The 70,939-nt window shown below is 40.9% G+C and overlaps 2 protein-coding genes across 2 annotated transcripts in view; one reads left to right on the top strand and one right to left on the bottom strand.

Moving 5' to 3' along the window:
* The first annotated feature begins 18,490 nt into the window (after positions 1–18,490).
* Erich6 (glutamate rich 6) lies at positions 18,491–45,585 on the top strand. Its single transcript, XM_051177036.1, has 14 exons — positions 18,491–18,777; positions 19,373–19,430; positions 25,259–25,347; positions 26,859–26,921; positions 27,251–27,306; positions 27,399–27,515; positions 28,211–28,321; positions 31,701–31,858; positions 32,598–32,671; positions 33,795–33,931; positions 38,093–38,178; positions 40,342–40,497; positions 43,046–43,274; positions 45,318–45,585. The coding sequence occupies exons 1-14, from the start codon at positions 18,570–18,572 to the stop codon at positions 45,579–45,581; spliced, it is 1,806 nt and encodes a 601-aa protein (XP_051032993.1). The 5' UTR covers positions 18,491–18,569; the 3' UTR covers positions 45,582–45,585.
* Positions 45,586–64,154: 18,569 nt separating this feature from the next.
* Selenot (selenoprotein T) overlaps positions 64,155–70,939 on the bottom strand; it is a 17,784-nt gene continuing 10,999 nt past the window's right edge. Inside the window, exons 2-6 of the mRNA XM_051176992.1 lie at positions 70,710–70,820; positions 70,172–70,298; positions 68,684–68,771; positions 65,521–65,674; positions 64,155–65,114 (exon numbers count right to left, since the gene is read on the bottom strand). Of these exons, the coding sequence (XP_051032949.1) occupies positions 65,550–65,674; positions 68,684–68,771; positions 70,172–70,298; positions 70,710–70,820 (451 nt within the window). The 3' untranslated portion in view covers positions 64,155–65,114; positions 65,521–65,549. The remainder of the gene's footprint in view (positions 65,115–65,520; positions 65,675–68,683; positions 68,772–70,171; positions 70,299–70,709; positions 70,821–70,939) is intronic.

The raw sequence follows: 70,939 nt of genomic DNA, 5'->3' as shown, positions 1-70,939 counted from the left end.
AGCAGACCCAGAAAGACAAATGCTGCACATTCTCTCTTATTTGTGCATCATAGCTGTAAATCTTTAGGTCTGAATATATAACCTGTAGTAACTGCAGAAGTCAGAGAGTAAAAAGGGACTATGGTGGGTGGTCTGCAGAAGGAAGTCTAGAGACAGGAGTGGTAAGATGTGGATACTATGAAGGGGGAAAGAGGAGACTGGAACAGAAATTATCTGGGAGAGAAGGAGGCATAACACAAAGGACATGTCTTTTTGAGACAGGTTCTCACTGTGTATTCTTGGCTGTCCTTGAATTCACAGAGATCTACCTGCCTCTGCCTCCCAGGTGCTAGGATTAAAGGCATGTGCCACAACCACCAAGCCCAGCTGGGAAAATATTGCACATGCACACACACACACACACACACACACACACACACACACACACACACACACACACCATATCCATATATATACAGATGTATACATATAGGTATGTGTTATTACACTACACCGGCTGGTAATAATCCTCTCAAGAGCCACAGACATCTAAAACTCCAGTAGCAAGCATGGGAAATCTCCCTCCAAGTTGTTGGTTAGGATTAGTCCAGAAGATATCTAAAACAATATAGGCTATTTCCATTGCCCCTGGTTTCCCCACAAAACTTGAAGTTTAGACCCTATTGCTGAAGATACCACACACTTCAGTCACAGGTCTTGGAGGAATTGAGCAGGAACTGATGGGGAACCCTCCTTCCTGGGGACCAGCTCCCATAGCATCAGAAGGTCTTATATAAGATGCCAAGAAAGAGAGAAGCAATCGATAATCCTGCCTGCCTGTAAAACCTATGAACCACAACAATGAGTGGCCTGGCAAGCTATCCTCAATAGTACAATAGTAGCACTTAGAAGAACCCAATGGCTGTTCAATTCGACTTAAGGGGACTCATGTCTGGTACTATAAACCTAGCCAAGTTCCCGTGGCTGAAGAGGTTACAGAGCCTAGAGAAGAACCTGCTGTTGCCATTATCCTAGATCACTATAGCTTCTCTGAACATTCTATAAACAAACGATAGCATTCTGAACTCTTACCCTGATATTCACCGGTAAGTATGCTCTCACCCCTCAACAAAGAAACTTCTTTTTTTGCAAAAGATGGGGGCTACCACAGAGATCTGCAGCTGGTCAAAATGCAGAGAATAAGTGACTATGGGGTGCCCAGCCCCAGGTGGAACATCTACAACACAACCCCTAAACTTAGCTCAGAGAACATCATGGAAAAGGGGACAGAGAGATTGTTAGAGCCAAGGGAGCAGGATGCTATGTACCAAGCTTTTTCTTTTGGGCCACCAACCAGCTTCCAAATCATGACACAGAGACTTCATATTTAGTTGTGAATGTGTGATCTTATGCCTGTCTCACTCGCTCTTTTAACTTAACTTATCCTGCTTCTTTTCATCTGTGTTTTGTCTTCAGGCTTTTTACCTTTCTTTCTGTATGTTCTATTCTGTGGCAGGCAGGCTGGCAGCCGCCTGGCCCCTGGCCCCGAATACCTCTCTTTCTCCCACATTCCCTTCCCCCGACAAACACACACCTAGATTTCTCCTACTACCTATTCTCTCTGCCTGCCAGCCGTGCCTGTCCCTCTCTGGCCTAGCTATAGGCGGTTCCGCTTTTCATTAGACCAATCAGGTGCCTTGGGCAGGCAAGGTGAAACAAACGCAACACATCTTTACATAATTAAACAAATGTAGCACAAAAAAAAGAAGGTAACACATCTTTACATCCTTAATAGAAGCAACAAAAACAAATATAATACACCTTTCTCCAGTTAAAGTAATATGGCACAAACAAATGTAACACATCTTTACATAATTAAATATTCCACAGTAATGCTACCTGTGAGACAGAGTCTCCTACACACCACAGGGATGTTGCACCCCTGCAATCTCAACAATATAGTTGCCAAAACAAGACCAGCACAATGACGCCACCATTTGACATGCCAACATGGATGAGAGACATTTCACAAGCCCCCCATCTTTAGATGATGAGTTATAGGCAGTCAATGGCTACATTGAGGGGAAGAATCCGTTTTCTCCAGGGACCCTGATATGTTATCCATTCCCAAGTGGTCAGCCCTAAACACAGGTAGTATATGTAAACAACACTAAACAGACTCCATAGGCTCCCTCTCTCCGACCACCCTCTCTCTCTCTCTGGCTTGTTCTCTCTCTGTGGGTGTATGTGTGTATGCTTATGTAACAATAATTACAGGAGAATAGGTCATGAATTCGGGAGGGAGAGTAGGTGGGTACAAGGGAGAAGTTGGAGACAGAAGTGGGGGTGGGGTGGGAATAAGAAGTGGGGAGTGGGAATAATGTAAATATATTACTCATGTGTTAAATGTTCAAAAACATGAAAATTTTAAACTAAGAAAAATTACTAAAGACAGTTCAGTAGGCAGGTCATAACAAGAGAGTCCCACTGGTCAAGAACACCACAGTCATAACTGCCCCTCTTTTCCCAGCTTCTGCCGTTGGTACAGTTTAGTCCAGCCTCACTAGGACACACTGTGGCAAATTACTGAGGCATACACATGATGGTATAGTCCCTGGCCTCGAAGGAGGGAGTACAGACAGTCACACTTCAACAGAAACTCTGCAGATGTTGCAAGGAAACCCTAGGTTTTGCACTCTCCTCGGTGTTCCAGAAATAAGACTGCACTTGTAAACGAAGGCTACCAAACCCGAGCCTCTCATCCGAGGATACACAAGTGCAAAGTGTATCCATGAGACCTGGGGCACAGAGAGCAGCGGTTGAGGGGACGGTCTTATGCCCTCCTTAATGCAGACGTGTGGAAACAAAACAGCAGCTACCCTCCAGAGTAACTTCCCATAGAAGATTACATTATATTAAACGCGGGACTTTGACTTTGCCTCGGTACTATTGTAGTCTGGTCCTATGTGCTGAATTTTTAGCGTAACAGCATGCTGCCCCCTCCTGTTCATCTTTATTACTGCATCCTGTTGTAAGAGCTAGAAGAAATAAAGTAGACTTGTGGTGAAACTGCCAAAATCATACAAATAGCTGTCATATAAGCTATGGGATGTAATCTATTCTTTTTTCTATAAAAATAAAAATGGTAAATTCTGGTTCAGATAATAACTAATAGCTAATAAATTTGCCCAGTGTCCTAAGGAGGGGGAACTACTTAGTAGTTTCTCTGAGCTTGTATCCAGTTCACAGCATGAAGACAAAATATCACATCAGAACAAAAAAAAAAAAGTCAACAGCATGTGATAGGCACCAAGGAAAATGCTGGAACACGGGACCGCATGACAATGGCAAGGTCAGCGCTTTGTTGATGTTGTACTGGCTGTTGTTGGTAATGTCTGTCTGGATTAGGGAAATGCAAGTTAAAATGACTCAGATCCCATCTGACCCCAGTCAGAATGGCTACCATCAAGAAAACAAGTAGTAATAGATGTTGGTTAGGATGTGGAGGAAAGAGAACCCTCATTAACTACTGGGAATACAAATTCTCTATGGAAGTCAATGTAGAGCTCTCCCAAAAAGTTAAAAGTAAAACTATCATGGGATCCAGCTCTTTCACTCTTGGGCATATACACAACAGCATCTACATCCTACTACAGTTATTTGCATATTCATATACAAATACATTTGTGTATACATATTTGCTGCTGCTCTGTTCACAGTAGCCAGGAAGTGGGGTAGTCCAGATGTCTATGAACTGATGAATGGATAATGGAAATGTGGTGTGTGTGCACAATGTACACAATGGAATTTTACTCAGTTGTAAAGTAAACATGAAGTTTGCAGGTAAATGAATGGAACTGGTCCCTCCCTCGTTATGGATGCTAGTTGCACATTTTTAACTTATGTGTTAATTTGGTATGCCTGCAGAAATCAGGAAATTAGAAAGGGCCCATGGTGGGAGGTGGGGTAGGCCTTGAGGGTAAGGGGGTAGAAAAAAACACATGATTCAAAAGTAGAGGTGGGAATACTGAAGGTCACAGGTTTAAGTTTGGTGCCTTAGTTACTTTCCTGTTGCCATGATAAGACACCGTGACCAAGACAACTTACAAACTAAAGCATTTCATTTGGGACTCACGGTTTCAAAGTTCATAGCTATAAAGGCAAAGAGCATGACAGCAGGCAGGCAGGCGTGGTGCCGGAGCAGTAGCTGAGAGCTACATCCTGATCCACAAGCACAAGACACAGAGAGCTAACTGGGGATGGTTTGTGCTTTTAACATCTCAAAATCCCCCTCCAGTGACATGGCTCCTCTGACAGGTTCGCGTCTTGTGATCTTTGTCAAACAGTTCCGCAGCCTGGAGGCCAAGTGTGTGGTGTGTGTGCCTATGGAGACCATTCTCATTCTAACGACTACACGAAGACAGCAGTGCAGGGTTAGAGAAGGGCAGTGAGGGGGGGGAGGCCGGAAGATGTCTGGGTGTGGGATTGAAAAGGGGGTAGGGAGAGGGATAGCCAAAACTGGAGGGATAGAGAAACCTGATACTTTGTAAACTCATTTTACAATATAATTTTTAAAAGAGAGTATTTAAACAGGCATCCTGAGTGGATAATTGTGTTCCCAGAAACCATGGGTTATTAAACAAAACTTCCAGTTCCAGGCATGGGATACCTCCCTATGAATTACTGGCCAGAGGCTCCTAAGACAATACAAGTTATTGCTATCTGTTGCTCCTGTTTGCCAACCAGAACTATATGGCATGACCCTATTGCTGAAGACACAGCACACTGTGGTTGCAGGTAGATAAAGCAACTTGGAACCAGTTTGAAAACTTTCTCTTGCTGACTAACTTTCAGAGCTGGAAGATACTATGTGGGTCATTGGAGAAGAGATGTCATCAATGATCTTACCCAGTGGTGGGCCCTGCGCTCCACAGTACTCATCTCCCAGACAAAAATATGTCCACTGGGGCAATAGTGGAATGAATATTATGGGGGTAACCAATCACTTTGGATCAGACTTTGAGGCTCATTACACAGGAGGGAACTCATGCCTTGCACTATACATACACCTAGTCAAAAGCCTGTGACTAGAGAAGTCACAGACTCTAGTGAAAGAAAACCTCTTTCTGTTATTTCACCAAATAGATACACGAAACAACATTCTAAATGTTTATGTTTATACCCATGGATTAGTACAGTTCTCAAAGTACTGTCAAAGAAACTTCTCTTTGCATCGAGTGGTGGTTAATACAGAAACTCATAACTGCAAAAAGAGATGATATTGAGTGCTTGCTCCAAAAATGGCACATCTACACCACCCTCCCCTCCAGACATCTCAGGGGATGCTATGAAAGCCAGTGCAGAAAGAAGTAGGAAGAGTTGTGAAATGCGGTCTGTCTGTGATGAGGCCATTGCTCTCATAAATTCATAGCAGCCGTGTTTACAGGCACAACATCTCCATAAGGTACATCTGTCAACATTCCTGCCTTGATTGGAGATGGGCTTACGAGCTCCCAGACTCTAGCTGAGAAGCTATTGTAGTTAATGTTGCTAGGAGAGAAGACACGTTCCTCAGTCGAGTAGCCACTGGTAAATTGCCCATAATCCAGTAAAATACTTGGCAACCATGTGTGTGTGACTAACTCTAATTAAACCCAGTTGGTTAGAGAGGGGGTGGGGGAGACTGTGGAGAAGAAGAAAGTTTCCAGGAGTGGGAGGAGGATAAGAGGGAAGATAGATCTCTCTAGCCTGTAATGAAGCAAAAGATGGTGCCAAGTGCTGGAACAAGGTCAGGCAACCACACCCCTGGGTGGTCTTTTGCCCTCGTGGAGCTTAAATGTCCATTGGGGAGGATGACTCTAAGCAGTTCCTTATACGACTACATAATTACAGTCATGGAAACTGTGCAAAAGAAACCACAGAAACTCTGAGGCATACAAGGGTCCTGGTTTCCTGGAAGGAAGCAGAGTCTGGGTGGAAGTCCACGGGAGTCCAGGGTGGGGCAATGTAGAGAAGGTACTGATGGGAGGAGTCATAGGCGTGGAGATCTGGCAGGTACGGGGGTCAGACAGTTAGCCAGTGTGGCCACAGTAAAGAGACCAAGGCAAGGAGAGGCTGAAGAGCTGAAGCATCAAAACTTGTGTTCATGGTTTCAATTTTGTTAGTCACATATTTGACCCCATCACTGGAGACACAGAGGTAGGGATAGTCCCTGGGAATTCAAGACCAGCCTCGCCTACACAGCAAGTTCCATGCTAGCTAGGGCTGCATAGTGAGACTATTTCAAAAATAAAGAAAAATTAAGGTTGTATTTGCAATCTGAATTACCACTGCAGCTGCAATCTAAAGGAAGCAGACGGATAAAAAATAAAAAGTCCTTCAGGAATTGACTTAACACATCCAAGATGGACATAAATAATTTAAGTGTAGACTCAGAGAAATGAAGGCATTTGAGGGAAAATTAGAAGAAATTTTTATAGGGTCATAGTGAATGATTGGATTTGTGGCTAGAAATCAGAAGGTGTCAAAGATGGTTTTTTAATTAGACACCTCACAGCTTCTCTTTCCTGACACCAGGGAAGAAGTAGGAGAAAAATGTGAGTTTGTTTCAGAAAATAAGTTTCTCAGAAAACACCAAGTAGAAAAGTGGAGTGGGCAGTTTGATGAACTCAAAGAGATCCTCCTGTCTCTGCCTCCCACGTGCTGGGAATGTATCTGTGCTCCACCACCCCTCAGATAAACAAATGTTTTATAAAATAAAGATGGGGCTTAAATTTAAGATAGTGAGGTGAGGCATGTTTAGATGTGTGAAGAAAGACATTCTCTCTCTCTCTCTCTCTCTCTCTCTCTCTCTCTCTCTCTCTCTCTCTCTCTGTCATCATCTCTTAACAAAGACCTATGTTCATTAAACCCTCATTAGGGGCTGGACAGATGGCCCAGTGGCTAAGCGTTTCATTACCAGCACCGCAGCTGTACCTGAATCTACTGCTGTTTCAGCCCACAACTGCAGCTCCACAGTTCCTGGCCTGCTTCTTGGGCAGTGGCCCTGAGGGACTTCTGCATCCCAGTGGATCTGTCTCCTGCTGATGCCACCAAATGTAGCTTTTAACTAAATCTTTATTGATCTGTTTACCAATAAAGACTGGGAGTCAGAGGCTGGAGTGACAACCTGCTAGCTCAGAGAGGTCGAGGAGCAACCAGCTGACCTTCCCTCTTCACCGGAGTCTCAGAAACAGAGAGTCTCTTCCATCACTCCAAAGCATAAAGAACCACCATACACACTCCAAGTCCCTCCCTACTACTTCCTGTGCATCTCTCTACCCATCTTCCACACTCCCTCTGATTCTCCATAATTACTTTCTATTAACTACTTGCTGGATCTGCCTCCTGACCCAAGGTTGATTTTATTTATTGCAAATGCAAACTCGGGCCTCACAACCCACAACAATTAAGAGTATTGGTCGCTCTTCCAGATAACTTGGGTTTGACTCCCAGAACCCATATGGATGCTTATGACTTTCTGTAATTCCAGTTCAAGGAAATCTGAAGCCATCTACCACCTTCCATGGACACTGGGCACACATGTGACAGACAGACAGACAAACAGACAAACAGATTAAACCTTCATACACATAAAATAAAAATAAATAAATCTTATGAATAAAATCCTCATTAAAATGCTTTAAAAACTATAAAATAACATGCTACACATAGATTTGGGCAGTAAAAACCAGTGAAATCTGTTGCAGGGGATATTTAAGTATAGTGTTTTGTATAGCTTTCCCAAAAATCCCATTGGAATCAGCGAAAGAGTGAGGACTGGGCATTTAACAAACCAAAAGTGATAGCTTATGCCCTTTTGATTAGTAATTTTCCTGTCACTGTGAGAAAACATCACAACCAAGACAACTGAGAGAAGGCAAAGCCAAATCCAAACAGATACCTCTGTGCTTTTTATATGAGGTATATGTTTATTTTTAAATGATAACTGAGGATCTGAACAAAATCTCTTATAATTTAAAATAGGCTAAGAGCAGAAAATGAGGGTCAGCTACAACCAAGAGAGGACAAGGAGGCTGGTGAATCCAATGAAGGGTCTGCTGGGCTGGGTTTTATACACAAGGATTACATGGAAATAGACGAAACCCTACTTTAGCTTTAAATCACAGCAATCGCCAAGACAGAGCTGGGTTGGTTCTATATAATTTCTTATTATAAGCACACCCACATGCTTTCCTAAGCAAGTGTAATTCTCTTCGGAGGAACATTATATAATCCTCAACCTAACATCACCAGAAGCAGAAAATACAGGTAAAGATTGCTGTAGTGTGCCCTGAGGAGCCTGGAGGTGGGCAAGGCTGCTGCTTGGTGTAGCCAGTCTGCCCAGAAACTAAGTACAAGATGGAGCAGAGCAAACTTAGCAAGTTATTGATTAAACAGAAAGATGAGGTCTACACAAAGAAAGCCAAGTGTGGTGTCAGGAGAGGGTGCTCTGAGCGCCTCAGAAGTATCAGGCTGCTTGCTTTGGGGCTTTAATGGTATCTGTAACTAAGATGAGATCCTAGGGAAAGCTTTTCCTTATCTTCAGTTGTAGGCAGGAGTTTCTGTCCCACCAGCAACTCCCAAACAAACACACTGAGACTTAGGGTTATTTATAAATGCTCAACCAATGGCTCAGGCTTATTACTAACTAGCTCTTTAACTTAACCCATATTTATTAGTTATGCTCTGCCGTTGAGGTACCTTTATCAACATGGCATATTCATCTCCTGTTCCCTCTGTGTCTGCTGGCAACCCTCTGACTCTGCCCTTCTTGCTCCCAGGATTCTTTGTGTCGGGTTGTCTCACCTCATCTCTTCCTGACCAGCTAGCAGCCAAACAGCTTTTTATTAACAGTGAGAGTAATGCACATTTACAGTGTACAAAGACTGTTCTGCAGCACTCAGTTTCAGCCTTGAAAGACTTTTACGCACTTTGTACAGGTCCCTAGGTGGAGAAGGGAGTCCTAATGGACATAAACCACTCAGAGGATTTTCGCGATAAATAAGCAGGTCACAAGGAGGTTAGACAAAAGTCACAGTTCACAAGCCTTGCTTGGGAAGTGTGTCAGAAAGAGGAGTACAGCTCTTTTGTAGGCAGTCTGGTCAGTTATGTAAGAATTCTTGGGCATCAACCAGGCAGAGGTGGCAATCTAACAAGGTGAGTGAGGGGTACTTGGCTCTTAGTTGTCCCCTTTGTTTCCTGACTATGCTCCCCTGAAATGTTTTCCATAATTTTTTTTTCAGTAACATCCAGTGTATAACATAAATAACCAAGTAGTCAAGGAGATCGGCAAATAGACGACAGAAGCAAAGCTAGAAGATTCTGGACTTGGAAGCCATCAGACACAGGCTTAAAGTCTAGTGCTACATAACTGACTTTCCCAGAATCTAGTGGTTTTTGTGTTGTAAACTCAGACATGACAACTCAGACACGACAGTATGTGACTTAGTTCACCCTTCGTGGTTGAACTCTGCAGTGCTGATCTGAGCCAACTGGCTCATCCCTGTGGCCAGCAGCTGAGTGCACAAGAGATCTTCACATTCACCTGGGCGACACACTTCAGTGGAAGGGCCCTCGGCTGCCATCGCTTGTCACTGCTCCACAAGGCCTCTCATCTCCAAGGATCAGCCCAGTCACTGTCCCATGGTATTCATAGGTAAGCCTCCCTCGACGCCTGTGCTTTCCAGCTTCTGTGTGTGATTTGCTAGTACCAGTTTCACCAAAGCAGATCCAAGCAGAGGAGACATGAGGGCAGAAGTCTCCAAGTTCTATCACAGAGGAGTGCACCAAAGGGAGGAGGGGAATTTGTGAAGGTCTGTTCCGTGGACTGGTCTCCCCAAGGGCTTGCACACAGCTCCTGAAAACCTCTAGGGGTGCCTCTCCTAGACATTCCATCTGATCAAAATGATGTCACTCCAAAGACAATACATTGGTGTTTAAAAGCCGCTCGCACTAGATGTAGGCCATGGTGGAAAAATGACTGTGAGGATGTGTACCTACTAGGCTGGGTCTAAAAACCTAGGCAGCTACCATGAGGAGGAAAAAAAAAAAAAAAGCTAATTGCTGTAATGTGGTGGGCATGGTGAATCATACTACTGTGTTCACTTACCAACCAGAAGAATTGGATCATCCTAGGTGGAAGTCTCAGAATGGCAGCCTGTGTGGTTAGCTTTGCAGCAGCCAGGCAAATAAGGACTTAGATGTGTCATTGCAAAACTGGAAAACAATAACTGACTGTATTGCCACACAGCTCATGGAGATGGTATATATATATATATATATATATATATATATATATATGTGTGTGTGTGTGTGTGTGTGTGTGTGTGTGTGTGTGTGTGTGTGTGTGTGTGCATGTATATATAATATATATCTATATATTATTACATACATATTTAAGCCTTTTGATGGAAGCAGACCCAGCGATCCGTAGCCAAGCACTGGGCTAAGCTCCAAGAGTCCAAGAGAGGAAAGAGGGATTATATAAGCAAGGAGGGGTAAAGAGCATGATGGGGAAACCCACAGAGACAGCTGACCTGAGCCCAGGGGAGCTCACAGACTCTAGACTGACAGCTCAGGAGCTGACATGGGACCAACCAAGCCCTCTACATGTGGATGAGAGTTTTATAACTTGGTCTGTTTGTGGGGTCTCTAGCAGTGGGACCAGAATCTGTCCCTGGTGCATGAGCTGGCCTTTTGGAACCTATTCCCTAGCGAGGTACCTTGTTCAGCCTTGATGCAGGGAGGACGAGCTTGGTCCAGCCTCAACTTGATATGCCATGTTTTGTTGACTCCCATGGGAGGCCTTACTCTTTCTTGGGGGGGGGTAGAAAGAGGTAGGGAGAGGGAATAGGAGGACAGGAGAAAGGGGAAACTGAGGTTGGTGTATAAAATACATTTTTAAAACTTCATAAAATACATATGGTTAATATTTAATCATTAAAACATGCCTCAGCATGTATAAAATGTGTTGTTATAGACCTGTGAATTGCTTACATCTCTATATATGTACGTTACATTTTAAACAATTCTTCTGGATTAATCATAAGAATGCCAAGGACACACAAAGTTCCTGTGATTTTGTGGAGGTAACATTACCATGGGATCCAAGGGACTTAAATTCTAGTTCCTGTGCTGCAACTAGTTTCCTGAGCTGAGACCTGAGTCCCAGTTCCTCACCGGTGAAATATGGGACTAGGCTAAATTTCGTCTAATCTTGCTGTGATCTATCTGATTTGATGATGTGCCCACCAGGCCATTGCCATGGAAAAGAAGAGAAAACATATGCCCTTCCTGGTTCTGTGCTGTTTGCAGCATGGCAACAACACAGACAGTGCAAACATACAAACATACAAGCAGAAACTACCTGTGATCTGTGCTCTCTGCTAGGAGTAACAGCAGAAAATGGTGGTATTGGGGATGTAACCTGGAAATCATAAAGGATAAATAGGTGTTAGGTGGAAAGTCACAGAGGGAGCAGCATACAGCAGGCTATGAGAGCTGTAGTGGCTGACTTAAAGAAAACAAGGCCTTCACCGGACCTGAAAACAAGAGATTTAAGGAAAATGGCCCCAGGCTTTGCTGGCCCATACACAAACACACAATGACAGGGCAGTGAAGGTGTGGACCCCTGAAACACACTTCATGATGAGCCTCATCATTAAAGTCAGAAGAAATAACACAAGATCGTAACACTCCAGCAAGCTACCCTTGGATGCCAGGGCCTTTCCACCATCAGAGAATGGAATTAAGCTGATAGATGGCATACACATCTGTAATCCCAGCACTCCAAAGAATGAGCTGTGAGGGCTGTGAGTTCAATACCAACTTCACTTACATAGTGAGACTCTGTCTTTAAAAAAAAAAATAGAAATTTAAATTATTTGCATCAAAAGAGTGAACATAAAAGAAAACAATACAACCCTGTTCATAAGATGCTATCCATAGATGCTGTGCCCTAAAATCTTTACATACATAGCATTTCCCTGACGCATAAAGAGTCTCTGGCCTTTCATTAAATTGCTCACTTTCTGGAAACTTGGGACAGTGAATGGATAACATGGCAGAGAGTCCACTGGTCAAGAACCTTTGACCATAGGGCCACTTCCTTCTTGTCTATAGATACACTCAGGTAACAAATCACCTCCTACAGCTATTAAATCTCTTTTCTTCACCCTGTTACTTAGGTTTCTTATTACTGGGAAGTTGTTTAACAAGACACCTACATGTGTAATCGCCATACTTTTGTGTCTTCTGACTGTCAGACCATAGACAACAAAACCAAATTGAAGATTCTGTTTACTGTGCTAGGGTCTGTTCTGAGTTCTTGCACATAGTCCTAACTCCTAATGGGGCTATATTACTTCTGAGAAAATTGATGCTATTAAATGATATCTTAATTATAGGGCTCTGGTCTAAAAGGATTGCCTCTTACTTGAAACCTCTCAATCACGGACTCCTAGCCTCTAAAGGCAGGAGAAAAGGTGGGGGGGATTCTTTAAGCCCTATTAGTTTATTGTACTCTGAAGTAGCAGCCTGGGAAGACTAATAGAGTCCACCTGCTTGGTGTTCAACTTGCCTCTACTCCCTGGGCAGCTCTTCTCTTCCCATGGTTAAAAGTCTGCAATGAGTCTTAAAGTGGCAAAGGTCAGGAGTCAGCAGGATGGGGGCATGCTAGAGGAGAAATTCAAGAAATAAAAGAGGGTGACACAGTGAAGCCCTGGTGGATTGCTATGAGGTGACATTTAGTTAGGTCTGAGTGAGGAGGAGCAGCTGTTCCAAGTCCTGAGGGATGACGAGCCAGCATGAGAGCCCCTACAATGGACACGAGCTTGGCAACCCTGCTTCCTGAGGCCACTTTTAACAATGTCACACATAACTGAGGGCAAATTTGGTGTCTTACAATAGCACACACTGATTATCTCACATATGTCCTGCTTTAACTCCTTCCAGAATATAAGGCTCAAGGACTGGAGGGCCTTCTCCACTTAATTTCCCTGTATCCTCAGAGTCTATAGCATAGAATTGAATATTTGTTGTCTAATTCTCTAACTGAATGCAAAGTATAATGAAATTTCATGGTACTTACACTTGGCATAAAGATTAATAAAATATGTGCGTTATTTAAAAGGTCATTTTAAGTGGGGGGGAAAGGCAAGATATAAACTACATATAAACATAAGGGAAAAGATGACAGGCAGAAAATATGTGCAAATGTTAGTATTGGCCTCAGGATATGTGAGTGGGTTTCTCAGTTTCCACCCAATCACATGCATTTCTAATTTTTCTGTAAGGAGCATCCTTTCCCTTTATAATAGCTAGAGCTATGGATTGTAAATAATCCTACCAGGTATTATCAGGAGATGGCTAATACCTTCCTGAGTACTACTTTCTACTCAGGAGTCCTGCCAAGCTCCAAGACAGTTCCCGATACAGCTAACACTCATGTCTTCCCTCCCACTCCCCTCCCTGGGGTCTCCCATCTTCTGACAGGAAACAGGAAGAATAGATAGAAACACTTGTATGTTGTGTGTTGTAAAGACACACTTAAACTCTATATTGTGAAAAGAAATCTCCATTACATGCCATTAATAGCATGTCCACACTGTTAATGGACTGTTGGTTCTGTTACCTTCCCCCTCCCCCAGCCCAGATGCCCTTGGATATCAGCAGAAACTAAACTCCACATTCCGAGAGGGGCTGGAGCCCATACATCCAGACAGTGGCAGAAGAATGCAAGGGATGGCAGTGCCTGAAGCATAGACATCACGGGCTCTGAATGGGGCTGACCCTTGATGAGAGCAAGCCCGAGCTCCAGATGACTGGCTGCCTTTGGTCCCTTCTTCCTCCTCCCTATGCAACCTCATGTCTACAGGACAGTTCTCCAGGAAAGAGATTCATCATCTTCCCAGGTTGCCAGTTCTCTGTGTCCAGCAGTTTGGGAGTCGATTCTTGTCTCTGCTTATTGGCTTCTCATCTCATAGATATCACAGAGAGAATTCTAGTTTCACTTGGGGTCTATAGCCCCAGTAGTCTTTTCTTGTTGCCTTGGGACTATACTTCAGGCATATCTGTTGCATTAGTACAATATAATTTTATTAGAGTTCCCCATTAATTGAAGCCTCTGCACCCCGCCCCCAATGCAGTGAGTCCAGATGAATGGATTAGTTGACGCTAGCAGAGGTAGTTTTAAACATAAGCCATGCCTTCTCAAAGGGACCCCAGAATATAGAAAGCAAAGCCTTCCTCCATCCTCTTCCTCCACACTGATCATGTTTGTAACTGCTGTGCATACAAGTCTTTCCCAGGGTGATGCCCAGGGTCAGCTTCTCCCCTTCCTTCAAAGCTGGTTCAAGTGGCCTAGGGGGTCTTATACAGTCACTGAAAAAAATTATATGCAGAGAGCCTTGCTCAAAATCAGAAAAACTGTCATAGGAAAAACACCAGTTGGTGTCTGAAGGTGATGGGTGGTTCATGATAACTCTAAAACAAACACCCTTTGGTGGAGATTTAAGGTATTAATGAGTCACTCTATACCTGGAATTGTATAGTACTTCTGTATGGTACTTCGTGTCATGGAGCCTGCAAAAGAAAGCTTTTAGAACCCTTCTGCTTTGTGCATATGGGTCCATCTGATAAACTCTCTGTTCAGGTATCATTTTCTAATAAACTGTCCCTGTTTCTGCTGCTTTCATATGTCACTGTTTATATGTCACTATGCACTATGCAATTCCTTGTTCTAGGAGAAAAAGAACCTGCAACATTTCCAGAGGTGCCCAATGAACCTGCCACCCTCTGCTGTCAGTCACCTCTATGAAAAAAGAATTCCTGCTCATAATTTTGCACCCATCTCCTCCACAGACTTTGTTCTTATCCACAATGTTCACAACATGCTGATACAATAATTGTCATGTGGCTCTTTTTCAGCAAAAGGACTTGTGAGTGACAGCAGAAATTTTGTTTTGCTATTTCCTAGAAGGTGAGAACAGCACCAATGATCTAACACTCAGCAAGTATTTTTAAGTGAAAAATTACAGCTCATAGTTATTGTGGTAAATAAGGGTCAGGATAAACAAATAGGCTGAATAGATGTTTATTCAGGGAGAAATAACTTACAACCTAGACAGATGAACACCAGGAAATTCAACCCGATCCTCTCCTGTCCGAGTCACGCCAGAAAGAGAGCGCCTTCCTGGCCCCCTCCGACCTCCTTCCTCAGGTCACCTCCGCCCATAGCTCCACCCCCCAATGGGCGTGGTCAGTGCTACAGAAGGACTACCTCACTACACATAGTCCATGAATGAGTACACCATTCTGGAAGAGGGAAGATGGAGAAAGGATGACCCTGGAGTCCTTAGCATCAGTTAGGATAAAGAGCATCTATTTATTTGCAATTTCAGAAACAGCCCAAAGACAACAAACAGAGTTAAGTTTCAGATCAAAATAGTTGAAGCCACAGGGATGATGAATCTGGGCTAGAGACAAGACTTGACTCCAGGAACAGAAAGCAAATGCATGCAGACAGTCAGAAAGTGGGAGAAGACTGATTCCTTTCCTTATTAGCCCTCCCAAGCAGTCTCCAAGGTAATATCCAGAAAAAAGATACAGCAGATGTCACTGCTAATCAGGAGGCAGATGTGGCCTTTCGCAAATCACCTTCTGAACAGAGCTGGTAGGAAACAGAGGACCTGACATTTACAAATGTCTCTTCTTAATTAATTGACTGTGGGCAAAGCTATGGTTCTTTAATATTGCTCTTCCAGTGTGAACCAGACCAATGTTGGAAAAAAAAACACACACACACATTCTGAAATCAAGCATAAGAAACAAATAGTTCTCTACTTGGACTTAAGGCCACATCAGTAAGAGAGAATTCATTTCATTCCTGGTACTGGAAAACTAGCTAACCACCTGGGGCTAGTGAGGTCATGGATCTTAGAGAAGAATGGATTGCTGTCACTTTGTTAAACCAGAAAATTATTAATTGCATTCTAAATACTTATGCTCATACCCACGGATACATGTAGTTTTCGCCCCTTCTCTTTACAACAGTCAGAGAACATTACAGAAAACGACAACTGGTCAAAAAGAAGAGAACAAGTTATTATAGGGTTCCCATCACCCAGAGAACACATCCACAACACAACTCCTGCGCCTAAGGCTCAGGGGACAAGGCAGAAGAGGGGACAGAAAGATCATAAAAGCTAAAGGACCAGGAAATCACTGCAAGAATGTGTCTCATAGAAATAATACCTCAACAATGTGGAAAATGTGCCTATAGTATTCTGCACACCAATAAGACATTTGAATTGTACAGAAATTGAAGTCTTGCTTTTCTCAAAGGTGGAAAACAAATAGCATATATGACAACAGAGAAAACAACTACATAATACTATATATTTGTGACAGGAAATGTAGGTTTTTAAAGTACACACGGGGTGCTCATCTGAAGCTCTCAAAACATTGTTTTATAGATTAAATAAGTTATCAGTATTTTCTAAACAAATTTATAAGATCTAAAATAAAAAAAAACACAGGATCAATCTTCCAAAAGAAGAGTAAAAGAGTAACTAAGTAGAAAGGTACAGACTGACTTTCCAGTTTACACATCAAGGAATGAAAGCTTGATTACCTCACCCATGTGGTTTGTCAAATCTCAAGTCCTGAATCCTGAGAAGACACTGGAAATGGAGAGTGGGAGAGGGATAACTGATCCCTTGTCAGTATGATAGACAGTGACATCTAGGGAAAGAAGACCTTGGTCTCTATGGAAGGGGAGCCCCTAAAAGAGGCTGAACATATTCAGAAAGGAATACTCTTTTCAGTGTAACTGGGGAAATGTAGCAGTCACAGAAGCCATCCAGAGGCAGGTAGTCTTACTAAGCATACCCACCCTGACCCCCATCTCTCCCCACAGGGCGATTGCTCTCTGAGATCTCTAGAAGCAGAAACACATTGCATCCCTTTATACATGTTACTTCTCTACATAGATGGCCAGTTGAATTTAAGGACCTACTACTTATAACACCAGCATGCTCTTATTAAGGTTTAAGCTCAATTGTAGGGTGCATACCCCAGGTCCTGGCCTCATCCCTAGCACCCATCCCCTAAGTGTTAAAAATTGTATACAGAGGCCTTTTTCTTCTCAAATCCCACTTGTCTTACTTAATCCATCTCCCCAGGTCTCTTGGCTGGAGTGCCCTCCTGCCCGGAATCTGCTGTAGTGTTCTTTGTGTCCCTGTCCACCCACATTTGACCCTTTTTTCCATGGCCACCCAAACATCTGGACTGCCTCACAAGCCTGTGACAAGTGTTCCCACTGGCCTCCAAAACCTTCATTTCTTTTAAAAATACCCTGTGCAGTTTCTCTCTGCTTTACTCTCTGGAGTGTTGAACAATTTGCACCACTCACTGCCTGTCCTCTGACAGGACCTTCCAGATGCATCATGCTGCAGCTAAACCCAGTACTTCTGTCTTCCTTCATTTGTGTTCCCAGTGGTCTTCAGATGAAATGTGTTCATAGTTACAGACCACCATTCTATATTATATCCACATATATCTTAAAGGCATCAAAGGCATCACTGCTCCCAGTTTTCACCCACAAACAGACTGGTAGAGGTTGATGTCATAGCAGAAATCATACGCAGTGAACTTCTAGGCCTGACCCTGGGCATCTAATGAATCAGGTAACCAGATGTCCACTGTAATATCCTGGATACCTTTTTGAGTATATGCAAATATTTTACAAAATAACTAAAGAGCTATGAATTGAAAACAAAGCCGCAGAAGGCAAGAGGTGGTCCGCGATGGCCAAGTATCTCAGGTGTTTTCTAGTTTCAAGACAAAAGGATGGATCAAGCAATAGACCAAACTAGGGCTAGAATGACCTAAAATATCTCAGGCACAAAATATATAGGATATCAAAAACAAACAAAAAAAACTTTCAATAAATAATACAAGGCAATAGTCTCATAAGTCAGTCAGCAAACCACAGATCAAAGGCTGATGATATTGTAAACAGTTTTACTGGAATTTCCAATAGGCATGTTTCTAGTAATTTCACAGCTTCCTCAATCCTTCAATGCCAAGTGGCATTATGGGTGTCCATCTCCAGAAGCCACTTCCTCTTTTAAAAAGCAGGCCTGGCTCCTAGGGAAGAGAGGCTGCTTCTCCGCAGGCTGGGAGGGGCTGCCACCTCGCTTAAGGGGCACGGTGGCTTTAAAACACCCCCCTCCCCCACCTTCACTCCCTCCACCCCCGCCGCAAGGGTCTGAGGTTGCCCTGGGAGACAGACGCTCAACTACAGCTCCCACTCCTGGACACCGGCAGACATGCGCCGGCGACGGCGGCGACGACGCGGCGTGCGGGATCCCTCAAAGGGCAGCCCGAAAGATCAGGAGGAGGCGTCCATCGGGGAAGAGGAGATGGTGGAGGAAGAGGAGGACGAGGAGGCGGCGGGGGCGCTGGGGAGGGAGGAAGTGGAGAGTTCGCAGCAGGGCATTCCCGACCAGTTCCCTGAATTGTTGGAAGATGAAGACCTTTGGAAGGTCATGAACTTCACTGAACGCTTTTACTACGACGACGACGAAAACTTGGAATTTCGTCCCCGCCTAACTAGCGTGGTCACCCCCAGTCTGAGCGCCACGGCCCCGCACAGCCAGCCTTCCAGCCTCTCGTGGAGCCTGGAGGAGCTGCAGCCACTGCAGCAGCAGCCCAGCGAGGGCACTTCTGCTTCCAGCAGCGCCTCAACACATAAAAGTAGCTAGGGCTTCTCTTCCTGGGGGAGAGGGAGGACGACCGGTGCACCCTTCCCTCTGCTACCCGCTGCGCATACACTATCAAGTCTTGGCTGACTGTCATGACAGCTCCTACTGTAAGATACAGGGGAATTGCTTAGTAAAAGGCGGAAGTTGGGGTTACTCCCCAGGCAGGAGTACCTGCAAGGTACTGACCTACTTACTGACTTCTGCAGTAACACACAGCTCTCTCTTGTGCTTTGAACTTCCTTGCAAACACCTCTAGATCACTGTCTTATTTTAAAAGGAAAGCAGAGCATTTAGAACAGGCTGCTCAAACTCTCATAGTTCGAATTTTACCGTGGGCTTTACTGTTGGGGAAAAGGTGCTGTCCTTGTGCATTTTAGGATATTTTGTTTACCAGCATCCCTGGCCTTCTCTACCCCAATAATGAACTTATAACACACATACAGGCGCATGAACACACAAAATCATACACACATCCCTGTGACAACCAGACTGTCTTCAACCCTCACCAAATGTTCCCTGGGGACAAAATTTCCCTTAAAGAACCCATGGCATGGAGTGGCTAAATAGTTTAATGTTTCATTCTACAGCTTATCCTAAAATATTTCAAACATTTAAGAAAGACTTGTCTGAAGTGACTGTAGATAGGTAAGAAAATGTTTTCAATTGTCATATTTTTTAAAACAGATAAATGTTTACCCTTTTAGATTTGTTATGAATAACACAAGACTCATACAACTTTCTTATTCAAAAAGTTTCATTGTTTTTGTTTATCCCAAGCATCCTAGTACATGCTGCAATCCCAACATTCCAGAGTCTGAGGTAACCCACTCTGGCTTACACAGCATTAAAAAAAAAAAAAAAAAAAAAAAAAACTTAACAAACAAAAACTCCCACATTAGTAGGCATTTTGTAAGACATAAAGACAAAGTCCCTGTCTTCATCTTATTACCCAACTCTTAAGTATGATGTGTCTGCTTATCAATATGATACATCAAAAGTTAAGGGAGTGTACTGAGTTGGTTTCCAGCACCTACTAGGGGCATTTCACTGCCTGTAACTCCAGTTCCAGGCTCCAGCAGGCTTCAGCACCTCTGATCTCAACTGGCACCTGCACTCACATGCATATACCACCACCACCCAACACACACACACACACACACACACACACACACACACACACACACCTGAGACAGAATGTGCGTGAGTTTTGTCCATTTGTCAAATTTCTAATGAAATGTGTGGTTTAAAAAATTAAAGGGTACAAATACACAAAATTGAAAATCACCATCCTTTCCCTGACCCACCAGACATAGTTAATATAATGCTGGCAGTCTTAGTTTTCCTTCTATTTTGTGTATGTGTGCACGTGTGTGTGTGGGGGGGTGGTATTTGTATTCCCATGTGTCTATGTGGTATCATCTTGAGGTGCTGCCCTTTTCTTTTTGCTTTGAGACAGTGTCTCTCGTTGTTAGAATAACTGATCAGCAAGCCCCAGGGATCCATTGGTCTTTGCCTCCCCATTGCTAGGATTACAAATGTTAACTGCCATGCCCAGCATTTTTACATGTGTTGTGGGGGTAGAACAAGCGTTTTACCCATTAAGCTACCTCTCTACCCTTTCAATTATAACTTTAAAGGATATGTTCACTTGATTCATCAAATTCTGACTGAAGTATTGGCTTCCTCTCCAGTTTTTTGTTTGTTTCTTGGTGTTTATACTATTTAATTTCCTAGGATTTAGTACTGTAAAGAATTTAAACCTCTATTTTTTGATTTATTAGTAATGACTTATAAAATTAATACTAATTCCACTACTATTTTCTTCTATCTCTTCTCATCTAGTTTTCTAATTAACAAATTACACACATACACAGAGAGGAAAAGAGAGAGAAGCAAAATACATTAACATTCCTATGAAATTTTATTACTTTGCAGTTTTATTATACGTGTATTGTTAATTGACCATTAGTACTTCACAGTTTGATTTTTAGAAAATTAAAAACTTTTTTTAAATCCTCAATTGCTTGTTCAAAAGCCAATATATTGGATCTGTAGACAAGAAAATGTAATCTAATGTTAGCAAAACTTGCCTAAAAAGTAAGACTTTCTATTCACTTGTGTTCAGTTGGCTTCACTTTTTCTGGGCTATGGCAATGGCTACATTCCCTTGATTCCCAGTTTTCCATCTTTCCTTCCTTTCTATTAGCTCAGGAAATTCTTTAGGTAATGTTTTTCATGTAGTTCTCACGAGTACTCCAAACGCTTGCCTGCCTGTTTTGCCACCAAGCTTTATTAATAACACACCCTTGCATAAGGGGATCTCTCTTAAAGCATTGTCCTTGGGAGCTCTGAAGACATTGCCTCATTGCCTCCCAGGCCCAGTATCAGTCAGTGATGGTCCGCTTCCCAAACCCCTCTCATCCTCACCTCCTTCTTTTGTCTCTCTCTTTCCCTTCAGGTTCTCCATCTCCTTTTTATGTTTACAGTGTCTTCTCTCGATGTTTGATTTCTGGCATACAGCCTGTGTACAAACATTTTTCTTCTGTGGTTCATGATTGTAATTCAGAGAACCAGTTACTGCTGCTCTTCAGAACACTTTCTCACTATTCATTATTGTCTTTGAAGACACTTGGACCCAATAATATATGAAGAGGCGATGTTATTCATCTCTATTCTTTTCTGTTACTGATTAATTTTAAGTAACAGACAATCCTTAGTTATCCATCTGCATTTATAAAGGGATGACTGGTGGACAGCTAAAATGGGATCCTCCTGCACAGAGTACTTCCCTTTCCTAAAGTGGGAGGGTTTACAGGGACTCTGAGCAGGTGAGGGGAGCATAGCACAGCCAGCTTCCTCATCAGTCTGTGATCCCACCATTGTTCAAGTTAAGAGAAGCATGCGGTACTGTGTGGTTAAAGTTCTTTATGGTGGAACAGTCTATTCGTCTGTCTGCCTCCCTCCCTTCCTCTTCCTTCCTTCCTTTCCTCTCTTTCTTATTTCTTTCTTCCTCAAGTTTGTTGAGCTAGTAACCATGTTCTGTGCTGTGTTTCTTATCGAGGAAGAAAGCTGCCCAGTCAATATGACCACTTTTCAACAACAATAGCAACAAGCGTTCTTTGCCCTGCTTTAGAAATAAAACGACGGGAGCTAGAGAGTTGGCCCAGTGGTTAAAAGCAATTGCTGCTCCTACAGAGGACCCAAATTCAGTTCCCAGTACCCACATTGTCCCCAACATCACTAACTCCAGCCAGTTCTGGTCTCCAAATGGCACCAGGAACACACATAGAAGGTGCACAAGCATACAAGTAGGCAAATCACTCATACACAAAAAAATTAACATAAAAATTTTAAAGAAAACTGCTGTCAGTTGCTTCAAATAAAATGAGAACAAGGAGCCTTCCTAGCTGGCTATTCCTGGGTCATTTATTGACTTACTGTGATGATAGCATTCATTCCTTCCTTTCTATGTTTGGTTGCATGAAGATAGAAGTTTCTCAGTAATGCCCTTTTGGAAAAATTTTCTCTTGTTTTAAGTTGCTGTGTCCTTTGCTCTGGTATTCCTTTAACCTATAGTCACATTTCCTTTCAAGGACATAAGTATCACACACACACACACACACACACACACACACACACCAATGAGAGCATGTTTTTAGAGCTGGATGCTTTGAGTTCATTTTTTCAGTAAGATCTGCAAAAGGAAACGAAAGACACTTGTGTACTGAGCAGCCAAGTTGCCCTGGTTTTCAGCTACATGATTGCAAGTCCATGAGAAACTCTCTTTCCTGACAAGATTCTTGTGGCTCATAAATCTTTCTAATAAGATGTTTTAAAAACTAAATACACATACAAACATCAAAGTTTTCTTTACTGAATTTGGTGAGATTATGGGTATGGTTGTTTTAATGCCCTAAAAATGCAACCAACATCAGTTCAACTTCTACTTTCAATTGCCTGACTGCTGTTCTCATTTGTGGTGGTTTGAGTGAGAAGGCCCCCCCATAGGCCCACATATTTGAATGCTTAGTCAGCAGGGAGTGGAAATGTGTGAGAAGGATTAGAAGCATTAGGATGTATGGCCTTGTTGGGATAGATATGGCCTTGTTGAAGGAATTATGTCTATGGAGATGGACTTTGAAATGTCAAAAGTCCATGTCAGGCCCAATCTCTCTCTCTCTCTCTCTCTCTCTCTCTCTCTCTCTTCTCTCTCTCTATCTCAACCTCTCTCCTTTCTCCCTTGTCTTCTCTGTATCTCTTCTCTCTGTGTCTGTCTCTCTGTGTTTCTGTCTCTCTCTGTCTCTGTGTGTGTGTGTGTGTGTCTCCCCTCTCTCCCCTGAAGATCAAGACGTAAAGGTATCAACTACTGCCTTGGCACTATGCATGTCAACTTCCCACCATGATGATCATGGACTAGCCCTCTAAAACTGTAAGCAAGCTTCCGATTAGAAGATGTCTTTTATAAGAGTTGCCTTGGTCATGATGTCTCTTCACAGCAATGGAATAATAAACTAAGACACAGCTGGAAGTGACAAAGCAAGTTTTGTACCAAGAGAAAACGCCTTCCTGAGTTTTGTAGCTGTTCCTTGGTCTCTATGGGTCTCCATTTCCTTGCCAGTGAAAAGGGAATACTAAGGCTTTGATTAGCTTTTGTGAAGGTGATCAAAATTACCTTCTGCTAAGTGAATTCTGTAGCCATCCTCATTTATGGAATTTTTAGGTGGAAGATAAATGAGGACGGCCACAGAACTCACTTTGTGCAGACCATCCTAGGTGGGAATGAATACTGCTTTGCCTGTGATATTTTGATTACCCACACAAAAGGTTTCCTTAGACGAGGACACTTAAATGAAAAAAATAAAATGTATTCATTTTCGTTAGCTATTGCCCTGAGAGGGAAATACACAGTAAATGTCTAGGGATTTCCGTCTCCTATAGTCCCTGCAGCTTGTCTCTCAGGAAGGTTAGATAAACAGGATTGCCTGGGAGACTTACCCAAGTGGCCTCCACAGAGGAGTCCTTTGCCTATTCCAGGACGCAGTCACTCCAGAACTGACAAACAAAAGCACTGATGCAAGGTGCCAGGAAACTAAGTGTCAAAAAGACAGGTGAAGACACAGTTGAACTGGGGTGGGAGAGTAACAATGTGCTAACTGAAACACATGGCATTTGATCATTTTAGAAGACAACAATCATTGAATTAAATGCAAAGAAGCAAGGGAGATTGAAAAGCATTGTTTACTTGCCACTCTAGAGATAACCTACTTCCCTGTCATGTCAGTGATTGCTCAAACAACTGATCAAACTACTCGGAGAAGGAATAGAGGTGCTTAATAACAATGCATTCGCCTTAAACTCAGCACTTTTTAGAAGGTTTGTGTAATTTCTTAGCATTCAGGAGGCAAAGGCAGGCAAATCTCTAAGCTCAAGGCTAGCCTGGTCTATGGAGCAAGTTGCATGACAGGCTCCACAGAGAAACCATACCTTGAAAAAGAAACTAAAATTTGTGTGCACAGTATGTGAATTCATGTTTGTCTTATGCCTGCCTGAGCATGTGGGGCCAGAGGTATCTTCCTTTATTGCTTTCCACTTTGTTTTTTTTTTTTTTTTTTTTTTTTTTCAGACAGTCTCTCGATGAAGCTGGAGCACTACAGTGCTAGATTGTCTGGGCAGCAAGTCCAGCCTTGTATTAATTTTAAACTAAATAAAACAAGCACTTTGTGATAATTTACATTTATTTAAATGTGCACATTACTAGCACAAGCAATAAGTATCCCACACATGAGAAGATACAATGCTAGTAAATCCCTACAGGGAAAAGATGACTTTAGAAACCTCTAAGATCTACAAAGTATCAGGTTTGAGCTGGGCCTACTCAGGCTACACTCACCTACATTAGCCTCTTTCTTACCCCCACAGCTTTTGTGAAGGAAACAACAGGCACTTTCCTGTAGCTGTCTATGAGCCTGTAACCCCCAAGTCCTCAGAGAACGGTTAACATGCACCGTAAGCACCCAGGGCAACAGGCCTCATCCTGTATGATGGACAGTTACTAAATGACCATGTCGTTCCCACTTCCTGCCATTGTTGGGAATCAAAAATAGCCAATCTAAACTATGGTCAACTTGTCCACATCAAGGAGCTTCCCCTTTACCACTTAACCTTGTGGGCCTGAATTCTCATTACAACTCCCACCATGCCTGTAGATATGTGGCATTGAATAACTCCTAATAAAATTCCTACCCAAAAGGCCAGTCTTCCTCACTGTCCCTCATGGACCTTCCAAAGAATTGATTTAATCCACATTTCATGTTTAATTTTACTCAAAATATAGGAATGGAAGAAAATATTTCAAAGAAAACCGTCAGAGCTGTTGATGGCATATGTTATTCAACTAAAAATGCACTATACAGAGTAGATTTGCTAGCAACCATATCATTATACTCAAATTAACATTGTGATTTAAATTTCAGAAATATGTACCCAAGTTTGTATCAAAAAGTTCAGACATCAGTACAAACAGAAGAAAGTTGGCTTCAACAAATTTCTGCTATGGAGCCAAGTGAGTAATTTGATTCCTTAGCCTTTGCTGGGGATTGGATTGCAAATTGGGAAACTTAACCAGTATGGAAGGGCTGATGCTCAACCCAGGCAGTGTACTAGACATTGAGATATTGGGCAAATTTGTTAATCTCATCATGCCTTAGTTGCTTTATCTCTTAGTAAATTAGTAGTGACACAGGAGTGCTGATCATCAAAATGAGATTAATATCTAAAATCATTGGTACATAGTATTTGATAAATGGCAATGTTTTTATTCATCAAGAAATAATCTGCCATTAAAACAAGTATGGTGGTACTTATCTTTAATCCCAGTACTCAGAAAATAAAGGCAAGCAGATCTTTGTGAATTCAAGGACAGCCTGGTTTACATAGTGAGTTCTATGCCAGCCAAAGATACACAGTAAAACCCTGTCTTGAGAGAGAGTTCCATTATATTCCTGCTATATATCCTTATGTTTATTATAGAAATGGCATATGTACTCTTTTAGAAACTTTTCAAACCATCAATAAATAACATTAAAGCTATGCTATGGTTTAGGATATACAGAGACTATGGAAAAGTGCACTACAAGAAAAAAAGTAAACATTTAACTTACCAGTATAAATCTTTAGAAGAAATCATGGGGAAGGGAGGGTTTGTTTCAGCTTACAGTTCATTTACAGTTCATGTTTTAGGAAATCGGGAAAGGGACTCAAGCAGAAGCTCAGAGGGGAATCCATGGAGGAACAATGCTTGCTGGTTTATACTTAGCTAGCTTTCCTATCATAGCCCAGGACAGCCTGACCAGGAGCCACCCACAGTGGCTGGCCCTTCTACCTCAATTAACAATCAAGACGGCCCTCCATACACATGCTGTGGTGGTTTGAATGAGAACACCCCCATAGGTTGTATATTTAAATCCCCCCCCAGTTGGTGGAACTATTTTGAAAGGATTGGGAAGTGTGGCCTTGTTGGAGGAGGTGTGTCACTGGAGATGGGCTTTGTGGTTTCAAGAGCTCCTACCATTCCCAGTTGGGTTTCTCTGCTGCCTGCTTTCAGATAAGGATGTAAACTCTCCACTAATGTTCTAGTACCATGCCTACCTGTCTGCTTCTATTCTCCCTGCCATGATGGTCAAGGACTAAGTTTCTGAAACTGTAATAAATAAATCTTTCTTCTGTGGGTTGCCTTGAGCATGGTGTCTTAACCCAGCAATAAAAAAGTAGTTAACATGCCCACAGGTGAATCTGAACTATGCAATCACTTGATCGATACTCCTTTCTCAGGAGACTCTAAGCTGTGTCTTGTTGGTAGTTAAAGCCAACAAAGTGGCATGGGTGAGTGAAAAGTGGTGTATTATAATCATTATCTTCTAAAAGAGCTGACCCCATGTGTCTCTTTCAATCACTATTTAGGAAAGGAGGGAACATTTGAAAATGAGACATAAGCATTTATTTTTCTATGATATATTTTCTATTTAACTTGCTTCTCCTTTTTTAAGATTGACATACTTTTTGTTTTGTTTTTAGAAAAAGTACCACCCATTGAAACAAAGGAGGCACAACCAGAGACTCCAGCTTCTAAGTTAAGAGGTAAATGGGTATTTGTTTTCATCTTCTTTTGCTGGAAAAGACAAATTGCCAGTAAGGAAGGAACCAAGCTAACTGGCACTGTGTTGAGAATGTATACTGGTAGGCAATGCAAATGAGGGGCTTGGGCTGTGTGTGTGTGTGTGTGTGTGTGTGTGTATGTGTGTGTGTGTGTGCACCTGTGTGTACATACATGTGTGCACATACATACCTATTTGTGTTTCAGTATGATAGATTATGAGGTCAGCATGGAGAATCTCTAGACTAGAGGAACACAGAACACATAGCACAAAGGTTGCAATTTCCCATCTAAATCTATCCTTTCTCTTCAGGAAAGTGGGTAATTAATCCCGAAGAGCCCAAACTAAGTATTTTGTGTGAGATGGAGGTGAGAGCTGTTTATCATGATAACTAATGCACTGTTCTTGTTGTAAATTGACTTATTCAATCTTTAATGTTCTCTCTCTTCTTAACATTTAGTTTAATGAAGAATTTATAAAATTGTTTGAATCTCCTCTAAGAACATTATCCAGCATTGGGCCACCACCCATTCTGTCATACAGAAAAAATCTTCCTTATCTAGACATTAAATTCAAGGTAACTTCAGTTCATATGTTTTATTATTTCTGTAAAGGGCTATAGGGGTCCACACAACATTTGTACAATAGATGTGAATATACCTTAAGAGAATCAAAGAAAAGGGTTCCTTTACTTGGACAAAGCACTTGGGGTGGTTTCCTACGCCTTTAATAGCTGAGTTCTGTAAAACAAAAGAACCCCTGCCCTGTGGTTCCAGACACTAGAAGTCTGGATCCAGTTATCAACAGGGCCACCACTGTAGTGGGACTCTCTTCACTTTTCCCTGCTTTAAGGACCATTGCCAGCTGGCAATTGCACCCTGCCAGTCTCTGCCTCAGTGTTCACTGGTTTCTTGTCAGGTTCCTAGGTCCCAAGGTCCTTCTCTACTGACAATACCAGCAATATTAGATTAAGGCCTGTTCCAAAGACCAAATAGAGTCACATTCTCAGGTACCAGAAGTTAGACGTTCAACACATCTACATACTAGACTCTATCGATCTTACTGGCTTGATTCCTTCAGCTACAACATCTCAGGCCCTTAAAAGTTCCTCATCAAGTGTTTCTGTGACGAGTGTTCTGAGATAAGTTGGCACATCCACCATTGCCTCTGTTGCCCTGCTAGACACTCTGCCCACAACCCATTCCCCCTAAGCCTGCTGGTCCTTGGGGCACTTCTTCACATTCTTTCTCTTTCTCTCCTTTTTCTCTGAAGGACGAAGAAGATCTAGTACCCAAGTGTGAATTTTGTGGAAGTGATCTACAATCATTCCTTTCTGATGTGGACAGTTGTTCTGACATCACTCACATCGAACATAAAAGGCGGGTAAGTTTGTTTGAAATCAGGCTTGACAGAGGAACTTGTGTTACTTTTTAAGATGTGTAGGATTTCCCCCTGCTTCTTTCTCCTATATAATTTTTCTTAAGGATTGTGTGTTAGCCATCAACAATCACAACCATCACATTCACTAGGACAGCTGTGATTTAAAAGACTGATAACAATGCGTTGACAGAGCTGTGAAGAAGGAGCATTATGGCTAATCTTGAGATTGTGATCTGTCAGTTTTTCAGAACTCCATTTACCAATGCTAAAACTCTAAACCTCTAAAAATCCCAATAGAACAACAGCATAGAAAGGGAACAGAAGTCCAAAACATCTTTTCTTTACACACCTTAAACCATTTACTTATACCTTTCCAGCTTTCATTTACACATCTTAAATCATTTTCTGTGTTCCTTTAGTGAAACCTGTTTATCCTTTATCATGATGCCTGTGAACAAGGCAAATGTGTCTGTGTTTTTTAAACAAGAAACTGAACCAATGAACTACCAAGGTGGTGTAGCCTTTGGTGGGGAGGGGGGCTGTTAAATTGCCAAAGCTATCACTAGCATATTCATCAAACACCATCAAATCTGAGAATAATAAATTTCACCTGAGTAAGCAGAAGCGCAGACCAAGCAGCTTCCAACTCTATTAAGAATGACAGGAACTTCCTGGCTACCTAGACAGCTACCCCAGGTTCCTCCATGGTCATTGGGGACAGAGGTCCCAGGGCAGCATCTGCCTTCAGCTGCCAGGCCCAGAAGACCTAACAGACTTTGCTGTGGAGCAGGAACTTGGGGGCAGCAGCCTACCTTGTCTAGCCAAGCAGTGCAATTGATTCCCCAGTGTTCTGCATGTCCACAGTCTGAACAGGGTCTTGACAGAAGCTGAGGTGAAAGGCAGTTTTTTCCACCCTGTGGTTGGCTTTGTCACATTCAAAGCAAGCTCCAAGTGGAAGACTTTTTGCACCCATGCGTTTTCACTCATCCAGGAGATAGGGATGTGACCAGGGGCTGGCATGCCTATCATAAAAAAAAAAAAAAAAAAAGCTTTTTAAATTAAACATTGTCAATGCCGTATTCTGAGATCTCTGAAGCATTTGAGCTTATACTGTGGATCAGATACGTGTCTGAAGTGCATGCAGTAAGTCAGTGAGATGTACCAAAAACATGCATCCTGCGCTTCCAGCGCTGGCCGACAGGAAATGTGGGATTCTTCTCCATGAGAGCACCTAAATGCACGTGAGATGTAAGCAGTGCTTCAGAAGCTGAATGAATTGGGCTGGGAGATTTTGTCTTGTTCACCACATTCACCTGACCTCTTGCCAACTTTACACACTCCCACAACTAACATAATGCAGAATTTGTTTTCTAAGAGTTTGCTGAGCATGGGTCTTTATGCCACAGGGTTAAATGAACTTATTTCTCATTGTGGGGGGAGGGAGAGATGCATTTGAAGTAATTCCCGTTTTGATTAATGAAGATGTCTTTGAGCACAGTTACATAATTTAGAAGTTGTAGTCCAATACTACAATCCCTTTTGCACAAACCTACATAGTTAGAAGCAATTTTCTTCCTGGATTTAAACCCAAGAAAACAAGCAACATGTATCTATACAAAATTTTTAAACAAACACTCATGATGCTTAATACCCCAAAGTGGTACAGTAGGCTATTATTCAGCCAGACGGGAATAGAACTCTTGAAACATGCTACAAGACAGATGAGGTCTGAAAACACTAGGCTAAATGAGAAGGCCAGCCACAAACTAGCAGACGGTATGTGGTTCCAGGGGCGTGAAGAGTGAAAAACAGGCAAATGTGGAGAGACAGAAAGCAGGTTAAAGGCTGGGGCTAGGACTGAGTCTGGGCTGGTAGTGGTTTCCTAGCGCCGAAAGCCCTGGGTTTTATGCCCACTACCAAATAAAGGAGCATGTGCTAACCCAAAAGATGGGGGGGGGGAAGACCCCTGACCCAAGTCATTATGGCCAAATTAATCAAAGCAAGCTTTCTTTATTTGTGTACATGGACTGACTCCTCCTTAGGCAGGGTTCAAGAAGTCAACACTGGTTGTGAGGAAGACAAGGTTTTTAGTAGCTCAGAGGGTAAGGGCTCCCAAATGGGGGATTTGGTGGAGCAGAACATAAGCATAACAAGTAAGTCATAACACCTCCTAAAACTGAAACATGATTGCAAGGAGGTTGTAACAACAGGAAGTCACAAGAAAGTAGTCATAATAACCCTTTTGAAACAAAGGTAGTATTGTATTGCATGAATTCTCTTTGGTCTTAATAATAAAAACTCAAAGTTAGCTATGGGGGAGGGAGTGAAAGATGAACCATCAGAGATGCAAACCTGCCAGCTACACTAGCTCTTACCTCTGTATCAGACCAAGGGGTGACCCTGTCCTTGGACTACTTCAGACTATCTGCTGCTCAGACTGCCCCGCCTCCTGTCTCCTCCAGCCTCACTGTCATCTCTCTACTCAGCCATATTATCCCTTTCGGCCTCCATTTCCTTTAGTGCTAGGATTAAAGGCATGTCACTTCCAAGAGCTGGGATCAGCTTTGTGTGAGCTGTTTCTCTTTTAGACTGGATCAATTTCATGTAGCCTAGGGTGGCCTTGAACTAACAGACATCCATCTGCCTCTGTCTCCCAAGTGCTGGAATTAAAGGTGTGTGCCACCACTGCCTGGTCTCTCTGGCTAACTAGTGTGGCTAGCTTTGCACTCTGATCTTCAGGTGAGCTTTATTTGTTAGATCATAAACAAAACATCACCGTGGGGTTGCAAGATGGTTATTAGCTTTTTGAAACAAAGACATGATTGCCATTCCTGATACAGGCAGTACAGAATCATTTGTAGTTAAGGTTCGGGTGGGGCATAGCCCAATCCTTGAGAAACAGAGAATCCTACATAGGAATGAAACTAGCTTGTCTTTACTATAAAATGGCTTTTACGCCTAAGATGGAGGCAGGCTGCTTCTTCACATGGTGGCACAAATATTCCCAGTGCTTGGGAGATGGGGACAGGAAGATCACAAGCTCAAGGTCATCCTTGGCTACATAGAAAGGTAGACTGGGATACATGAGTTGCTGTCTCAAAAACAAAGTAAATTAGTGATTAGGTCTGAGGAGGAGAGATGACGCCATGGGTACAGGTTTTATCTGAAATGACTGGAAATGGTTACTCTGACAATACTAAAAACCAGATGAAGAGTTATTTAGCTCTATTAGCAGATGAATTGTGTCACAGTGTGTAAACTTTATCTTACCAAAGCTACGAAAAGAAAAGAGTTATGGCCTCTTGTTAACCATACCTCATTGATTTGGGGGTTTTAGCCCTCTGATCCTCTTCAACCAGATCATAGCCTCTTTGTCTTTCAGGCCTACTGTTGTCTTCAGTTTCAGAATCTTCTTGATTATATCAATGAGGAAAGGCTAAACATCAAAAGAACTAAAACAGACTTAATCAGTATTGATCCTCATACAGCCCATGGCAGTGATGTCGATAGACTCAAGGCAAAGGAAAAAGCCATGCAGAGGTAATGCAGGGTCCTGGTGCTGAGCCCAGACAGGACATTGCTAACTGAAGAACATCTCATAGAATGAACCTGATTTCTCAAAATATGTAATTATGAGGATCTCTCTCTCTCTCTCTCTCTCTCTCTCTCTCTCTCTCTCTCTCTCTCTCACTCTGATTTTTCAAGACAGAGTTTCTCTGTGTAGCTTTGTAGACCAGGCTGGCCTCAAACTCACAGAGATCTGCCTGCCTCTGCCTCCCGAGTGCTGGGATTAAAGTTGTGCACCACTACCACCCAGCATGAGAATGTGTTTCTTATAAATTAAAAAGAAAAAAATAGAAATGAGCTAAAGCAAGCTCATTATAATTCCTGGTGGATGTCATGATATTCAAAAGCTCCAGGAAGAATCTCAGCAGTAAAATGCTTCCCTTGTATACACAAGGCCCTGAATTGAATCACTAGCATCATATATACACACTAAATAATAATGATGATGACAATGATATTAGAGACAGGAACCTGGTGAGCCCACCCATTTGAAGTAGAAATTGTCAATCATAAATTACCAGGGCAATTCTAAATTCCTGTGCTAGAGAAACTTTCGCTATCGGCCCACTCACATGCTCAGTCCTATAAGTTGGATTCATAAGTGATAACAGATTAAAATAACAAAGGATGGTACTTGGGCCATTGAAATTTGTAATACACTAGTTCCACTTTCAACCACAATATAGACTTGTGCTTGGTTTTGATTTTATAGAAAACAAGAACGTCAACTGGCCAGACATTTTGCAATAGTGTCAAATGAACAAAGCCCTCCAATACCTGAAGAAGGTAAGGTTGTCGACGTGGATGCTGTAGGCATCAGAAAATGCAGATGTTGGGCCAAGGCATAAAACTGGCAAATGTAAAACTAATACTGAAAGTCATTTGTAAGTATCATAAAGCATGTATCTGGTGAAATGGGTCAAGAGATCTGGGGTTTAGGTCCTCTGGCCTTAGAGTTCTTGGTCTTTGTCTCATCGTTGTTGTTTGAAATCAGCTAGTAACATCCTCAGAGCACTGCTTCAGTGGTGTCTCTTGTGTTAGGAATCTCTCGGTGCACTCTTTTCTTAAACTTGGATGTGGAAGACCTGTCAAAAGACATCAGAATGCTTTCTTCTTATACTCACCAGGGTTGGGCACAGAACTGGGGTGGTAGAATTGAATTTAGCATAAGAAATCATAGGTTTATATGTTCAATGGCCTCCTCACAGGCCATTTGATTTAGAAGACATAATTTAATTTTCTCAGGCAGCATCAACTTCCTTCTGTTATTGAAAAGGTACTGAAGGTAATTAGTACAGTTTATATTTTTGTAACTAAATGTCTAATATTATAGGGGGGTTCTTGAAATTCACTGTTTCTTATTGAAACTAAAGGCTACCAGGCAGGGTAGCACATGTCTTTAATCCCAGCACTGCAGCCAGGTAGATCTCCGGGAGTTTGAGACCAGTTTGGTCTACATAATTAGTTCCAAGCAGTCAGGGCTATATAGTTCAAACCCTGTCTCAAAAAGGAAAAAAAAAAGGAAAGAAAAAAGAGAAAGGAAAGAGTGAAGGATAGAGGGGAACAAAGGAAGAAAGGGAAGGAGAGAGGAGGGGAGGAAAGAGGGAGGGAGAGAGGGAGGGAGGAAAAACCTAGAAATTCCACATAATGAAAACTCAGTGGAATTTTCACTTTTTATTCAATAGAAAACTTTGATCACTTTCAAGTCAAAGAATCTCCTCCCTAATTTTAATTTAATAGAGGTCCTTATTTTTCCTCCTTTAAAAAAAATGTGATAAATCAATGCATTTGCAACAGGGTTTCAATTTTATTTTATTATATAAAGTTGTGGTTTTTGGTTTTTGTCTTGTTTTGTTTGGTTTGGGGCAAAGCACACATGCATACTTTGCTGTGATTTTTCTCGCTCTAGACCCGAAGCACTCGAAGACGATTTCTTACCAGCTCTCTATGAACATACCGGAGAAGAAGACAGATGAGGATAGTGATGAGATTCAGATCAGCAATGTCTCCATCAGCTGCTGTGATTCCATGAAAACATGTGGAAAGGTGATTTCACAATTTTCGTTTTTGATTTTTTTTTTCAAGTCAGTTTTGCATGAAACATGTAAAGTTCTCATGGAACTTCACTGGATAGCCCATTGCTATCTCCCAAAAATAATTGCACAGACTTGGGATTGAAACTGCTTCTATACTTTCTGTCTTATTAATGTTCTTAGTTTAAAAAAAAATTTAAAAAAAAAACCTTTTTGACCTTAAAATGTGACAGTTGCACGTTAAAGACCATCTGGAACTCTTAGAAAACTAACAGGAGGGGAGAAAAGTCACCAAAGTCCTAAGCACTTCCTCAAAATGGTGTTGCATTGCAGGGGTTCTGTGTTTGCAGGGCCCCTCCACACTCCTGCAGTTGAAAAGGAAGGACTTTAAAGGGGACATTCTTCTCTTAAGTGACCCAATGCAATCTCACCCAAGTTCTAAGAAGAGTATATTGTACATATATTGAGGGAAGTCTTCACAATACACTGAAGAATTACCAAGACACTCTGGAAGAAAACTGAAGGGTGATGCTGGGGAGGGGTCAACAGAGCCACACAACAGTACTATAGTCTGTAGTTAGATTCCAGCAAGCATTCATTCATAACTGATGACAGCAGTGCCACTGCAGGGTAGTGAAGAAAGAACGCCTTTTTGGGTGTAGTTCTGGGTCAGCTTGGACTGGGCAGCCATGTTTTATTAATGTAACTGGGAAGACTTCCTCATACCATATGTAGAAACCATTTTTAAGGAGATTAAGTATTTAAATACAACATACAGAACTTTAAAGATTTTTTTCTTTCTTTCTTTTTTTTATTTCTTGTTTTGTCTTGTCTTGTTTTTGTTTTTCAAGACAGAGTTCCTCTGTGTAACAGCTCTGGCTGTCGTAGAACTTGCTCTGTAGACCAGGCTGGCCTCAAACTCACAGAGATCCGCCTGCCTCTGCCTCCCCAGGGAATAAAGACATGTACCATCATCACTAGGCCTCTTTTCAGTTCTTAAATGTATAGTATTGGGGGATTTCACATGCACATGTAGTGTGCGCTGAGCATATTTCATACATGCAAGCAGTGTGTTTTGACCTCACTCATCTCAGTGCTTCCTCCTAACTCTCCCCAGATGCAATTCTCCTAACTCTCCCCAGATGCAATCCTCCTAACTCTCCCCAGATGCAATCCTCCTAACTCTCCCCAGATGCAATCCTCCTAACTCTCCCCAGATGCAATTCTCCTAACTCTCCCCAGATGCAATCCTCCTAACTCTCCCCAGATGCAATTCTCCTAACTCTCCCCAGATGCAATTCTCCTAACTCTCCCCAGATGCAATTCTCCTAACTCTCCCCAGATGCAATTCTCCTAACTCTCCCCAGATGCAATTCTCATCCTCCTGCAACCCCTCCCTCCCTGCTTCATGTCTTTTGATTTGTGCTGCCACAGGTATCTTTTAACATCATAGAAGAGAGTTTGCACATAAAAGCAGTATTTGTAAGGGCTTAACTAATTAAAATTCTGAAAAACAGCCAAAAAAATGAAGAATCATTTAAATTACACGTGGCATACAAAGGTCTTACATCCTAAATTTATGAGGAATTTTTGTAAATCAAGATGAAAGAGTTCATTTTTCCAGGTGTGGCAGTGTACACTTTAATCCCAACATCAGGAAGCAGAGGTAGACAGATTTCTGTGAGTTCAAGATCAGCCTGGTCTACATATCAAGTTCCAGTTTTAGCCAGAGCTGTATAGAAAGATCCTTTCTCGAGCCAGGCAGAAGCAGTTGGATCTCTGTGTGTTCAAAGCCAGCCTGGTCTTCAAGAGCTAGTTCCGGAACAGGCTCCAAAGCAACACAGGTTAAAAATAAGAGGAAGGAAGGAAGGAAGGAAGGAAGGAAGGAAGGAAGGAAGGAAGGAAGGAAGGAAGAAAGAAAGAACACAAACAAACAAGTGACTCTCACACACAAATGAGCCCTTCCCAAAACGCAAACAGAAACTTTTCACAAGAGAAAATCTGATGACTAAAATCATATGAAAGCATGTGCAACCTCCTTAGTCACCTGAGAAATGAAAATTCATCCCATACTAACCATACTGGTGAATATATAAACTCTTCCAGTGCTGAGCTTTGGGGAGAGGGCCAAACAGTATGTGTTGCTGTGACACATGATGTGACACAGAACTATAAAGTCATCTCAGTGGTGCCATACCCTACAGGAACTTAATACCAACATGCAAGCATAAAATTGTTCTAGCTATCAGTGTTTCTAGTGGTCAAAAGAAGGGGAAACCCAGGTTCTCTCAGCCACAATGAGTAGTGACAAATAGAAATAGAAAACCATGAACAAAGGAAAGTCATTGCATGGAAGCTACTTGATGAGAGGGGTTTTTCACTGGGAAGAAAAAAAACTACAATTACAACAGACAATCCCATGTGTCTTAGTTAGGGTTCCTATTGATGTAAAGAGACACCACAACCACAAAAAAAAAAAAAACTCTCATAAATGAAGACATTTAATTAGGGCTGGTTGACAGGTTCAGAGATTTAGTGCATTGTCATCATGGTGGGAACGTGGTGGCTGGTTTTGTAGGCAGACACGGTACTGGAGAGGTATCTGAGAGCTCTACATCCAGATCTGAAGGCAGTAGGTGGGTGTAGGTTGAGCATCTGAGACCTCAAAGCTCACCCCCAGTGACACACTTCCTCCAATAAGGCCAAACCTACTCCAACAAGGTCACACCTCCTAATAGTGCCTCTCCCTGTGGGCCTATGGGGGCCACTTTTATTCAAATCACCACATACTATATATGGAACATTAAAAAATGGGAAAAGCTAAATGATGAACACACAAAAACTGCACAGAAATTACCATAAAATCATATTATCAGCTGCATCTTTGGCAGAGTGTTGATACTGGGCATGGCACACTGGGAAGGGCCCACTGGGGTGGGCACACTGGAGTGGGACTACTAGAATCTCTTACTCAATTTATTAGCTTGTATGGTAATGACATGGTGTTTGTTTCATAATTACCCACTACTGAAATGATGTCCTGTAGTGCTTTTCTGGAAGTAGTCCATATTTCATAGCTTCAAAAGTGAAAAAAAATAATAATAATCTGCCATTTCCAGATGTAACAATAGGTTTTCAAAGTAATCACAATGTTTATCCAAACACTAAGATCATTTCACCCTAGGAATTCTTGTTTTGTTTTAGTACAAGTCAAGATCAGGAATGCTTAGAATTTAACTAAATCCTCAGTTTATTTATCATAAGTATTTCCAGATACAAGTTCATTTTCATGATTAAGTTCCTTATAAAAGTGGTTGAAATTGGAGTCATAATAGTTACCTTCCTGTGTCTTCACTGACTCCTCACTGGCTCATTGCTGGGGAGGTAGCTTGGTAGAAAGTGCTTGCTTAGCATGTATGGGGCCCTAGGTTCAATCCCCAACCCAGAAAAAAAAAGTAGTGTGGACAGATTTTTCTATGGGCCACCAACTCACAAAAAGTGACAGGGAGACTTATTATCAATTTGAAAGCTCGGCCTATAGCTTAGACTTGTCCCACTAGCTCTTATAATGTAAATTAACCCATTTCTATCCATCTACATACTACCATGTAACTCGTAGCTTTTACTTCTCCTCCTGCATGTCTTGCTTTCTCTCTGTGTCTAGATTTTCACACTACCTTTTTTCTTCCCAGAGCTCTCTGTCCCCAGAAGAGCCACCTAACCTCTTCCCGACTAGCTAATGGCCATTCAGCTTTTTATTAAAACAATCAAAAGGCAACTTGGCAAAGACACATCTTCATAGTGTACAAAAACAAAAAGGTCAGATTTACATAATAATACTTAACCCTTCGTTGCTCAGCTGAACACTTCCACCGATATGTAAAACGGTTGCAATAAGGATATGAATATTGTTGCTGATGTGACTGTTTTTCTGTCTCCTTTGGTTTTTTTATGAAATAAAAAAATAAAATAAAACTTTCAAAATAGGTAAGTGATGAGAAGGATTTTGTTAAGTTATACTGCAGGTGTTCAGGGTGACCTGCAATTGTTGCTGCTGACCATCCGGTGCGGCTAACGTGGGGCTAAGCACATAAAGTGAAGCAATGGCTTGCACTGCAGTGCTCCATGTGTTAGCTCAGCGGCCAGCACTTCATGTTGTTCACTGTGCACCTAGGTCGTGAGGGATGAGCTCTTGGAGAAGCACTACAAGCATGGAAACAAGTTCCTCACCTCCTTTCCAGATGGGACAACACAGATATTGTATCCTTTCTTTCTGTACCTTTTTGTATTGGCTTTAATTCCCAAAAAGAGAAACAGGCAGGGCCTGATGGCATAGGCTTGTAGCCTCAACTACTTGGGATGCTGAGGTGAGGGAGGCTGAAGTGGGAGGACGAGGTGGGGAAGATGGGGGGGAGGGCTGAAGTTGGGGAGGATGATGTGGGGGATGAAGCAAGAAAACAGTGAGTTCATGGCCTGCCTGGGCAACTTAGACTGAGCCTATCCCAAAATCAAAAATCAAAAAAGAGCTGAGGAAGAAGTCTGTGGCAGACTACATGTTGCCAAGCCTTAGTGTCAATCCCAATAGAAAATGAAAGGGAGGAGGGAGGGACAGATGAATGAATAATGGACGGATGGACAGACAGACAGGCGGACAGATGAGACAGGACATACAAGACAGGACAGACAAGAAAGAGAATGGAGGTGGTGGTACAGGAAAATACATAATACAGGAACTCTGCCACTCAGAGAAGAGCTGATGACATCTGAAAGGCACCCACATAGGAGACAGCACTTTCTGTACCGCACTATGTCGAGTCCTGTGAACCCATTTTAGCAGAGAAGACAGCTCTCTGTCTTACCTCTACTCACAACGTAGGAGAGAAAATTCTAGGTAAGAAATGTAGACATTTCCAGCTTTGGTATTTTCTACTCCAGACTACAGACCAATTTATACACCCACAAATCAACAGTCCTTAGCCAGTTCATCATAGGCCACTCAGATAGCCAGGTCAGGGTCTCTTGGGGGGGAAAAAAAGTCAAAAAACAAAAACCCAAAGAAACCTTTTTGATGAACTGAGTGCTTCCTGTGGAACAAAGCCATTTTTAGTCAGTGACCCAAATGTTTAATCAAACCCTGCCAATAAACAGGAAATTTACATTCATGGGTACAAATGGCAAGGTTGTAGTTCCCTGTGAGAAAGAATAGGGTTTTGTTGTTGTTGTTGTTGTGTGAGGTTTGTTTGTTTGTTAAATAACTTGCCCAACTTTTATTCCTAATTGTTTCAGGCCATGACTTTAATTCTTACCTCTCCTAAGGCTGTGGCTAATTTTCAAAATGACTCAAGCTCAGTCTTAACTTACCGTTGTCTCTGAACAGCCTTTGCATATAGACCTGATAGCATCAAGATATTCTCAATGTGCATTCTTCTTGATGCTAGTGTGGGTGGGATGGTTTTGTTAATTTCATTTTCAAATGATCTCTGTTAACATAAAGAAATGGAGTTGATTTTATCTTGCAGCCCACAGTTACCATCCACCTGAGTTTTGTTTTGTATGTCCCCAAGGCTTTCTGCATACACAGATCACAAATGTGTTTTTAACCTCCCCTTCTAATCTAGACAGCTTCCTTTCCTAAACTCTCCATGGTCAACATGTTCATATAAAATTGACTAGAAGGGGCCAGCAAGATGGTGGGTAAAGGTACTTTCCACCAAGCCTGATGAACTGAGTTCAATTTGCCAGGATCCACACAGTGCACAGAGAGAGAGAAAACCCAGTCCTGCAAGATGCTCTCTAACCTTATATGCACTCTGTGGCACACACACACACACACACACACACACACACACACACACACACACACACACACAATTGTAATAAGTATAGTAATCATTGGAGGTTGTGGAAATGAACATCTTTTTTTAAGTTCTCATCTTACTGGGAAAGCACACCATTAAGTAGAATGTTAGCCTATGGCATTTCTGTGGCTACCCTCTGTCAGGCTGAAGATGTTCGAATGTATTTGAAGACTCCTAAGGCTTCTTATCAAGAAGCAGTAAAGGTTCTTCAGGTGATTTTTCTATACCTATTGAGATGATCGTGCTCTTTTTACTTTTTATCCTGCTGAAGTGGTTTATTTGTTGATTTTCAGATGTTGAGCCAACCTTTCATTTTGGGGGATAAATTTAATTTTATGATGCATAGTCCTCTCCAATATTTCTAATTTTACTTCTTACATTTCATTGAGCATTTTTACTTTTCATAAATACATTTTGGACCATATAAAAGCATATCATTATTTTGTATTAAAATAGAGGCCTTTCCCAATGCTTCATAATTTCAAAACGCTCCTCATAAATTAACTTTATTCCATGCATAGTTCAAGATCACCAGAAATGCTCACAGGACCTTATCTGACCTCAGTTATCCATCTGGAAATCTAGCCATTATCCAAGTGCCCAACAAGACAAATGGTTTCACTTGTATTGTCCAAGAAGACACACCCACCAGCCCTGCTATCCTGGCACTGCTGGACTCCTCTGGGAGAAGCTCCTGCTATCATCCCAATGGAAATGTCTGGTAGGCTTCTCATCCTTGCTGCTATTTTTTTTTTTTATAATTTTTTCACTGTTATTACTTAATTGTATCTTTTCTCTTTGATGAGAATGGCTTTAGAGAGATGTATTTAAGTTAGTGGTTTTTAGGTAGTAATATGACTTAGACACACTACACTGTGTTGCTTACTCCTTGAGACACATTCCTAGACTGTGAGCTCCCTGTAGTTGAGCCAGACAATACTATACAAACCTCTGGAGCCATGAAACCTGGAAAGACATCTCCATTCAAGCCTGGCAACTTGAGTTCATCTTCTGGAATCCACAGAAAGGTGGAAGGAGAGGGCTTACTGCATGGAGTCATCCTCTGCCCTCCACATACATGCTGTGGCTCACAGGCAACCCTCACCACGTGCACTCATGCATGCACACATAATAGTATAGAGGAAGAGTTAAATCTCTATGGAAAGGTCTCAACTCCTTTTAATTTATCAATATATACACTCTACATATTATTCATATTACTTCATTTAATCTGAAAGAAAACGTGGGTTCTAACTTCAAATATAATTTAAGCCTCTCAGTTATATATTTGGCTTTTGAAATTATCTCTAGATATAATCTCACTTGGGAAACTCTGTCAATAGCTGGCAAAGTTTGGACCTTGCCAGTACTGACAAAAATTGGGACACAGTGGACTATTTGTATTTCTAGTCCACGGTAGCAACAAATCCAATAACACTATGTATAATGGGAAACCTCCATTTATCTTTCATGGTTAAATAGTAAGTCTGTGTTATATTTGGAGGAGTATTATAATAATCGTCACCTATATTAATTCAATCAGTTGTAGAGACCAGGTGATTTCAGGGATCCCCAACCCCATGAACTGAACTATTGAGTACTCTGGTCCCTGACATTCCCAAAGCCTCCTTCCCTCTGTCTCTGTGCAGCAAGTCTGTTTTCTCTGTGAACTGGTTTCTTGAAGACATGTCCTGCACCTTTATCTTTACACAGCTAAGTCTGTGTAAACTCCAGGAAGAATTGGAGAACTGATTCAGAACAGTTTGGTGTGATGTTGCTGTGTGAAGTCACCCCTTTCCAGGTCTGGCAGGGTGTCCCCTAGGTTTTTCATTTCTTTTGCTGTCTGGTTAGTATCAGTAGTCAGTGCTGGAGAAACAAGGTATTAGTTATCTTACTCATGAGGGCCCTCATGGGCAGTTCACACAGTTAAACAGCTAATATATTGTCAAAGCAAGCCAACCTTCTAAGAATACAGACCTCTGCTCATGGTAGGGATGGTTACCTCTGCTGAAAAAGGTAAGGGCACATGGGGACGAGTTTGCCCAGTAGAATATCACAGTAATGAGTGACAGGAAACTCAGAGCAAGCATGATTTCTTATAATATAGTAAATGTGGGACCTTGGCAATGTCACATGGTTGGAGAAGCCCCCTTGATCTAAGTCACATCCCTGCCCTACTGTAGAACTTTTCTCCATTGCAGTGAACTCAGGAGTAGCCCTGAGCCCCTGCTTTCCACATCCAGCTCCCAAAAGCCTGGAACTCAATGGCTGGTGGTGCAGCCCAGTGGGAGAGCTCATACATAACATGGTCAAGGCCCTGGGTTTAGTAACCAGCACCCTCTAACACCCCCCCCCTGCAAATATATATATATATATATATATATTTGACTTTTAGCTTTATCAGCTCTCTTGAACAAGAACTAATCTGGGCGTCCCCCTAATTTACATCCATGGTTTTGCATTCTGGCCTGATGAAAATCTAAGCACTGGTCCCTCCTCTCAGGAACAGCTTCCCTTATGTATTCTTTATTTTCCCAAATGAAACCTTCAGGGTTCCCTACACACACACACACACACACACACACACACACACATACACACACACCCACACACACACCCACCACCACCACCACCACCACCACCACCACCACCACCACCATCATCATCATACCATAGCCTTTTTTGGACCCACGACTCACTTCAGTTTATCAATATGCTTCAATTCAATTTGAACCCAGTACTTCAAATATTGTAAAGTGAGTAGTATTGTTTCTAAAGTTTCCTAACAATCCCAATCCCACCACTCTTTTTTTTTTTTTGTATTTTTGTATTTTTGTTTGTTTTTTGTTTTGTTTTGTTTTTTGTTGTTGTTGTTGTTGTTGTTTTGGTTTTTGGAGTTTTTTGTTTTGTTTTGTTTGTTTCTTTGTTTTTCAAGACAGGGGTTCTCTGTATTGCTTTGGAGCCTGTCCTGGAACTAGCTCTGTAGACCAGGCTGGCCTCGAACCCAATCTGCCTGCCTGTCTCCCAAGTGCTTTGATTGGGAAGTGACAGGGAGGGATAATTCAGCCTTGAATTCTAGAGCTACCATTGGCAGGGCTTTTTGTTTCTTTGTTTCTGGTTTGTTGTTGTTTTCTTTGTTTTGTTTTTCAAGACAGGGTTTAAGTCAAGGTCTCACTCTGGCAATCGTCCCCACCACAGCCCCTGAAAGCTGTGATTGCGAGTGTGAGCCACCACAGGCACTTCTGTTTATCCTCCTGATCTCCTTCCAGGGTGTACATCAACATCTTGGGAGGCCAATACTCAGATCAAGCTGGCAACAGAATAAGAACTTGGAACTGGTCAAGTTCCATGCCTCCCTCATCCTTTGTCTCGTTTAAACCCGTTTTTCTGGCTTTGAACCATTACATTGGAATTCGCATCCTAGAACAAGACAAGGTCTCCATCAATTTCCTAGCAATGGGCCAACAGGCAAAAATCAGTGTTGGAACTAAAGTAACGGTAAGTCCATTTAAAAAAAAAATAGTTTAAATCATTCAAAGAGTAAAATAATTTTGTTAATGTTATTGCTGATAGAATATATTTATGCCTAATCTGTCCACTGAGAAGTTTTGGAATTCACAATGAAGCTTCCCTGTGTAATTGAAGCAACCTTACATTTTCTTCTGTCTAAAATAACTCAGACTTAAGTTCCCAGGAGCGTGTGTCTTTGTGCAACTGCATTCGTCTGCCTTGGTAGTTCTGTTTTTGTCTTTGTGTTGTGAGGTTTCTGTTTCCTCTCTACTATGGCAGAAAGCCCTAGTCTGGGCCAGGAATCGTGAGTTCTAATTATGTTAAGAGGAAATACAAGCTCTGACTCCTTAGGAGACACTGCCAGTTTGCCTAGGTATTTACCCAGTCATCATCTCCCACATTGCTAGCTGTCCATGGACTCATCCCTGCCCTGCACTGGCTCGGTCAGGCTGCCTTTCTTGCATCATGGCTGCCTTTCCCAATGACAATTAGCTCCCAAAAGACAAAACAGGCTCTCTCTGATGCCTTTATTTTCATGCTTTGCCCCAACCTGATAAAAGCACACACACGCTCCATGGTGGTAATGCAGGTGTTAAGAAAAACATCAAGCTGCAGTCTGTAGTTTCAAATCTCAGCTCTGCCTCTTGGCTATATGAGTGAACTTAGCTTCAGTTCCACAACACTAATATAAGCAATGATTCCTGCTGTGAGAAGTCTGGGGAAATGTAAAATACTAAGCATGGTACCTGACACTAACTATGCACTGAGCAAACAAAGCTGCCACAAAGATACAGAGAGATATTCACAGAAGTTGGTGTGTTTCCTTCCATATGTACAGCGAGTAGGAACACACCCCTTAGACTCTCAGAAGCCTCATTTAAACTGCTTTTAAAGAGGGAGGTTACTCCAAACTTCCTGAGAGCCTTCGACTCCTAAAATGCATGCATTTCATAAGAAACTACTATCTCAATATTCGGCACAGGCAGAGTGTCTCAGGACCGTCAAACAAGAGGGAGACCTCAGACTCAACCTGAGTGTACTCAGCATGATTCTCAGCCCTGTTAGTCAATCTGGCCATCTACCTGGCCCAGCTCTTAACAAACTTCTTTCTTGGTTAGCGGTGTACTAGGTGGTCAAGTATTCCAGAGTATACAGTAATGTCTAGCCTCCCTTTGGTAATCGCCCTCATGGCAAGTACATTCTTCTTTAAGATCTAAAAATGTCCTCTCTTGGGCACTTTCACTCTCCTGCCACACACACACCCTAGCCCCACCGCTTCTCTCCTCCTCTACTGGAGATGGATTTTAATATGGAAAAGACTTCTTGATGCAACAGGAAGAACACAGTGCTAAGGCGTTTTTATTTTTTGCATTGTTTCCACGGTTACCCTTTCTTTGGAGGGAGAGGTGGGAACTCAAAAATACTGTGTTCTTTGTCCTCCTGTGCCCCCCCCCCCACACGCACAGCAGGCTGTGACTTCTGCTGCTCTCTAGCCTGCCCCTGTGAGGCTGAGTGCCCTCCTAGGTGGCCCTGAAGCTGCAGGCTGTCCTGACAGGTCCCTCTGTAGCTGCTAAGAGACATGAGCCTTAAATCATCACTGTGAGGAAGTGGGGAAGGCAGGCGAGGAGGCAAAGGAAGAGGGGGTTGAATGGACACACTATAGAGAACAAAAGGAGTGTTAGTCACCCCCATGCTACCTTCTCTAGGAAGATGTCATCCTCAGTACTTTCCCCCTGGGCCTTCAGCGCATCCCTCTTCCTCCACCCCGCCTCACTAGACACTTCCTAAGTAAGAGACCATTTAAGGTAGCCTCACACTCTCTTCAATAGACACTGGTTGAATTTCCAGAGTAAATTGTAAGCTTTGAAACTGTCTGAAGTCCATTTGCTCTCTCAAGACTCTACAGCATGACAATTGCTTTCCTTATCCAGAGTAAAATGGTCCCACTGTCCCTATTCTAATTGGTCCTCCCACCTGCCCATTTCCACTCATGGACACTCAGCTTCCTCCCTCTCTTTCTTTGCTGACAAGCTCCATGCCCCAGAAGAGCTCCCAGCTCTGCGGTTCCTGAGTGAAGACGACCTTCTGCTGTTGGCCAGCTTAATAAAGATCCGGCGACTATTCCATAGGCTGGAAGGATGCAAGAATTTCCCCTCAAGTCATGCTTGGGAAAAATTAAAGCAACCTTCCTACCTTTCTTCACTCTCTCTAAAACTACTTTCCCTCTGTCATAATTCTGGCATAAAGAAAAATATAATGGCAACAATTACAAAGCTAATAAAGGAAAAATATTAAAGCAGTATCATAGGGATTTCTTTTGTTTTGTTAAGGGCTTTTTAAGGAACATGAGGTTTCAAAGAGTGAACCAAATGACCATGAAATGTCAAGAAATATTTTGTTGTATACATTTAGAATACACTATGAGTCTTTGCTGGTGTATATTCTCAGTTGGAAATTTAACTCACTTCCTCAAGACCAGAAAATAAACATGGCATAAAGAGACATGTGATAGTGGATCAGTGCTTACCAGACCCTGAAAGGGAAGTCTAGAAGAGGAATAACTCCCAGGAAGCTGGAGTCACCACCCACAGAACCTGTGAAGGGACAGACAGGGAATCTGGAAGATGATGCAGCATGATTCAGCGGTAGAGGAAAGCAAACCCTGCCATCTGCCAGAATATCTACCTTCCATCAAGGAGAATTACGGCTCCTCCCCCTCCACCTGGTCAGCATCAGGCAGAAGAGTCACATATGAACCAGCTACTTAAGCTGCACAAAAATACGCACTTCCCATTTGCTTTGGTGAGGGAGGTGGGACAATACTGGGTCCCTGGGGATGACTTAACAATCAGAGTGATGAGCAAAAGGCAGATCAGTGAGGACCCTGTCGAGCTACTGCTCCATTGCTGCAGACAGACACCATGACCAAGGCAACTTATAAAAGGCAGCATTTAATTGAGGGCTTGCTTACAGTTTCAGACAGTGCAGATCATGGTAGTAGGCAGGCAGGAACAGTGCCAGAAGAGTAGCTGAGAACTGATCTGCAAGGTGGAGGCAGAGAGGGATCGGAAGACGGGGCCTGGTATGTGTAAGTGCTACAGCTAAGAGGGGAAATGTCAAGCAATACCACAAAGTCACACTACACAACAGACCTCACACAAGGGGTTCGTTGTGAAAGACACAAGAGGGTAAGTAGCGGCAGAGAACTGGGCAGGAGACAGGTTTGTGGGGTGGACCTTTCCAGGGACCTTTCTTTGTGGCCTGGGATTGGGGGGGATTAGAAAAGCTCCTCCCACGTCCCCCCCCCCAGAGGAGCCTTTCTGTGTCTTTCCCACAATCAAGTAGAATCAATGAACTAGGACCCTATCTTCTTTCCAGAGATTTCAATGATTGCTGTTAGGAAATAATTTTGTTGTTCATTGTGGAAGACTTAAACATTAATATCAACACAGAAAGTTTAACTTTTATAGGTATGAATACTGGGAAAGGTAATAGTAAGGATGAAAATAAATTATTATTTTAGAGAGAGAACAGAGTATTGATAAATAATAGTCCCTAGATTTTCCTTTCTTTTGCCTTTTTTTTTTTTTTTTTTTTGATATGAGACAGAAACTATGAATTTTTTTTAACAACATCCTTGAATTTAGAGAAGGAAAGCCAAATCCAACTCCAAAGCCAGCATTGGTTTTACATGAATTGGGACTACCAGAGTACTCGGAAGTAAGGAGTTATAAATTTTTTATAAAAAGATTTTACTGAGACTATACTAAGAATAGATATTGGTACCATAAGTAAAATTCTTCTTTGTTGGATGATTCTTTCTGGATAGCTATCTTTTCTTCTTTAGGCATCTATAAGTCCTATGTGATGGGAGATGTCTTTCTGTATATGTTTCTCATACTGGTTAATAATAAAGCACTGTTGGCTAATAGGAAAGGAAGATAGGAGGGACTAGGAGACAAGGAGGAAATAGGAAGTAGGAAGGAGGAGTCAAGATGGAGAGTCTGGAGAAAGCAGTATGCCGCCGGCTCCCCGGTAAGAGAAATACATAGATCAGCACAAATGGGTTAATAATTAACACAGAGCTAGCCAATAAGAAACTAGTAACGGGCCAACAGAATAATATCTAATACAGAGTCTCTGTGTATTATTTGGGGCTGGCTTGGTGGCGGGACAAGACCAGGCGGCGGGGGGTGAGGGGGGGTGGGAAACCCGTACTTGTTACACCTATATCTTTTGATTTCTTTAAGATGAGTGTTTTCTGTTTCCCTGTAATGACAAGAACAGAACACCCCCCCACACACCTTTGTGAGGTCTCCATACAACTCGTGGGATATAACTTAGTGGATGACCTATCATTTCTCCTCATCAGGAGGCTTCTCCTGTTCACACAGGATCTTGATCAACTTTGATGTTATCCAAAGCTTTTCTTCTCCTGTAGAAACAAAGGCAAAAACCCTACCCCAATGTAACACATATCCTGGTTTCCAGACTGAGGTCAATACATCCTTGAAGTACATTGGCTGATTTAGCTGAGAAGATTTTTCTATTGTCCAATGTCTTTCTGTTTTTCCTTTCTCATTCGCATTAAGAAAGTTTAAGCATTATGTAATCTGTTTTTGGAGGGTCTTGGTTCCCCCTACCTGTTTATAGAGCATTTCCTTTAAAGTACAATTGATCTCTCAACAAATGCTTGTCCTGTAGGACTGTGTGGTATACCAATAACATGTTTTATGTTCTAATATTTAAAAAACTGTTTCAATTTACTGGAGATATATGCTGGGGCATTGTCAGTTTTTATTTTTGCAGATATACCTGTAATAGCCATTACCTCTAATAGATATGTAATAACAGAATCAGCCTTTTCAGAGCTCAGAGCAGTTGCCCATTGAAATCCTGAAAATGTGTCTATAGTATGGTACACATATTTTAATTTTCCAAATTCTACAAAGTGAAATACATCAATTTGCCAAATTTCATTTCTATGTATACCTTTAGGGTTACTACCTGCTGGTAAAGGAGTTTGGTTATAGAAGAAACAAGTAGGACATTTTTTTACTATTTCCTTAGCTTGTTGCCAAGTGATGGAAAAATCCTTTTTTAAACCTTTCCTATTCACATGGTGTTTTTATGAAATTCTGAGGCCTCCATCACACTTCCTATTAATAAATGATCAATTTCATCATTGCCTGGCAGACTTGTATGGGATCTGATATATATATATATATATATATATATATATATATATATATATGTGTGTGTGTGTGTGTGTGTGTGTGTGTGTGTGTGTGTATGTATGTATGTATGATGAGTCCTATTACTGATTACTTCTAGTAATTGTATAAATAATGAAATTAATTCTGTATCATCAGGAATAAATTCAGCAGTTTCAATGTGTAAGACGACTTGCTCTGCATATTAAGAGTTGGTAACTATATTAAGAGATTGTGTAAAATCCATAATTACCATGAGAATTCTGCCTTTTGGACAGAGTTATAAGGGCTTTGAACCACTTTACCTATATTTTCTGATTTATATCCTTCCTTGCCTGAATTGTTTGCATCAATGTAGAAGGTAGGGACTTCAGAGGTTGGGGTTTTCCTTACAATACATGGAAGGATCCAAATGGTTTTCTTTATGAATTTTATTCTCTCATTTTTGGGATAATTGTTGCTAATCGTTCCCAAAAAGTTACTGCAAGCTCTTTGCCAATATTCATTATCTTTCCATAAGGAGGAAATTTCCTCATTAATTAGAGGTACTATAATTTCTGCTGGGTCCATTCCTGTCAGGTGATCTTAATTTTCATTTTAAAATCAAATCAGAAATCTTTTCTATATATGTTTTTAATTTTTTATTCTGTTTATGTGGTAGAAATATCCATTCTACTATGATATTTTCTCTCTGCATCAAATCCCTGAAAGGTAATCCCTAAATGGCAATATAACCAGAATACAGTCTAGCTTTGGATCCACACGGTCCACATGTGCCTCTAGTATTCTTTTTTCTACCCATTCTAATTACTTTTCAGCTTCAGGCGATAATATTCTTGGACTGTTTAAGTCCTTGTCCCCTTTTAGGGTCTTTTTCAAATTTTTTAGATCATGTCCTTCTACTCCAATAATAGTCTATAGCTGGAAAATCTCTCCTAGTAATTTTTGAAGATCATAAAGAGTCTGATATCAATCACTCCTGATCTGTATTTTTGGGGGGTCTAATTTGCTACTTTATATCCTAATAATTGATAGAATCTCCTCTTTGTATATTTTTCGGGGGCAATTTGTAATCCCCATCCAGGTAAAACTTCCTTTACTCCCTCAAACTTTTTTCCTAATGTCTCTGCCTTAAAATAAGCCAACAATATATCATTCATACTATGGCTAATTACAGACTGTAGAAACTTTATGAATTATTTCCAATGGTTTTTGCACAAAATATTTGCACAGGGTGGGGCTATTTAACATTTCCTGTGGCAAGACCTTCCATTGATATTTCTTGACTGGCTGAGAATTATTGTTAAGTAGGCCCCATGAAGGCAATTTTTTCCATATCTCTTTCTTGTAAAGATATAGTGAAGAAACAATCTTTTAAATCAATAACTATAATAGGCCATTCTTTAGATATCAGAGAAGGCAAGGGCATCCCAGGCTGTAGAGAACCCATTGGCTGAATTACTTTTTTGATGGCTCTCAGGTCTGTAAGCATTTTTCATTTTCCAGATTGCTTTTTAATAACAAATTCAGGAGAATTAGAAAAGCTGATAGATTCCTCAATATGTCCAGCATTTAGCTGTTCCTGAACCAGCTTTTCTAGAACCTGTAGCTTCTCAGATGTCATAGGCCATGGCCCCTTCCAGGAAGGTTAATCAGTTAGCCACTTTAAGGGTAGAGTTTTTGGTTCCTCTGTTAGTTTGGCACTCGTATTCTGTTTGTGTACAGCCTGGATAGTTGGTGTCTGTTTATATAGTGCCATACAATATTTTTTCCACAAACATGAATTTGTTTATGGTTCATATCTGATACTGGAGGAATGTTAATCTGGGTATTCCATTCCAATAGATCATGACCCCATAGATTATTTGCTATATCAGCCACATATGGCCTCAGTCTTCCTCTTTGTCCTTCTGGCCCTATACATCTCGTGCCTTCTTTTATCTGAAATAGGGTTCAAATCTTTAGGAATTGAACATTTACCTCCTGCAGAGGCCAACTTGGATGCCAAGATTCTTGACCACCCCTGTATCAAGAAGCCCCACAAGCATTCTGTTATTTATTTCTACTCTTAATTTTGGTCTTTGATCATTTATAGAAGTCTGCCAAAATATGTTGTTTCTTCCATGTATGTTTGATTCATCCTCCAAAGCTAATCTACCACCCAGAGCAGCATGATGTTTTACAATAGGCTCTGGATTTCTAATTGTTCTAGGGAGTATTGCCCTCCACAGTGCTGGGAATTACTGGACCTCTTTCAACATGGGGTCCTTTGAGAGCTCCCCCCCCACACACACACACAAGGAGTTTACCAATGGTAAAAGGTTTCTTTGCTGTCCCTGGTCGATCTACATTCATTAGTCCAGTGTTGGCCTTTGCCACATCTTCTTCATAATCCAGAAGGTTGGGACCTTCTGTTTGAGTTATTCCTAGAAGAAGCATTATTTCTAGGAATGCCTTGTCTACAATTTCTTCTCAGATGTCCTATTCTACCACAATTAACACATTTGGTATTTTGATGTCTTTTCATACCTTTGGAGATTGTTTCTCCTACCCAATCTCAGTGTCATAATCATTAGACTCAGTATTGGCTATGTGCAGGATCCATTCATCCAATGGTGCCGAGCTGATCTTTAAGGGACAAAGCACCTTTTTGGATTGTGAATTAGCCTTCTCATAAGCTAGAGACTCTATGAGTATTCTTCTGGCTTCTGGATCTGATACCCCTCTTTGTACCACTCTAGTCAACCTTTGCAAAAATTCACTATAATATTCCTTGGGGTCTTGTAACACTTTAGTATAGGACTCAATTCTTTTCCCAGGCATTCAAGGCTTCTGTATGGCAGAGGGACAAGATATGTTCATCATATACAGCTTGAGTCTCTGCATCAGCATAAAGACTGTTACCAAGAATTTTATCTTGGGGAGCCTTATAACCTTTCTTTTGGCCTTGATGTTCAAATGCTTTAGCCTCTCCCCTCCATAAAACCACCCACTCTATTTGAGACCCAATTTCAAGGACACCTGAGACTAAGTGGCCCCAATCATTAGAGGTTACCCTTATCTTGTTGCCCATGACTCTACTAATTGCCTCACATATAGTGAATGTATGCCATAAGAGACTACTGCTTCCTTTATACCTTTTAAATTTTTCATATGTATTGGCTCCCAGTGACATTCAATGAATCCTTTTGGATGTTTTTTTAGTTGCTAGTTTTTCAGTAACAGAAATGGGGTTAACCATAGGAGATGACATTACGACCTTTGGTAAATCATCTCTGACTCTGAAAGGTACTGGTAATGTTAAATCCCTTTTATTCTCTATTGTTTATACCTCTACTTCTGGTGTATCCGTTTTAAGGTTTTCAATGGCCTGTAATCTGTTCACCATTATTTCTCTGAGTGTTTCAATTTCCTGCACAGGAGAAACCTCTAAGAATTTCATTACAAATCAGTTTCTTGTTCTAGAAATTCAATATTCTCATCCTTAGAGATTATCTGAATGGCATGGAGATTGCCTTCCAAAAACAATGTTCTATCTGCTAGCTTGTCATTAGTCTCAGACATGGAACAATTTTTTTTTTTTTTTTGCGTGTTAGTATTTCAATCTTATGTTTCATTTTTTGCATTCTGTTTGTCCAGTCATCAGACATGGAACAAATTTTTTTCTGTTAGAAGGTCAGTTTTATGTTCCATATTTTGCATTCTGTTTGTTGAATCGCCATTGCCGTTTTCAATGTTCTGAATCCTTTTTTCTAAGGTCTCATTATTAGTGGTAAAGTGTTTTTTTTTTTACTAAGTTCTCATTACCAGCCTGTAAAATCTGTATGATTTCTATAAGTTTCTCATTCTTCACTCTATTGTCAAACCATTTCTTCAAGGATATTATATGGATTATCAAGCTAATTGCCACCATGAATAATAAATATGTTCTAGGTAGGTCATAACCTCTTCCAAAAATCCCATCCATATAAGAAACTAAAAGGTTTTTTTTTTGTTTTGTTTTGTTTTGTTTTGTTTTTACCTCCTATATGATAGTATTATCTGCCATTGCTGTGGGGTAGTTAATTGTACCTTAAGTAGATTCCTGGAGTGTGGAGATCTGGATGACTGTTGGCTCATATGGAACCTTTCGGTCAAGCCCTGCAAACCCAAGAGGAAAGAAAAAACTCTGCAACTCAAAGCTTTGGCTACTTTCCACAGGCATGTGCCTGCAAATCCACAGCATGCAGAAAGCTCAGTGAAGTACTGGTTTTTCCCAGGACAGGCCACAGAAACTGTAAACTCAGCAGCTGAAGCAAAATATAAAAGCCTCGGGCTGTGCAACCAATCACTGGGGTGGTTGTGGGGACCCACCCAAGCATGTCAGGTACCAATATAAAGGTGAAAATGTAATTATTTCACTAGACCCAAGATAAATGATAAATGGGTATTTATTGGGGAACAATTACACAGAAAAATACAAAGATCCTCAGAAGCGTTTCTCTGCCCTTCCTACCGATCAGCTGACTCACCATAAAGAAAAAACAAAGGAAAGCCATGCCTCAAGCTTCTCTTTCCACATCCATCTGCCTGAGGCCACGCCCAAGGGGTGTGGCCACAGTTACAAGTTCACTGCAAGACTGCTACACTTTAAAATATCTCCAGAGAACCTGGAGACATGGCTCATTAGTTAATGGTGGTGCTGAATCATCCTTTTGTACACTGTGAACCTTATCACTCTGATGATGCCTAGCTAATAGCTAGGCAGGGTTTCTGAGCTGAAAGAATGCTAGGAAGAAGAAGGTGGAGACATCAGGAGATGCAGAGCAAGCAGGATGGGCAGCATGGACATGAGGTAATAAAGCCACAAGGCAGAAAGTAAATTAATAGAAATGGGTTAATTTAAGTTCTAAGAGCCTGTTAGAAACAAGCCTAAGATGAGGCCAAGCTTTCATGATTAATATAAGTCTCCATGTCATTTTTGTGTGCTGGCAGCCCAAAGCAAAACCCAACTACAGAGTGCAGATTATTCTTGCAGAGGACTTGCCTTCACTTCCTAGCACCCACATTAGATGGCTCACAGCCACCTATAATTCCAGTTCCAGGGGATCCAACATTCTTGGCTTCAGTGGGCACCTTCACACATTTGGCACACATAAACTCTTTCTCTCTCTCTCTCTCTCTCTCTCTCTCTCTCTCTCTCTCACACACACACACACACACACACACACACACACACATTCAACAAGTTTGAAGATTAGAAATACATGATTTAATAAAATGTAAACACGATTGATTAAATATTGACTCATCAGTTACATTTTAAAAGTTTAAAAATTTGTACCCAAGTATGCATTAGATACAAGTTAGACTCAAATCTTTGCTAAAGGTCAGCTGTCAACAGGTAAGGAATTAAAGAGAAAACACTGAGTTACTAACTAATCATATAATTGACTTCTTTCTCTGAGGGAGCAAAACTTAGTTTTCTGGGGCTGGCGAAAAAGGGGAGAGAAAATACACACCACATACATCTTCAACATGTCAGGGTCTCTCATCTTTATTTTTTCCCCTTTACATGTCTCTGCCTTATCCTAGAAGAGACATAAAATACCTTTTAGAGATTTATTCAACATAAAAAATGAAATAATTTAAAAACAGGTGAATATAAAGAAGGCAATAATAAGAAAATAATATGAGTCTGAGACTCTTCAAATGCATCTGATGAGGCTTAATATCTCTGATATAGTAGGAACAGAAAATATGAAAGGAAAATATAACCACGTGATTAGACTTCCTTAAGTTATGGTTCCATAGAACAAGCATCTCTATCAGTACTTCCCCTACAACAGACAAAAGCCCAGGGATTACAAATAGCTTGGTTGTTTTGTGAGGTCACAGAGCGTAGAAATGGGCTACAGATGAAGCACAGCAGGCTGAGTTCTTGCCTTGAATTCACAAAGCCCTTGGTTTGATCCTCAGCATTACATAAAACTGTAGGTGATGGGTGCACTGATACAGGCCTGTCCTTCCAGCACTTGGGAATTGAGGCAAGAGGATTAGCAGTTCAAGGCAGCAGGCCAGCCTGGACTTCAGGAGATCATATCTCAAAAAAAGGAAAGAAACCACAGGAGTTAGAAAGTTAATTGAATTATGGCATTTCAGGGTGGGGCTTGTAGGAAGGAATTAGGGTCAGTACCCTTGGCCTAGCAAAAGTAAGAATACTGAGTGTGGCAGGGGTGATACACACCTTTAATCCCAGCACTCAGGAAGCAGAGGCAGGTAGATTTCTGAGTTTGAGGCCAGCCTGATCTACAGAGAGAGTTCCAGGGCAGTCAGGGTCAGACACAAAGCACTCTCAGAAAAACCAATAATGCTGATGACATTTACTTTCTATCTCCTGCCAAGGGCTAGTGTGTGCTGTCTCAGGATGCTGCTAATAAGAAGGCCCTCACCAGGTGTGGCTCCTCAACTTTGGACCAGAAATTTGGGACAAAATAAAACTTTATAACTTAGCAACAGAAATAAGATCAATATAGGATAAAGTGGCAAGTGAAAAGCCAGTTATAAGATTGAATGTGCACGGCCAGGTATGATAGCTACTAAAATGTGCATACTACACCTTATAGTTAAACCCAGCACCAGACAATACATAAAGAAGTCTAGGAAGAAAGATGCTGTCTGTCTGTCTGTCTCCACTTCACACAAACTTGCTCAACAGAACTGTGACTTGAAGATAAAGTAACCTCATCCAAACTAAAGGAGGACACCTCACTTTGTCACTTTAGGGGTGTCCTTAAAGAGCAACAAAGAGACAATACACTAAAACTAAATCACTTCTTGTTCTATTATTCATTCCAGAACACACCCACACCTGACAAATTCTGAATAAACAAATCAAGAGAAATCTTCCCAAAGATACACACAGCCATGAAGCAAAACTCAGTGTATTTGCTTCTCAGTGCTGGAGTATCAGCTACAAATAAACCAGAATCTACCCACCTCAGTCTGAGCTGTTCCATACAAACACACACACACACACACACACACACACACACACACACACACACACACACACACACACACATCTTACCTAGTTTTATGTTATTTTCTGCCTCTGTTCAAAATTTAATCAGAAGTATGGGAAGCATGGTGGTCACGTAGCCCAAGTGTGTTAATTCCAGGCTGGCGTTCACTCTGCTCATGTATTTATCTGTTTAACAAACATTGGCTCAGTGTCTATTTTGTGCCAACTCTAATACACACAACTAGAAATCTTACTTCTTTTTCCTTAGGGAAAAGGAGATATAAAAGGAGATGGTGACTAAATAGAAAGGAAAGTGTGATAGAAGAAAGATGTTCAAGAAGAACCAAAAAGTCTCTGTCTCAGCCCAGAGTGAGGCAGAGGAAAGAGAGAGCAAAGAAGACCAACAATCAATCAACTGATTTCAGAATAACATAGAATTTCTTCCCTGAAATGACAGTTAACCCTTGAGTGTGTTGACTGGATTTGGTAGACACAGGTGATTCAAATGATGACCACAAAGTCACAAATGCCCAGAAGATAAGCAAATGAATACATGCTCATATCATCAAGTCCTCAAAAGGGGGCTGGAGACCAACTTTGGCGAACTACTTCCTGGTCCCCAGGAAGATGTAAGGAAAGACATAGTTCACAGGTTTCCCTGGAGTTGAAAAAGGATGGCTTAGCTCTAACTGGATTCAACCTAAAAAGAAAGGTTTGGCTTAGTGATCTTTTAGCACCCAAGTGGCTTGGAGGCGGAGTCATAAAGTGAGCCCAGGTCCTCTGACTGCCATCATGTTTTTAACCCCAGGGGCCTTCTCCAGAGCACAGGGACAAAGCGCTCACATCATTGTGCAAAATGTCCTTGGGCATGCTCCTGTTCTCCATAGCTAGATGTGCTCTAGCTGTGTGGCCTCTGCCAAGTGATCCAGCCTTGGTTCTTTCAGATGTAAACTGAAAGAGATAAGATCACTTCCTTTTTTTTTTTTTTTAATATCATATTATGTTCAAACCACTATAAGGAACTACTATAGACAGTGGCACAAAACAGCAAGTCTTTCTTGCCTATCTGTAGTCTGAAATCTGAGATCAGAGCTCCAGCAGGGTTAGGCTCTGGTAAGGGCCCTCTTCCGGGATGTAGACTGTCAGCTTACCGTATGCTTGAGACCTTGATAGTTACCAACAAAGGCAACAAATGCCTGGGTTAGTGGTGGACACCTGTGACCTGTGACCCAGAACCAAGGAAAGTGAAGCAGAAAGATGGCTACAAGTTCAAGACTAGCCTAGGCAGCATAGTGAATTCTAGACTTTCTCAAATAAAGACACTAGACCTGTTCATGAAGGCCTCCCATACTCCTCCACCCTCACCCCAGACCTTAGCACAACTGACTCCATGATGGAAGTACCATTCAGGCCATAAAAACTCAGCACATAGACATCCCCACTCCCTGCCAAAACAAAAACAAAGACCTAATTCATCAAAGTTCATAGTTCCTAAATTTACTAACCTTGCTTTTGGCTTCTGTAGTTTCTCTTCTGGTTAACTGTTCTTGTTAACTGAACTATGTCAACCCAGGATGTAGTTTTTATGCTTCAAAATCCACCCTGACAAAGGCCAGAACTATGAAGGCCCAGGTTTACACTGGGATCCTGAATACCCAGTGTAGTAACCAGCTGGCTAATAAAGATTTTCTAATGTCCTACCCATGCTCAAGCAGTCTTCTCTGGTCACTACCCAACGTCAGCCCCAGGGTTAACTATATGAACTTACATAGTTAACTATATATGAAACTTAACCATAACTAAAAGAGTGGCCATGAGGAACTACAGACGAGGCTGCACAGCGCTCAGTGGTGGGACAGACCCAGTCCCCAACACATCAGGGAATGACTGCACCTCTCTTCTGAGGATTAATAGAAAAGTTAATGTAAATTACAGAGTTACAGTAAATAATTAGGTGAAAGTATTAATAGGAAGTAAATGTGACATCAGAAGGGAATATATGGTTACTGGTATGAAGTGTATTAATACATATTAATAATATTAGAACTGATCCACATTCATTTTCTCTCTAGCAACAGACACTAGCCAGTGCTACAAACAGCCATGCGATATCCATAAGCACAGTCATGCTTTTGCAGGCCTTGTCATTTTTGAATGAAATTATGAAGTGTGGATTAGTTTCTGCCTCATTGTCTCTTCTCATTACAATGCCCTAGGGAAATACGACACAGTTGAAAACAAATTGCATTCTGGTGAATGACTCTTTGCCCTCCAGAGGGACAAAAGCAGTTTGTCCAAACCTGTTACCTTCAAGCTTCCTGTTCCTGCCCTTAGAAATGTGTATGTATGCTTTCAGTTGATAGCCTCGATTAATCCTAAATTTAAGCAGTCCTTAAAAAAGTAACTGTAAATCTTTATATTTTAAAATAAAGCATTGCTTTTTAAAGTGGATCCATTAGACTATAAATACTACCCATTTAAAACAGACATAAACTTATTATTGTTGTGCGTGGTATGTATGTGCATGTATATGTGTGCATATGTACATGGGTGCCAGTGTCATAGCATGCCTGTGGAGGCCAGAGACAACACTGTCGGATCTGTTAGTTTTAGGTAAGCTCCAGGGATTGGAGTTCAGACTATGAAATCTTTGAAGGAAGCATTTTTTACCAATGAGCCATCATTCCAGCCCCAAATAGGTTTTAAATTGGAGACATGGTGATATTTCATTTTTTTTTCTTTTTGAATATATGTTTTCATCTTTCTTCCTCCAAGTTTACTGGACTGTGGTGTTTTATGCCCGAAAATCTATTACTTCACTTCCTATGACCTTAAGGTCCTACGTATAAAGAAGAAAGTAAACATGATGCAACCTGCAAGATGGCTCAACTGGTAAGGCATTTGCTGTCAAGTCTGATGACCTGAGTTCAATCCCCAGTACCCAGAAAGGAGAAGAACTGACTCCTATGCACTGTGCATTGTCCTGATCTCCACACGTACATGTACATGCATGCACACTCACATGCACGCACACACACACACACACTAAGTACAAATTTTGTTAAAAGGCAAATTTTGACAAATTCAAAGTAAAATGTTAGATACTGGAGCTAGGGCCTGTCAATTTGGAGAATGGAAGAGGGAATTGTATTGAAATTTCACTGAGAAAAGTATAGGCAGTATTAACATTACAGCATAACTATCCTATGTTAGGGGTAGGGCTGGTCAGGGTTACAGGCTAGGTTAGAGTTAACTTTATTCCTAGGGTTAGAATTAGGGTTAAGGTTAGGAGTAGGCCAAAGGTTGCTCAATCTAGAACTCCAATTAGGGTCAGGTCTAGGATTAAGGATCTGGGATAGGGCTAATGCAAGAACCCAAGTTATAGTTTTCTATTAAGGTTAGAGCTAGGGCTAAATGTATGGGAGGGTCAAAATTCGTGTTAAGTCTCAGATAATGTTTGGTGTTAGGACTGGAGTCAGGCTAGAGTTAGTGTTATCATTAAATCTTAAGGCTAGGGTTACATATTATTTACATATATATATATATATATATATATATATATATATATATATTTCTATCTTTAAGATTTTCATTTTATGTGTGTTTTACCAACATGCATGGCAGTGTACAGTATTGAGTTTATGGTGTCTTTGGAGTGGAGAAGGCCTGGTATGCCCTGGTATTACAGATGGTTGTGAACCACCATGTTGGTGCTAGGAAATGAACTTGAGTCTTCTGCAACAGTGGTTAGATGAGTCATCAACCTCTCTAGCCTCATTTAGTATCTTTAAAACAATCTAGTACCTCTAGATTTTTATGGGCTACTAAAAGATACAATCCAGCAGCACTTTCTAATACTGTTTAGGCATTGAGAGGAAGGTAAAACTGTCAGTTTCCTGCAAACAGACTTGCTCTGAGCAACTTAAAAGTGATAAACAAAGAACCTGCAATTGTTTTTTATTCTCTCTTAAGAGTTACTAGGACACAGCACAGTCTAGCAGGTGGCCCTAGGGAGTTTCAGTAGCAACTTGCCTTGGAGGCTTTCTTAACCAAGCACTTAAGTGGTAACTCCAAGTGCTAGACAACCCTCAGCTGGGTAGAAAAGCAGCTAAGTGTTTGATTTGAGCAACTCATAACCAGAAGCCATAGCCATAGAAATATGATCTCATCTAGGAATGGGGCTAGGAAGAGGGACAGTCATTTTTGACTGTGGCGCATGTCTTTTCAAGACAGGGTTTCTCTGTATTGCTTTGGAGCCTGTCCTGGAACTTGCTCTGTAGACCAGGCTGGGCTCGAACTCACAGAGATCCACCTGCCTCTTGAGTGCTGGGATTAAAGGCATGTGCCACCAATGCCCTGCAAGATCTGAGTTAAAAACACAAAACAAACAAAAAACAATAAACAGGAAATGTAGGGCATGAGGGGAAATGAGACCATTGTATTAAGTGATAGCAATGACCAATGATTGTTGATTCCTATTATGGTGGTGGTGGTATTTACCCTCCTTTTGACTTTGCTGGTTATTATTAACTTCTGTGTGTTCTTAGATGTAGTTAACCTTATTAGTTTTGTGGATGGAGTTTACTTTCTAGCATGTTCTATAGGGCTGGATTTGTAGATAGACATTGCTTAAATTTAGTCTTATGGAGTGCTTTTTCTCCATCTATAGTGATTAAATGTTTTCCTGGACATACTAGTCTGGGCTGGCATTTGGGGTCTATTTAAGAGTCTGCAAAACATCTGTCCAGAACCTTTTGGTTTCTAGAGTCTCCACTGAGAAGTCTCCTCCTCCTCCTTCCTAAACTCCCTCCAGCTCCAAGGCTTCCCTCCCCTAATGATTCCTTCTCCTGATAACTCTCTTCTCACTGTGATCTCTCTACTCCTGTTTCTCTGGCCATGTTCTTTCTATTCTCCATACCCTGCTATTCTCCCTCTGACAGATATCTCTGCTTACAGTGTACTTCTCTCTCTCTGCTCTGGAATCTTCCAGATACTTCTGGGTGTTCTCTAATAATCTTCCCTTTAGCTATACCATTAAACAGTCATGTTGTCAGTTTATACACTTTTAAAATGGACCCATCCATAAAGATTTGTATTCTTTTATTCAGAAAGCTCTTACATATGAACCCATAGGAAAGAGTATGTAGCAGTCAAAATATTATTTGGGATAACTTTTTTTTTCTGAAGAAACAACCTTTTTATCATTGTTTAAGTTGCTATTTCACCAAATTAAGTGCTTATTAAGTGCTTCTGAAAAAGCAGGCAATTTTTCCCTGTTTTTCTTCTGGGCTTCATCATGGGCCTGAAGTGCAATGTTGCTCAGTGTGTAGCTCAGACTGATCATGAATATTATCTTGAAGCTTATTAAGAAATGCAAATTCCTGGGCTCATTTCCGAGTAAGGAAATCAGCATCTCCAACAATAAGCAGCCAGGCATCTGCCCTGGTCATGCTCAGGCAGAAACTGAACTGGCGTTGTGGGGAGCACACTGCAGTCACCCTACTGCGTTCCACTGGGCTCAAGCTTAACAGAGCAGAGCAGAAACCCTTCCTGCTAGCTTTAAGGGGGAATGCAAACTTCTGGTCTTTCCTAAATCTGGAACTAGTTACTTTATTCTTCTCCAAGATAAAACTGGGTCTGGTTAGTCTGTAAATAAATACTTATTTCTGCTTTTTAAAAGAAGTGGGAGAGCCAGGGCTCTTCCATTTTTGGGAAAGTTAAGTATTGGCTTAATTAAAAACAAAGTGATCTTTACTTTCTTCTAAATTGACTTGCTGGTTGAGACAGAAAAGGGGGTGTTTTCTCCTCTTTAAATCTGGGGATGTTGCATAAGTTTCTCAGGAAAATTGGGCTCCAGCCCAGAATAAAGAACAGAGCTGCTGATGGTTCACACCTGTAAAGAAAGCAGTTTTAAAGTCTAACAGTGGTAAAACAGTGCCAGTCAGAGATGGGGAACAAAAACTGACTAGCTTAACAAGCCATTAGAGGCCAGTTGGTGGTGGCAAACACCTTTAATCTCAGCACTTGGGAGGGAGAGACAGACAGATCTCTTTGTTTGAGGCCATCTACAGGGTGAGTTCCAGGACAATCAGATTTACACAGAGAAACACTGCTTTGAAAAACAAAACAAAAAAGCCATCAGAAATAGACGGCAACTTTCAACATTAAAAATATTAGTACAGAATTAAGCACACAAAGCAGGGTTCCTTTCATGTTGGCTTATTTATTTTCACAATGCCACAAAGAAGTCCCAAATGTTTACAATTCTTTACTTGCTTCTCATTTTTTTTTTAAAGAAACACCCTAGAATATCAAATCATGTTTAAAAAAACTTTTAACGAATAATTTTGTTATGACAATGATAGAATGTGCCAGTCAATCAAAATTCCAAACAAATAACCCTTTAGAGAAAGAATGATCCATCACTGGATCTCATCACAGTTCACAGCTGTTCAGACTGAGCAACTGTTACGAATACCAGTGCATATCCAATGCTACTTGCATTCAGAAAGCAGGTGCTCCCGCATACCTTACACAGAGGCCTAAGGCCATGTTTACCAAATTTTCAATAAATGCAAAAACCTTCCGCAATGGCAACTGTGTTGAAAACTCAATAAAATTAGCTAGCCTGTTGACAAGTCCACAGTCCTCTGATTTATAGAGCACAGACATTTTGTAACTATATAGCTACACCAATTTATAAGCAACTAATAAATTTTGAATTGTTAGTAACAAAGTTATAGTTTATTTTCTCCTTTACCTTTTAATTTTTATATCCATGCATCTCATTTATTGTTTAGTAGAATCTTAAATTCTGGATTTAAATATGACTAAGCATAAAATAAAATGAATGAGTGTGGATAAAACAGCTGAATTTTACTAGATGTCTAAGACAGTTAAAGCTATTAACTAGGAGACAAAATCAATCTAAGGCAAACCTGGAGAAAGTTGGATTTGACTTTAGGTTCTTCATAATTTGACCTGTCAAGTACACATGAACATCCATGGCCTAAATTCTGAATGTCTATGTGCCATAAAGCTAACTGTCACAAATGGAATGTCCATTACTTGAAGAAAGGCCCCTCTGATGCTAAACTTTACAAGATATGGAGTCTGGAGTGCAATCATATTAACAAGGTTTTAAGACCTAGTCAAATATATATATACATATATATTTACACATAAATAATAATAACCTCTAAGGAACTTGAGTTTAAATGACAACATCTATCACCAGAAACTGGGCTAGCAGCGCTGCAATCCTAAGCAAAAGGTAACATTGCATCACTTTTTTTCAGTTCAGCACTAAACTATCTTCCTTTATATGAAGATCACAGTAGATTCCACTTTTAAGCTGTCACACTAAGATGCATGGCCCGAATGCACTCAAGTTATGTCCAGTAGTCAAGCTGCTCTTAACATCTAAGAGTTAGGTGGCATCAATATCCTTTTCTTAAGCTCTTTAACTTTCATTCACAAATCCAGGGTTACAGTTGGCTCTTCCACTTAATCCCTGTTTGTTATTATGGCTACTATGTAGCTGTTATTCAGCATTTCTAGTACTGCTAAATCACCCTTATTATCTTTATCGACTCTGTTTCTTTTTAGAATTCTAGAACAATATGAAAACATTAAAAATATTCTTAATTTTGTCTTTCAAATACAATAAAATTCTGATATAGGATGTTAAGATAATTCAATTTCTAGACGAATGAACTCCGTTTACATAATACATACTTTGTAAAGAGGTTTCACTGAGTTTTTCTTTAGTGAGGTGAGTTTCAACTGTTTTGAAAACAGTTACTGTTCTAAACAGTAAGTTAGGTCATCACTTGTGTGTGAATCTAAAGTATGTCCTTTATGAGAGTATCTGTAAGTCAAAACAAAACATGAGGCAAATGGTTATTAAAAATAATGATAACAGGTACACTGAGCAATAAACTTTCATTTAACTTACATCTGCTCAGTTTTTTTTATTATTATTATTATTAGTAGTAGTAGTAGTATAAAGGCCCATTAATCAATTCATTAGATTGGTCAAGACATTTGAACTACAATAGAATTTTAAAAGCAACTGGTTTCAAGCGTGCCATTCTACATGGAAATGACTATTGCTGCGAAGAGGAAAAGGAAACTAATAAGTTCTACATCAAATACTTCATTACAATCTGAAGAAAATTATGAATTTGCCAAATGCATTCATCAGGATAATTCAAATGATAAGCTCTTTCAAGGAAACAGAATGGTAATAGGTTCTAAAAGAAACATCAACAAAATAAATTCAAAGATGCTTAGAAAATATACACTAAGAAGTGTCTATGTCCTTTGCCTGGTATTTGTCCCTGCAGAAATGTATTTCAAGTCTCTGAAAGAAGGCCATCTAAAACTGTTTACTAAAATATTTTCATCAAGCAAAACAAAAACTCATTTGCATTTTAAATGTAAATATAGCCAGGCGTTGGTGGCGCACACCTTTAAGCCCAGCACTTGGGAGGCAGAGGCAGGCTCTCTATGAGTTTGAGTCCAGTCTGGTCTACAAGAGCTAGTTCCAGGACACCTTCCAAAGCCACAGAAAAACCTTGTCTCCAAAAAAAAAAAAAAAAAAAAAAAAAAAAAAAGTAAATATAAAATTACAACAGGTTACGTTTCCCATTTCTCAAATCTTTATTATTCTTGAAAAACTCTCTAAGCATGATGTCAGTTTAGTTTTATTTTACCTCAGCTTGATTAGGACATTTTAGAAACAATAGTGAAATAAATTATTCTTATTATTTTCAAAAACAAGGAGACTTTAAAATTATGGCCAAGATGTATTTGCTCTTTTGTAATCTGTCAATATAGTTTTACTCATTCATATGATTTTACCTTCAAACATCTGATGTAAAAATGTAGACATATGTGTCTATAACATTGCAAATATTGTTTAAGTATCTTGTCATAAATAAAATACTAATGTTTTATTACTTGGTATATTAAAAATGTAGATTTAAAAAAAAAGCAGTTGGTTTTGTTCCTGGTAATTTCTCTCTTTCTCTCTCTCTCTCTCTCCCTTTCACACACACACACACATACACAGTAGAGTACTCTGGGTATTGGATTCCCCCCCATAATCGTGTATAATTCACTGTGCACAATCTGCAGTGTTCTGAAAACTATATATAAAGCATAACCAAATTAGAGCTATCTGATAAACTTTTATAAATTATTTAGGAACTTCAGGTGTTTCCCCAAGAAAACTAACATTAAACTTTAAAAATGAAAATTCATATAAAAACACAACAAGCTTAACACACATCTTGAAAAAAAACTCAAGTTGTAATTCAATTCTGTACTTTCTCAAACATGACCAAGAAAAGAGTTACAAGTAGTAATGCCACATCAAAAAGAAGAAACTATTAAAGGTGGGCTCGGGGAAGCTACACAGTATCATTGCACTCCATATATGTGCAGAATTCAGCATGTGCCAGCAATGGAAAAACTATCTTGCACTGAGGTTTTCCAAGAGGTACAACGAGCCTGCCAAGAAACATCTGGTCTGTACTAACAGCTTGCTGTCTTCAGTACAGGCCTTCATAATGTCAGTCACGCTGCTCTTGCAAAATCCCTTAGTGTCTGAAACAAACAGAAAAAGAATAGTGTATTTTAGTAGTCACTCTTATACCAACTCTTGGGAAGCTAATCCACTGATCAAAAAGGAACAGAGATTGATACTACTACTATGAAGCAAGAGCTAACCAAGTCTCTTCACACTTATACAAATGCTCATAAATTTTCTCTCTTAAGTATGTTAAAAATAATGCACATGTTTAGGAATTATTTGAAAGTAAGGAGAAGCAATGCAGCTACAAACTACAATAAAACACATCAATTCTGGCTATTAGGAGTTCAAAGTTTAAAAGACATCCATCTGTTCCATCCTAAGTGGGAAATTGAAGTGATAATATATGTGGCATCTAATATATGTGATAAGAATGAATGGAAACCTATGAATAGCTACTGTATCTTTTTAACTACTTACAAAATAGTTTTCAATGCCGATAGGTAGGGCTATGATCGATGATGTGGGATTGAATCCATATGCACATTGAGTTTCATTTCATTGTCAAGAATTTGAACAAGTTGTTGCATGGACGGAAGATGACCAGATTCCAGTTTAGACCATACCGGCACATCTACAAAAACAGCCAGCACCCAACCCCAAAAAACACATTAAAGATGATTCTACAACAGACATTAACCCCACAAGTAATTACTGAGTTTCATGCACAATTAGGGACACAGGAGTTCACTACTTCTTCCTCTTAGGGAACCACAAAATCGTATTTATTTACTAAGATTAAAGTGCAAACACCAGCCTCTCTTGTTGACTGGCCAGGAAAGCACATCAGTTAAACTACATCTAAAAAGATAAAGAAAAGCCATTAAACCAGAGTGAACGCTCATGGAAGCAAAAAATTTTGAGGTAAAAAGAAATGTAAAGGCCAGAAAGGAGTGTGGGCCTGCACAGGCCACATCAGGAAGTCTTGTAAGAGAGACTTAAGAGGCACAGAAATTTAGATTGGGGTAACAAACCAGAAATTAAACATTTTTTTTTGCTTATCGAAGAGTATCTGTCACAGTCATTCAATTCACACAACCTGAAGGCAGCAATGGGAATACATTTTAAAACTAGGTATAACTTTGGAAATCAGAATGATGGTTTCTCAGAAAACTGGGAATCAATCTACCTCAGGACCCAGCAATGCCACTCTTAGGCATATACCCAAAGGATATACATTCATACCACAAGGACATTTGTTCAACTATGTTCACAGCAACATTATTTGTAATAGCCAGAACCTGGAAACAACGAAGAATGGATAAGGAAAATGTGGTACATTTACACAATGGCGTACTTCTTAATGGGGAAAAAAAAATCTTGAAATTTGCAGGCAAATGGATAGAACTAGAAAAAAACATCCTGAGTGAGGTAAAGTAGATCCAGAAAGAAAAACACGGTATGTACTTATGAGTAAGTGGATATTAGATGTAAAGCAAAGGATAAACAGGCTATAATCCACAACCTCAGAGAAGCTAGATAACAAGGAGGATCCTAAGAGGGACACAACATGGAAGGTCCCAGGAAGGAGAAATAGTTAAGATCTCCTGGTTAAACTGGGAGGAGTAGGTAGAAGGAAGGGGATGGGAGATGAGAACATGGGGAAAGAGATAACTGAGTTGGGGGAAGGACAGAGAGGGAGAGCAATGAAAGAGATATCTTAATAGAGGGAGCCATTATGGGGTTAGGGAGAAACCTGGTGCTAGAGAAATTCCCATGAATCCACAAGGATGACCTGAGCTAAGACTCCTAGCAATAATGGAGAGGGTGCCTAAACTGGCCTTCAACATCATCACAGAACCTACATCCAGTAACTGAGGGAAGCATACACACCGACAAGCACTGGGCTAAGCTCCTGGAGCTTAGGTGAAGAGAGGGAGGGGAAAAAAAAAAATCACATGAAGGGGGGAGGGTAGTGGGGGAGGGTGGCATCAGTCAAGGTCATGATGGAGAAGGCCACAGAGACAGCTGACCCGAGCTAGTGAGAACTCAGGACTATGAACTGCAAGCTGAAGAATCTGCATGGAAACAACTGGACACTCTGAATGTGAGTGACAGTTTTGTGGCTTGTTCTAGGGGGGTTGGGAGGGGGCTGGCAATATAAACAGGATTTATCCCGGGTGTATGAACTGGCTTTTTGGAGCCCATTCCCTAGGGTCAGATACCTTGCTCAGCCTTGATACAGGGGGGAAGGGCTTGGTCCTGCCTCAATTTGGTATGCCAGGCTTTGTTGACTCTCCAAGGGAAGCCTTACCCCCTGAGTGGATGGGGGTGGGATGGGGAAAGGTGGGGCGGGCAGGAGAAAGAGAGGAAGGGGGAACTGGGTTGGTAGGTAAAATGAAAAAATATTTTTAAATGAAAAATAAATTTAAAAATAAATAAAATTGGACATAGCTATGTTCAAATGAAACCATCAGACAGGCAACAGGACATGAACACAGGACCATGGTTGACTGACCCCAAAACTAGATTTTGCAGGGCCTTTGCTCACACTGAACACACTGATATTTATTTTGAAAAAGAACTTGAGTTTAGACACTCAAGGGACACAAGGAAATCTTCATTAAGAAAGTCACTGCAAAAAACAGCAAGCAAGCAAACCAAGCAAACAAAAGAACCCAAGCTGGGCAGTGGTGGTACATGCCTTTAATCCCAGCACTCAAGAGGCAAAGGCAGGCAGATCTCTGCCAGTTCAAGGTCAGCCTAGTCTACAGAGTGAGTTCATTACAGCCAAAGATGTTACACAGAGAAACCCTGTCTTAAAAAACAAAATGGGCCAAGCATTGGTGGCACACACATTTAATCCCAGCACTCTGGAGGCAGAGGCAGGCAGACCTCTGTTGAATTTGAGGCCAGCCTAGTCGACAGAGTGAGTTACAGGATAACCTCCAAAGCAATACTGAGAAACGCCCTTTTGCCCATCTTGAAACAAAAAAAAAAAAAAAAAAAAAAAAAAAAAGGAAAAATCACAGTTGAAAGTATATTCGACAATCTACTGTTCAGAAAACAGGGGAGTCACATAACACAGGCTAGGGTGCCAGCAGGGAAGATTAGCAAAAGTAGATTTGTAAGCAATGTAGAAGACAGTTGAGAGGTCTTTGTAATTCCTTAACTATGGAGTGGAATCAATAATGGAAGTCTACCCTAGGTTTCTGGGCAAAGTAGGAGGGCAAATGATGAAGCAATTAAATGAACAAAAAAATCCCAGAGGAGAATCAAAGCAGCACATAGGAACCAGAGGGAGTAGCTAAGAGCTTATTTTGAAGCAGGGTATGTTAAAGATTCCCAAGTAAAGCACTCAAAACAGGTCTCCAGTATCCTATGGTTATGCACTCAGGAATAATCATAAAGATTTTATTTTAAAGCTATGGAGTAGAGTATTAGTCAGACAGGAAACACATAGGAGCCAAATCATCTACAAGTTCTAGAACCTCAAATAGCAATTAAAATTCTTCTCCCGAACTTTCACTCTATAATATAAGCTCTTTTATATGAACATTAAAGAAGTTTCTCATGAAAAATAAAAAGCCTGTTTGCTATTAAGTATGTAATTCATCACAAACCCACACTACTTAGAACGTACCATTTAATGTTATCTCAAATGCACCTGTTGACATACACTGGTTCTCAATCATGTTGCTCAAGAAGAAAACCATCATACATGCATAAACCTAGAAGTCAAATGGCATAAAACGTAAGACATGTTTTTTTTTTTTTTAAACACAGTTTCAACCTTAATTTGACAGTACTTTCTTTTAATATAAAAGTATCCATACAAAATGTCATCTCACAAACCATCACCAGGAAAAATGCACAGCTCTTTACATTTTAAAGAACCTACATACAGCATTCATATAATATACAGAATTTCTAAAACACTTCAACAATTGATGTTAAATAAAAAAGAACACCAACGTTAGAATGGTTCACTTTACCAATTTTATAATGTAAAATGTCATCACAAGAGAACAGTGATGCAACCACCAGCAACTTTATGTATATTACATACAATCTACTTAAGTTTAAAAGAAAAATCGTGTTAAAACCATCTGTAGGTTTAAACTGCCCTAGCACAGAGAAACACATGCATGTACCCTTCAAAGGTAAATCTATCTTCTTCAAAAAAAAGTACACTGCTTTAATTTAGTAAACGTACCAAACAAAAAGTTGGAAATGGTGAAGATATAAATTCATAACACATTGTTTCAAAAAACAAATGTCCATAAAAGAAAGAAAGAGCTTGCCTGCCTATTGTATTTGGGCCAGGTGGTGTTTGATGTCACAGCTTTTTATAGGAACACAGAAGGCATTGTCACAAAATCTGTATCTCTACCTCTTTGGCAACTATACCTATGTGTTATACATAAGTGTCACAGCACAGAATACTCAAGCACTGAACTGCAAACCCATGTCTGCTTAACAATGGGGCAGAGATGTATTCCTCCTAGAGACACCTAAGGATGCTTATGTTAACAAATGCCTGTTCTAGAAGAACCCCCAAATAGGAGTCTAAAGGCACTAGAACTAAAGGGCAAAGCTAGAGCACTCCCCAGAGAACTCCGCTTCATAAAAGAAGATCTACAACACTCCCATGCAAGAGAGAAGTAAAATTAGATCCATTTCCAATGATGGTAAATGCCTCAGGGGGGAAAAAAAAGATTTTAAGTAAAAAGACAAAAATAAGAATAACTGGTTAAAGTTCAGAGGCTACAGCCACGCAATAATAAGCCTGCCCACCTGACTGCATAACTAAGAAAAGTCCAACATTGAGAAAGACATAATTTCTCCTTTCTCTATCCTAAGCATCTCTATCATAAGCATCCTTATGTTCTCTGAAGCGTCCATCTCTATCACAAGGCTGCCCTCCAACCATGGGTCTGAACGTTTATACCAGCTTAAATGCCATGGCTTTTTCCTTCCCTCCTCCAGGCAGCTGCTGAGGTTTTATAGCTTCTTTGAATTCTAATAAAGTTCTCCCTGTTTCCAAGAGGGGGGTGGGGAACAGGACAAAAACAAACCCTAAAATGTATCTCACACACAACCTAAAAGCTCAGTCACCAAAGCCACATACCTTATTTTCTTGGCCCCACTGCCAGATGCTAGGAGCTTGCATGCCGAAAAAAGCAAAAGGATCCTTGCCAACAATTATTAAACCTATTAATACTAGTTTGAAGATTGACAGGAAAGATGCTATATGTCTATCAAAAGAAAAGAAACAAGTTAATCAGTAACTACAATTTGTCTATTCTGAAATTTAATAATTAAACTTTATGTGAAGACATTTTCTAGATATAAAATACAAGTTACTAATCACATTAAATTTAGTATCATTGATTTTCTAGGAAATCTGGGGGAGGGGAGTGGTTCCGTGGTAAAATGTATGCTCAGAAGGTACAACAGCCTGGGCTCAATCTTAGACTAATTTCCTAACATAAATTACACAAATGAACACCTCTTTAAAAGTCATCATTCCATTGTTCTTTACAAAGTAGCATTCTCTGTATATTATAAGCAAATAAGAAATTACACAAACCCAGCAAAGGTAAATGAGCCCATTCACAAAGCTTGTAGGTTAAAAGACTATATTCAAGTCACTGAGATCCACTTACCTATAAATTGGTTGAGGGAGGTAATTCTCTCCTTCAATTCGGATGTCTGGATACCGCTGGCTAATAACCCGCATGTATTCCTCAAACACCCGTCTGTACCCTCAGGATACACTGCCAAAAAAGAAATGCTTCTATTAAGTGTTTTGAATGTATCTAGACTTAAAGTCAAAGAAAGCCTAAAAGTTATTATCAGATTAAAATTGTTTCATAATTCATCACAATTAATGACT

This window comes from Phodopus roborovskii, unplaced genomic scaffold (assembly GCF_943737965.1).
Source record: "Phodopus roborovskii unplaced genomic scaffold, PHOROB, whole genome shotgun sequence".
Lineage (NCBI taxonomy): Eukaryota > Metazoa > Chordata > Mammalia > Rodentia > Cricetidae > Phodopus > Phodopus roborovskii.
Note: the sequence above shows the minus strand (reverse complement) of the source record. Positions and strands in the feature narration are given on the sequence as shown.

Bases quoted from the DNA above. Each gene is read 5' to 3' on its own strand.
- Erich6 (XM_051177036.1), top strand. From the start codon at position 18,570: ATGAACTTCACTGAACGCTTTTACTACGACGACGACGAAAACTTGGAA. The intron at 33,932-38,092 runs GTGATTTCACAA...CTGTGCACCTAG, and splicing joins CCATGAAAACATGTGGAAAG to GTCGTGAGGGATGAGCTCTT. The intron at 40,498-43,045 runs GTAGGCTTCTCA...ATCTCCTTCCAG, and splicing joins CATCCCAATGGAAATGTCTG to GGTGTACATCAACATCTTGG.